Source organism: Lacerta agilis, chromosome 7 (assembly GCF_009819535.1).
Source record: "Lacerta agilis isolate rLacAgi1 chromosome 7, rLacAgi1.pri, whole genome shotgun sequence".
In the NCBI taxonomy this organism is placed as follows: Eukaryota; Metazoa; Chordata; class Lepidosauria; order Squamata; family Lacertidae; genus Lacerta; species Lacerta agilis.
Window position 1 is genome coordinate 53,191,952 of NC_046318.1, and position 57,818 is coordinate 53,249,769.

Genomic DNA, 57,818 nt, shown 5'->3' on the forward strand with positions numbered 1-57,818 from the left:
TATGTATTTATTAATTGATAAACTTGTAGAATACAAATAAGTCAATAGGTTATAACTAAAATATAGCAACTGAAAATGTAGCTAGGCTTTACATTGTTTTAAGCAAATGTATCATTTGTCAACATGAAGTCACTTATCAAAAGGAATACAACAGAATGGCAACACTAGGGATAGGGCAGGATGTATATTAGATGCAACTCCTAAGATCTGGAAAACTTTTGGCCCTCCAGATGTTGCTGAGCTACAAGTCCCATCAGCCCCAGTAAGCACATCCAGTGGACAGGAATGATGGAAGCTGCAGTTCAGCAACTTCTGGAAGGTCAAAAGTTCTCCACACCTGAAGTGACTGCAGGGAGCCTAAGCAGAAAATCCTCTCGGTATACCAATCTTTGCTGCCTCTTAAAATATGTGCCCAGTGGAACAGGAATTCGTGGGAAAGCTTGAATTGTTGATGGTAAATGGCCCACTGCTTTTTATGTTGGTTTGGTTACGATTTCTATCTAAATTAGCTTAGCACTTAAAGCCAAACTTGGCCCTCCAGCTGTTTTGGGACTACAACTCCCATCATCCCTAGCTAACAGGACCAGTGGTCAGGGATGATGGGAATTGTAGTCCCAAAACAGCTGGAGGGCCAAGTTTGGCCACCACTGGTCTAAAGCAATCCTCAGTTTCCCAAACATATTCCCAATGCTAAGACACAGTATAAGGAGAGGGTATAATTGAGAATGTTACCTGTAGCAGAATAAACTTGGATTATGCACATGATGATGCAGCTAACTATCAAGCCACCTAGAGCTTAGAACCTGTCACTAAGGCAGTACAGGAGGTGTCTTTGCATACTACTAAGTGGCAGAAATAGTAAAAATATAAGTCAAGCATGAACCTGCTATTTGCATGTGTCACATGAGATGCATTAGGAGTTCATACCTCTGCCTCTCACAACATACAAAAAAGTGCTAGTTTCCTTGCAAGAGGACAGCTTTGCATGTCTGTCTCCTCACATTACCACAGGTAAGTAGCCCTACATTGATTTAAAGGGACAGCAGGCTACATAGGCATGTTGCCTCCAGTACATAACTACTACAGAAATCCACACACACCAGGAAAAAAATAATGACTGGAAATTTAAATCCATATTTAAAAGTTACTGATACTTTGTCTCAGAATTCTACTCTTGCATTATTGAAAATTGCAATAAGCTTTCCCCACTGTTGAAGATTTCTCCAGAATTGCATGAAACATTAAAATGATTATACAGGGGGATCTTGAGAACATTTAAAGAGGCAGAAACTACTACTCAATGGTTAATTCAAAATAAATGTGGACCTGAATTGTGGCTCATTCAGAGATGATATGCAACAGTTCAGCAATTGGAAGATTCAGCCAAATGCTTTTTATTTACTGCAGTTCAGACCATAAGGATTTGGGTCAGTTCTTCTGCAGGGATATGTAATATAGTCAGGTTCAAAACCCAGAACGAGGACATTTTTTAAAGTTCTACCTCCTAATCCCAAAACAATCTCTCCATTGAAATGAAGTTTCTCTCAGAGGTCACCGGCCCAATGCCACAAAGACTGGCAGAGGCTGAAGACAGCTTTTAATTTTAAAAGTATCTAGTCCTCTTAGAAAGTTATGAAGCAAAATTTGCAAGTACCTTTTTAAGGGATTTCGGGAAAATGCACCAGTCTGGCTGCTCCCCGTCAGTGTTTCTGGCCAATGAGTGAAGTTACAGCTAGATTTGTCTGACATCCGTTACTGTCTATAAGTTACGGTCTACAAATGCTACTATGCAATAGATGTGGGTGGCTGCTAAGTAATCCCCCTCCCCTCAAAAGGCAAATATGAAAACTTTGCAAAGGGGCTTAGGCTTACCTTCTGCTGTGCAGGAGCTAAAGATCAGGCCGTTGTTAAGAATTTACCACATAGTTAACCCGTACAAGGTCTGTTCTGAAGTTAGTCTCTGCGTTTAATGGGGCTTACTCAGGTAAGTTGGCACAGGATGGCAGCCTTGGCATTGGGGGAAACCAGGGTTCTTGTGCCTTTAACATCTGCATTGCAGGCAGAAATTAAACGTATAGAAATAGCATGGGGAAAGCTTCACTATGACAGTAAGGTAAAGGTAAATAACCCCTGCATGGTTAAGTGCAGTCAAAGGCGACTGGGGTGTGGCACTCGTCTTGCTTCAAGCCAAGGGAGCCGGTGTTTGTACACAGACAACTTTCTAGGTCATGTGGTCAGCATGACTAAATCACTTCTGGCACAACAGAACACCATGATGGAAGCCAGAGCATATGGGAAAACCGTTTACCTTTCTGCCGCAGCAGTACCTATTTATCTACTTGCACTGGTATGCTTTTGAACTGCTAGGTTCAAAACTATGCTATGACAGCACTCTAATTTTGTGGTATGCACCACCAGCCATTTTGTGATTGGTGCTGCCAGCACTCAAAATTCAAAATGTTCGCACTCGTCTAAAAAGGTTGGTGGCCCCTGGGTCTATCTGAATCCATGAAATCGGATTGTAATTAAACTGAAAAGAAATAGGAAGTGCAATTGACAGTGCAAACCTAAATATTTTTACTCAAAATCCAGACCCTTTGAGTTCAATGTGGCTTACTTTGAGGTAAGCAGGTATAGCATTGCAACCTAAAAGACTTGTTTCCTTCCTATGCCTTCTCAATTTTATGATCAAAGTAAGTTTGAAACACTGTAATGACCTGTTTAAACAAGTCTCAAAGGAGCTACAAAGGGGGAATGTGTGATTAAGGTCGTTTCAGCTACTTTTCTAAGGCTGGACTCAGGAGATAATGTGAAAAGTTTTTTTATTATTAATCAAAAGTTAACAGCAACAGGCACATTAAAATGAGTATGGCAAAGCCTTTTACAAATGGCTTTACACTGAAGCTCTCTCCCAAAAATGGCTGTTGCAAACTGTAAACAGAATGGAATAAACAGTCTTTACAGTAACAAGGGAAATACAAATGAACAAAAAGAAAGCACCAATTCCTCAAAATAGATTACAGTTGTGCTTACAGTACTTAAAACAATGTAAAAAACAAATTACAAAAAAGGAATGCTTGAAGATTAAAAATTAGTCCTTAAAATTTGTCCTTAAAAACATTTTCTCCTTTTCACATCAAAAAACCCCATAATGGGTAGCATTTCAGTAGAGGGAGGAATAAGTAAACAATGCACTTTTTCAATCAACAACAAAATTTGGTCACTTAGCTTTGTGCATAGTTTAAGGCAGCTGTAGCAACCTGTTCCTTTCCCCCCTGTGGCTGCTCATGAAAATGTCACATTCTAAAAAGAATAAATTAAAAAAAAACATTGCCTTTCAAATCCTTCCCATTGCTCCCTTCCTCCCCAACCCACCCCCATCCCCAAGTATTCACACACACACACACACACACACACACACACAGTTTCTCTCTCACACACACACACAAACATACATACATACACACACACACTGCAGCGAAAGGGGCATTTGTACCCTTGTTCTGAAGGACACACTTCCCATCCCACTTTATTTCAGATTGGCAAATACCCTGAGCTGTTTCTGGTGTTCATAATCATTCCACCTGTTTTCCCTTGCATGTGCAGTTCAAGTGTACAATAGTGAAAACAACATGCAAATGTTTCCACGGCAGAATCTTAACACAATGAAGACTTTTCTCCTCCTCCTCTATACCATCCCACATCCCCTCCCAAAATCCAGAAGTATTTCTGCCCGCTGTAATTGCATTCCCATTCTGCACTGGAGTAAAAGCTTGGCTGTGCTTTATGTAAAAAAAATGCTCTTTCCAATGCACAGCCAAAATTATGACACATGGGATACTTTTTTTTTTACTAGCAGAAAAATGAGCTGCAGTTTCAGATTTGATCTCTTTGTTTTCCTTTTTTTAAAAATTAGTGGTTCCTTCACAGTCATGCAGAAAGATTAATTTAGAACCTATAGTTTCCAAGTACATTTGTAAACATCAGTTCTTGCCAGAGGCATCCAAGTAGGGGCACTTCACTTTTCCACATTTTGGACAAGGACTGAATGAGTCTTGTTAAATTCCAAGAGAAGGAATCATCCACCATGTCATGTGGCAACTTTGAAGGCCTGATTTCAAATTTTCTCTGAAAACAAATAAAAACAAAGCAATGTGGCACGTAACAATATTTTCTCGTACTTTCCCCTCAGTCAAGCTTCAACCACTCCTCTGGTTTGCATATTCAAGGATCCATGCAGAAGCCAAACAAGGCATATGCATATTGCTCTATGTTCAGGTCTTGTAACTGAAAACTGGGTTCAAATGATTTATCAAAGGAAAAACTTGGAAATAAATAATGCTGGCATTGTTTACACTGAAACCTTGGCAGTCAGACAAAAGTTATCCTCAAACCCTGTTCCATAGATACCAGGCAAGAGGCAGTTTTTGTTAAGCAGATCCTGGGGTCAGGATAGTCGGTGTTCCTGAGGTATAACATCAGAGTCCATTTCCTCAAATGCAGGATCAGTATCATCACCGCTGCTGGATTGTTCTCTCTGCACACCCTTCCAGCTAGCTTTATTCAATCCCAAATGACCAAGCATCGTTTGAGATAGTCTGGTGTTTGAGAAACGAGCCCACTCTGTGAATAATGGTTCTACCAAATAGGTCATAAAACCTACCGAGAAAAAACACATTGGAATTAGAACCCCAGAAACAAGACTGTGTGTTTTCCATGTAACATTTCAATATTAAGCGTTATTACATTTGCCCAGAGTGCTTTTTGAAAGGCAATTTATAAACTAAATAAAATAATATATACATTTTAGTACAAATGCAAAATAAAGCAGCACACAAGCTCTCTCTCTCTCTCAGGCCCTAAGGAATACAACTTTTTTTGTGTAGAGTTGAGGCTGCTACTGAGTCACACAAAAACTGCTAAGAGGCATGAAATTACGAACCTCCTGGGTTCAAAAGATCTCATATGGGTCAGATCAGTAACCATAAACATTTGCTACTTCAAACTGATCAGGTAAAGGAAAGCCCTCTGATTTCACCATGAGGCTATGACAGGAAACGTAGTGCAGTCATGAATCAAGTAAGGGACTTTATGGGTAAATACTGGTCAAGAGATTTAAATGCTGCTTCTTTTTGTTACTAGCTTTCAATTGCTTGAGACTAAACATACTGGAGACTTGTGTGCATAGCAACTCCTTCCTCCACATCAAACCAGGATGTGCGGAAAGGAGTTGTTGTGCATGCAAGTCTCCATGGTTTGCTGTGATGTCCAAATAAGACACACTGACCATAGTTTGCCTACAACCCAGAATTTAAAAAAACACTTCAAACCAAATTTCCAACTCTGGAAACACAGCATTAAGCAAATGGAACATTTCCTCCCACCGCTCTACCCCCGCCGCTGTGCAGTTCCTGAATCTGTTCTGTGGATTCCCCCAAACCCTCTTGAGCAGATCTGGGAGGGCAGAGGGGGACACCACTTGCAGTAGCACAACTCTTTTGTTGAATACTGCCAATGTTGTTTAAATTTCCATCTTTTAAAAATAGTAAAAATAATAAATTTGTATACCATCCTTCATCCATAAAATTCAAGGTGATTCATAAGTAGTCCAGTAGAAAACAAGCATCCTCTTTAAAATAAATAATTTGCCACAAAACTGAATCTGACTTAAAGTCACAATTAAACCCTCCTCACTAGCAGCTGACAGAATTTATCTAGGCAAAGAAATATAAATGCCAGATGAGAAAACAGAAAACTCTATACACTTCCTATTTCATGGAAATTAACATTTCTTCAACAACAACAACATCATAGGGGAGCATTCACTAAACTTTACTCAAGAGTAGATAACAGAAATTAATAGACCTAACTTGGACATGTTCATCATTTCAGTGGGTCTATACTGAGTAAAACTTAGCTGAATACCACTCACAGTGTTCTTTTAAAAACTGTCAAAGAATTTTAAAACTAAACATCACACAGTTTATCTTCCCTATATTATAAATTAATGGAAACTATAGTAACTTATCACATAGATCTGTAGTTACCAATCTGGATGTTGGCAATGGTTTCTGTCTGTCGATCACACAGCGGACTCACGCCCAAGCAGTATTTTTTCTCAACATCTCCTACAAACAGAATACTGATTTAATAAGCCATTTTCTACAATTCAACAAAACTGAAAGTGTTAAGGTTTTTCATTTAACTATTATTAATGTTAACACATACCAGACAGATCTAAGAAATGTAACTTTAATTATTTAATAACGCTGCAATATTTAAACCACAGCTTTGTCATTTGAACACTAGCTTCATAACTGTTTAAAAATATAAATGAAATAATACGCTTGATCTAGCATATATGATCTAGCAATTTGTTGTAATGCTCATGAAATGAAGTACTAACAATAATTCTTTCTAAATGTTAATTCTATAATGCAACAAGCTATCACTCTGCTTTGGAACAGGTTTTTAAAAGAAAAGCCAGACTAGCTTTTCATGTATCTTTTAATTGCATAACTTTCTAAAGAACTGCCTGAAGTAATTGATATTATAGTTTGAAGTCTTGTTTCTTCTGTTATATTTTACTCCAAGAAGACCCATTTATCCTAAACAGAACCCAATAAGGCAGACACGTATGTACAAAAAAATTTCTTCAATGTGATCCCATTGAGATCCCAAGATGAAATTTTGCAGGTAGTTCTTAGAAATATTAAATAATACATTTTTTGAATTTTTAAAATCGTATCCATTCTTTTTAAAATTTTAAATTTTGTAACGTCAATTTAAAATTTAAAGTAAGTCCATCTTGTGACATATATTAAAGCCCATGAGGTTCTGAAGAGATTGGCGTTTTTAGTTTTGACTTATCTCAATGTTGGGCTGAGCAACGAGATGAGATAAAATCATAGCTGTCAACTTTTCCCCCTTTTTAAGGGAAATTCCCTTATTCCGAATAGGATTCCTCGCAAGAAAAGGGAAAAGTTGACAGCTATGTAAAATGCTAATATTTAGATGTAAAGTTAGTTTTTATCATTCAACAAGTGTATAAAATATTGAGAAAATTGGATGACATGAGGTAAAAAAGTTGGAGCACTTGATATGGAATGACCCAGCAGGAAAGTTACCCATTTATCTCTCAATGAGCAAATGTAACTTGAAAGATCAGTAGCATGTTTTCCATTATGAATTTTTCCATTAATAAATACAATACGGGTTGAACTACTTCACAAGACCTGCACAGCCATAATTATCACTATTGTAATAATCTCTCATACAATAATGGTTTGCAGAAAGGTTGTAGGTGAACTTTCAGGCTGTAGATCCAAACTACAGGGCCAAGTTAGCTGCTTCAGGTTCAAAATCGCTCACTCCTTGCCTTAAAAACCATATTGCTGAAATACATAAATGCATTTCAAAAACAAAAAAATCCTAAGTGAGGAAAGTGACAAAACTTAACAAACCTTTGCTTGCTACTTGAAGGAAAATCACTGCTTGTGAGAAGTGATAATGATCTCGTAACAGTATATTTTACTCAAAAGCTGAGCTAATGAGTAGGCATTGGTTGCTATCAATATCATTAATAGCTTACAAATTAGTTAATGCAATACCAGTGAAGATATGCACAGTTAAAAGATTTTATGTACAATTTCAAAAAGTACAAGATTCCAGAAACATAACTGCAATTCCATCTCAACTGCACTGACAACTTAAATCCATGTACACAAAACGGTGTGTCCAACCTTTTAACTTGCATAGCACAGGCTTAAATAATTTTTAATCATCAAGCAATTCTACAGAGATAAATTCAGCTTTTTTCTCAATACATATGGCTTTGGACTGAAGTAGCAGGTGAAAATAGAGCCTTTATTTCTGTGAAATAGCTTCTCGTTCAGTTAAAGTTAAGGTAAGCAGAAATGTCAAGTGTTCTACGAAGCTGCAATCTATATGGTGAAAAATGGTCTGAGGAAACCGTTCAAGCTGCATTCATTAGAGGCACTTGTAAATAATAAAATTTTCTAGTTTCTGTAAGAGCCATGCTTCACTACAATTCTTTTATCCTTTTGTTTCACATTCCACAGTGAAATCATTTTTCACTACTTGCCTTGATGAAAGAATTCTTCTGTTACTTTTTCACTCCACTGCTTGCTTAGTTCCCAAGTCCGGCAGGGGTTGCAAATATCAGCACATTTCAACGCCATCTAGTAAATAAGACAAACCATCAACATATTATGCAAGATATTGTGGCCTGCTAACTACACACTTAAGTTTTGCAAATTCAGAGGATGCAAAGTGTCACATGGCAAAATGGGTCAGTGTATCTGGCTGTTAAAAAGAAGATTGGTGGTTTGAGGCACCCAGGGGCGGCTGTGAGCAGGATTCCTGCATTGCAGGAAACTGACTAGATGACCTTGACAGTCCCTTCCAACTCTTTGATTCTGTGACTTCTAAATCAGCTTTAAAAATCCTTAACAATATGTAATCGACAAGTGACACCGAGTAACAAAGGGGGCTACAAAGCAGCACACATGTGGACCAGTATCACTAAATCCAATCTAACTTAGCTGAACAAGCGGTGTGTTTTGGGAAGGAAATATGTTTAAACATATGTGAGTTAACCTCTCCCAGAAACATCAATGCAATCTTGGAAAATTATGAAAACATTCATCTTCCATAGCACCAATAAAGAAGTCTGATAGCAAGCAATATCAATTTAATGTGGCTATGTCTGGTTATCATGAAAGATCATTCATCAATACACTGCACTTCATCCTTCACCTTTTAAGAATGCCTGCCTGTAAATTAATGGAACGTTGCTTTTATTTCTTTTTAAAATTTGTATCCCACCCTTCCTCCAAAAGGAGCCCAGGGCAACAGAGCGCACTGTTTTGGCTACGGAATGTTACGGAATTCGCTCCCACAAGAGGCAGTGATGGCTATTAACATGGATGGCTTTAAAAAAGGATTAGACAAATTCATGGAGGATAAGCCTATCAGAGACTACCAACCATGATGACTCCACCACTGGAGACAGTATGCCTCTAAATACCAGTGCTGGGAATCACGAAGGGGAAAACACTGTTGCACTCAGGTCCAGCATGTGGTTTCCCATAGGCATCAGGTTGGTCATGGTGAGAGTAGAACAGATTAGATGGGACTGTGACCTGATTCAGCAGGGCTCTTCTTACATTCTTATGCTATTGCTTTGTTTGGAAAAGTTTCAGAAGCAATACTGGATTAAGGTGGTTGAGGGTCTGGTGAAATGTCCATAATAGGGGCCCCTTCTCATCATTGTTTTTGATCACTTCTTGGTTTGGGCCACTTACCAACTCCCAGCCTAGCCTAACTACAAGGGCGCTGTGAATACATATAAGGAAGTATAAAATGGCTGCAAATGGGGATTTAATGTTTGGAGGCAACAAATTTTGATTCCTTTAATCAGAACAATGCATTTCTGTACTGTAAATGACAACGTTTTTCAGCTTTCTCTCACTCAAATTAGCGTACCTCCAAAATTTCCATTAATCTTAATCTGGCCTGATTATGGCATGCTTTATACACACAAGTCCCAATTGTGTTCAATGGTTCTTACTTCCATGTTAATGAGCACAGGGGACTGATTCCTAAGGAGTTATTTTAGGCCTGTAGCCACTGGGGCTGGAGGCTGTGGAAAGCAATTTGATTGTTTTACTTGTACAGGTAAAATAGTAAGAAAAGCAGGTAGCTAGCATTTTCCCTAAACTCTCACTTCCCAACGTTTTGCAACAACAGCAAGATCACTTAGATAATTAACAGGATTTTAAAGTGTTAAAGAATATCTTTATTGTTTTAATTATTTCAATTGTTTCAAGATTGTGGTGAACAGAGTAAGATAAACATTTGCTACTAAGTTGCAACCATTTTGCTGGCAAATGGAATATCTAAGTTTTCTGTACTAGAAAACTATTTTTGTTATAACTATGCCATCAGAGAACACAAAGGCCATCTTCAAACCAATGTGCATCAACCAAAAATTATTGTACAGTAGCTGGCAAAGCAGTTGTTATTGAACAGTTGTACTACTTTTCTATTTAGGGACTAACCAATTACCTGAAGAATGAGATGACGATGATTTTCCTCTGTTAAGCATAAATCTTCCTTGTCTAAATGACTACGAAATAGGGATAGATATTCATTTTGCCGACTGATATCAGTGGCAAGTATCAGTGCGCCTATCTGGCTTTCCATCAGCTGCCTTAAATTGGAGATACACAGAAAGAAGAATGAAATAAGTGACCAACATTTAAACAGTCTTTGTTAACTTTACACGAAGTTCAGGCCAACCCTGATTAAATTACTATAAAATACAGTTTTGTTAACAAACTAAGACCCAGTGCAGCAGTTCAATAATTTAACAAAGTCTTCATATCACTCAAAATTATTGTGATAAACATGAAAAGTGTACACTTTACAAGTGTAGCATGTTAGGCATCAAGATTTGGTTTTTTTTATTTATAAGAATTTATTGATTTTTACAACAAACAAATACAACACCCACATTGACCCAACACCTAACTGAAAATAAACAAATACATGTACACCAATAATTCTTCTTCTTATATCCTCAAAAAAAAAAAGATCTTGGTCGAATCTTGGCACAGACTTCCCCTGCCTTTCACCCTCGTTTCTAATAACAAATATTACTTTAATAACATCATATAAACAAAATTAACATCTAATCTTGTTTTATAACATGCAAAAATTTAACAGAACTAACTTAATATAAATTTATTCATATTATAACTTCATATTAATTCCACACAAAATTCTAGTTTTTAACACCTTATTCTCAGTATAAATCACAACAAATATCCTCTTTCTCTATAACTGCTGTTAAAAGCAAAAAATTTAAATATCTCTTTTCCTAGTCCTAAAACTTAAAATCTTGACACGCCGGTTTCAGGTTACCATAGTTCATCATTTTTTCTTTTTACCGTTAATACAGTTCACCCTATTCCCCTTCTGTCCATTTTCTTTAGTCGTCTTACTCCAGAGCCGCTCCTCGAAGTGTCATTTTTCCTTACAAGTCCACAGATCCAGACAAAAACCAAAACAATCCTTGCGTAGAGCTTCAGGGTACACACATCCTCTTCTTCCAGCTTCTCCGGTTCTCCATACCATTCCTCTTTTATTTGTAGACACAATTTTTTCACCGACACTCCCGGGCTCTCACCTCGGGAGTTAGATATAACATTTTCATTTTTCCAGAGTCGCCAGACCATTCCATCCTGTTCTTCCATCATCCCCTTCAGATCCATGCCAAGGCTCCCTTCCAATGCAGCCATTTCTTGTAAAGTCTCCTCTGTGGGAAATATCTTTTCTGACATGTCCCGGGTTCAGTATCTCCAGTTTTCTGTTGAGCAGTTCCAGTCTCAGTATAGTAATCCTTTGTTCGTCATTCATCTCGCAGTTCATCACCAGATCAAAAACAAAACCCAGCATGGCAGAAGCGGGCATAGGTGTCAGATTACAGTTTCGATTTTCAAACTTCTCCATCTTAATGCCAGTAACTTTCCACTCAATCACAAACTTTTGCAGCCATTTTCCCTGTATCCAGGGTGCAAGAACCACAGATTTTGTAAAGAGATATTATCTACAGATTTATTCCCGAGAGGGAAATCAAAGAAGTCTCACTTATCAAAATTCAAATACTTTGTAGTCATCACTGTAACAGCAGTCTCTCAAACTGGTTACTTTCTATCCCCCGAAGGGAGGGAGGCAGGCTTCCTTTCCAAATATCACCCGGGTCGTTAAAAAAGGGCAAAAACGAGTCCAATCATCTACTCACGGCCACCGGGTTCCTTTAATTCCAAACTTGACAGGTAGAACATTGACGCTCATCGCGGGGGTGACCGCCGCTCCACGTCCCGGTTGGGGCATGTCCCCTATAGCCCGGCTCCGTTGTCCCTTCACCCCCACTCCCCCTTTACAGGGGGAGCGAGGGAAGGGTTCAGAGCCATAGTGGGCACAGCCGGGGAGCCCGGGGTGCGGGACGCTCTTCTTTGCGGTAGCGGGGCTCCAACCCCCGGGACGGACTGGGTCGCCTCGTAGCCGAGGCAACCCACGACCGCTCCGCGATGGCGTCGCCGCCGGAAGTGAGATTTGTTTTGTTTTGATTGGGGTGTGTTTTTACTTCCATTTCACATCCATTTAAAATGTTCTGCAATGTATTTTCTATAGAACCATGTGATACTGCAAATCTGACACATACCTGTTTTCTAGTGACATATGTGCAAATAGGCCAGATTCTCTCAACAATCCCACTGCAGATCTCCAGTGGTGATTTTCCAATACTGAGGTATTCTGAAAGGAAGGGGAAGAGGAAGAGAGAGAATTGTGGTTATCAAATATTCATTGAATTCTGAATTGTATTTTCATGAATGAACAATCCTTTATGCCAATACTTCACTAGGGGATAGACAGGGAGAGTACAACCTCTCCTGGTTGTCTCTGTGGCTTTCAGCGTCATCCATGACCACATCCTTCAGAATTCTCTCTCCAACTTGGGACTAGGCAATATTGTGGTTCAAAATGGCTCCAGTCCTACCGTAGGGGAAAATTGCAGCATGCGGTGCAGGGGCCTATGGGTGGCATAAAGTTTAATTTCATCTCCCATGCTTTTTCAACATCTACATGAAATCACTGGGAGGTTACCCAGAGCTTTGGGATACGGCATCATCAGTATGCAGAAGATGCTACCCAGCTCTCTCATTTACACCTTTGGATTCCAGAATGTGGCTGCTGGAAGAAGCTTTCCATTCAGACCATCGTTACATAGCTCTTCTATGGGCTTCACTGGTTACTGGTTTGCTCCCAGGCACTGACTCTGATGTTAAAAACCTTAAATCACACAAGGTCTGCCCCAACCAACTTTAGCTTCAGATCGTTGTGTAATAGGCACCCCAAGCTGGACAATTTAGCTTGTACATCCTTTCTGGTTGGCCATGCCCAGCTGTCAATCATATGGCATCAGGTAATTGACATGTAAAACACAATCCCAATTGTTCCTTGGCAGCAGAGCTTGCATTTGGTGCTATTTAAATATGCTAAACGCAACCCCGGCTGGATTGATTCCTCGTGGGAATTGCAGTTCCTAAGCGGGGAAGTTTTCTGCTGAAAGCAGCATGGCTTGCATTCAGCACTGAATTGAAACAACACCAAATACAAGACACAATGTTTTCTGGCAGATTTAGACCTTCCCACCAGTCAAAGATTGCTCCCAGAGGTGTGGCCACTTTTTGATCCAATCCATTCCCCAAAGCTGCTATAAATAATTAAACCACTCCTTAAAAAAATCTCTTCCACCAAGAATTTGTGATTACCAGCACGTAAGCATTTTTGCACTTGGTTATGTTTTTACAAACAGAAATATTTTTCCTCACTTACCTTGTATAAAGTTGCTAAATAATGGTTTGTTTTAATAAGGAAAGGCTGATTAACACCTGGGTGATCCAAATCATGAGTGGCAGCTGCAATTAAGCCTAGAAGAGTATCCCATGGAGTCAGAGAATGGGAAAGCTGTAATATATAAAGCATGGCCACATGAATATTCACTACTGACACTTCAAGCAAACTTGGGTTGCATCTGTTCTTTTAAAAAATGCACTGAATTTCATCTTTCAATGCATCAAATTCTTTCATTTATTTATACTTTTATCTAGAACATAGGATTCAGCGTTCTCTGTAGGCAGACCAATAATAAAGCAGTAAGGGAGGTGTACATTTTTATTACACAAAACTAGGATTTACTTATTTGTTTAAAAAAAGGCAGGTCCTATGCCACATGAAATCTGTTTTTGAAACTGTGTAACTTCTTTGCTGAAAACTGTTAAGGAGATATTTTTACCTTAGGTTCTTTTAAAAAACAGTGCATGGCCTGAGTCACATCAGCAGCATGAACTGCATTGTGGTATGGGTTGTGACTGTGGTAATCTTCTTGAACCATTACTACAAATGAGAAGAAATCTTGCATTAATTTACCTTTCATATCATCGTGCACTTTTATAAGTTACTGTTGAAAAACCAAACAGCTTTTATAAGTTACTGTTGAAAAACCAAACATTCAGCCAGAAGCAGTCTGAGCCCATGATCCTCCTTCTACCATGCAGATTATATTCAGTGCAAATCAGGCTGTATGCACTAGAATATCTGTCCATAAAGTCCCAGTGCACATTATTTCCCCCACATCAAAAAATGGTGGAGGAGTAATCATGTAAACCAGGCGTTCGTACTTATCAGGTGCTCACATACAGGATCGAACTCACACTTTACATAGCATATAAATTTTAGAAGAAACTTACACCACTCAACCATATTACTATTGCAGCATTCTAGACACAACTAAAAGTATAAACCAAGGCATATACAGTTGTGCCTCCAACTCAACAGACCAGTATATTATTTAAGCAGAACCATCTTCAAATGGGTGGGGGGTGGGGGTGGGGGTGGGGGGTGGGGGGTGGACTACTTAATGACAGTATCCAATTATAAACAGTTCTGCCAGTACTTTGGCTGTGCAATAGAACTTCCCTGCTCTTCCCATTTTCCACATGACCAGTAAACCCTCTGCTCCAGAGGGTTGTGGGACCCCAACAGAACAGATTTAGAGAGTATGCAGGGAGGGGGAGGGAAAGTTTTATTGCACAGCTAAAAGCCCTTGCTTTAGAAGAACTGTTCAGCTGGATACTACCCGAAGTGCTTATATGTGTCAAAACTATCCATCAGGATATAAGCTGTAGGACTAAGCTTCAATAATAGTTTTCTTCATAAGAGGATTTCAAACAAATCCAGTCTACCCCCCCCCCAAAAAATGGGCATGCTTATAAAGAATGTGGTTTTATATTAATTTTTAAAAAGAAGAATTAGGTTACTAGGTCAGGAAGCAGACCAGAGTATTAGTTTTTAAAACTTTAAGAAATTCAGGGGAAAATAAAGATTTCCTTACTCATAGAGTTTCAGATATATAAAGAATATAATATAATTGCATTCATCAAATAAATAATTGACAAACAGTGGCTGGTATTTGATGGCATTACCATCGCTAAGCCTTGACAATTTATTTCAAAAGGTAACATATCTGGGACAAAATAAAGCCTGTTCTTTAGGAGTAACTGCTTCTCCACTGCCCTCACAAGCAGGTTTGTCTCCTTACTACACTACTTAGAGAAATGTAAATTACAGAACATGCTAATCTCCATTTTTCATTCTATAAAGCAAAATACATACACCCCTGTGTACTTGCATTATATATTAACCTAGCATTTAGCAGATGCACAATGGCAATTGCTGCCTCAGAAATGCAGGTTCAAAATATAGTAATTTGAATTTGCTGTAATCAAGTCAAGTTTTATTGTTTATTCTGAACTATCAAAAGTTGTCTAATTCCTTTGCTCTCTCTCTCCCTCTCTTTCACCCTTTAGGTTTCCATTAACTGATTTTCCAAAATAAAGTACAGAATGGAATAAAGCTGTTCTATAATAAGAAAGTCCCATTATACAAAATGTGTTTTTATGCAGATCTAAATGTAACATTGAAACAAAAACCTTTATTGACTAGTGTTTTCAATTGTTGACTAAATAACACAACTGTAACACAATTGTTGCAAGGGAGCCACCTTTCTTTCTCCAAGGAAGCATTTTAGATGTGGGTTCCTCTCATTTTTCAGTAATATTTTAATGCAGGCTTCCATACAGTTAGCACATCTGTTGTGGTTTGCAGTGCTTTGTGAAGCATGGTTGGATGTGGTGGGGCACATGGCAACTCCTGGCTAGCACCTGTGCCATGCAACATTCTTTCCTCCTATCCCCCAGTAAACTGTATACAGCACAGCAGGTTTTTAAAAAGTCTTTAGAAGATGAGTGTCCACTTTTAACAGAAACACTTTAAAACCTGAAAAATAAATTGGCAACTAGCATGACAGTAACATCAATACCCACCATTTCATGAGTCTATCACCCTTTTCTCTCTTCTCCCCAGTTCTTTAGGGCTCTCCATGCTGGACAGCATAATTTGTAGTAGTAAATGGGCTGTTGTACCCTATTTTTGCAAAACTGACTTAAGTGAACCTCTGAATATTTTTACCTAAAAATCGGCGGAGCTTCATTGTATCTAGTTGGAAGTGCTCTACAAGTCCATGAAGATTAAACAGGTGGAAGGTTAATGTGACTAAACTGTTTCCTAAAGAAAAAGAAAAAGAAATCATCTTTAATGGGAAGCATCAAAAATGTAGACAGGCTAAATGTTTTAAGGCACTCTATTGCATGAGCCTGAAGCAAGTAATTCATACTGCACATGCTTCCAGACCAGCTACAAGAAATCTTACTTACTAGTTTTTGCAAGTAACTGACAGCTAATATTCTATTATCTCTATTATCCACATTACTAGCAAACCTCTGTGGTATACTACCATCACAGGCCATGTTACCATAATTATTCCTCCTGAGCCACAGAACAACCATGGTTTCATTCAACATAATGATTAAGAATTTCGAGCACATTTTGTTTCTGTTTTTTTACTCATGCAGAATAGTAATTAAAGCTTTAAGATTTAGTGTTTTTACTTCAGTGTAAAACATCTGATCCATCAGCAATGAATTGGGACTGAGAAAAATCTCTCTCGGAAATGCAAAGTGAACCCATCAGTTTAATAGCATTTGTCAGTTCTACAGAATTTTATAAAAACACAGATCTCATATAAATGAAATTTCTGTATTGGATAATTTACTCAAACGATTATGAAAATTGTGAAATGTAACTCATTTTTAGTTTAAAGGAGGGAGAGGCTCCTTCAAACAAAGATTTTGCCAAGGGCTTTAATAAAGCTTCCCATCCCAATTCCATCTGTGCCTCTGGATGCTCAAATAAGAGCACGGGGCCCAATCTTAAAGCTTCTACAAGGCTGCAAAAATAAATAAATGGGGGGGTTAAGGGTGGTACGCATACTCATAAAGGTTGAGAATCACATTAAAAATTCAGACTTCATGGAATGTACAGTCTCCTTAAAAAAGGTAACTTTATCCCATTTCACAGAAACAGCGTAAATGTCTAGGAAATGCTTCTCAGGACAAGTGGTCAAATTTAACAATCAACTACATTCTGTAAAGCTAATCAACAAGAATTCAGTGGGTTTTAATATACATGGTAATATTTTTTACATTAAGAGGAAGAAAATTTAAAATATGGTAACCATACCCTACATAAATATTGCCCATTTCAAATATATGGTGTAAAACAGATATTTAAAACTGAATATACTGGCTGTTTAAAGTTGCTTAAGTCACAGGATTTATTTCTCAGGGAGAAGTTATTCCCAACACTACAAATTTAAGTCCGTGCAGGATACGTGGTAATCAAGGTATAAAGGGCTGAATGTAAGGAATTAGCATATTTTTGTTGAAAATAACAAGGTCATATCTGAAGAAGTGTGCATGCACACGAAAGCTCATACCAATAACAAACTTAGTTGGTCTCTAAGGTGCTACTGGAAGGAATTTTTTTATAAGGTCAAATGGGCTATCCATACCTGAATAATGCAGTATCAGTAGTGAGCCTGGAGCATTGACTTAATGTTTGCATGAAACAGCCACTCATTCACAACTTTTAAAAGGCGCTTTTTCAATGCAAAGTAGGAGTAAGGGACTGGCTTAGTGGACAACTGACTTAAGAGTAATATAAAAAAACCCACTAATCTTACCGTTCGTTAACCTGTCAAAAAGGAAAATGTCAAAATTCCAGTTTCCAACTTTTTCTAGCATACACTGAAAGTAAAACAAAAAGAAACTTTCACAAATAAGTTAAAAGCAGTTATCTGAATACAATGCATATCCGATTCACCTTCCTTTCCACAAATCAAGACAGTATACTTAAAATAAACTAGCAAAGATGTAAAAGGTGATCAGTAGTATGTTTGTAACCACACCGCTTATTTCTGTTTCACAAACCCCAGAAACTGTCATTCTGCAACTTGCATCTTGCATAACAGGTCGTAAGTTGTAGTTAGCTGGCTTCTAACAGTCACAGTGTTCTCTCATCTGGAAGTTACAATACTATCTTATATGGAAAAAGCATTGATAAACACTCTTTCCTTAAGATACACTGATCACCCAACATAGCCAAATCTCAGTTTAATAAACAGGGATATGCACAAGCTTCATGCACTCGCATGTAGCCCTTTTGCTTCCACTTCACTCCTCCCTTCATTGGAGGACGGGACAAGCTAGAATATGAACCCATGGTTTAAAAGTTGGCTTCCAGATAGCTGTCAACAGGAAGTATGGTTAACTGTGGCTTCCTAGCTTGTTCAATTCACACAAAGGGAGGAGCAAGGGGGGGCTGTGTGTGAGTGAGTACATGAAGCTCATGCACATATTGGCTTACTAAAAAGATTTCATCAAGGGCTCTGAAAATGTTCAGTTTACACACTACTGCTTCAATCCTCTCATCCACATGAACAAATAAGCTATCACATTGTGCCAGAAGATGTGGCAAATTCATTGTAAAGGTAAAGGGACCCCTGAGCATTAGGTCCAGTCGTAGACGACTCTGGGGTTGCGGCACTCATCTCGCTTTATTGGCTGAGGGAGCCGGCTTACAACTTCCAGGTCATGTGGCTGCCAGCATGACTAAGCCGCTTCTAGCGAACCAGAGCAGCACAAGGAAACAGCATTTACCTTCCCGCCAGAGCAGTACCTATTTATCTACTTGCACTTTGATGTGCTTTTGAACTGCTAGGTTGGCAGGAGCAGGGACCAAGCAACAGAAGCTCACCCCATTGCGGGGATTCGAACTGCCGGCCTTCTGATCGGCAAGCCTAGGCTCTGTGATTTAACCCACAACGCCACCCGCGTCCACTGTACAGAGCAGGGATCGGCAAGCTTTTCCGGCCATGGGCCGGATCATTCCCACTGAGATCATCCGTGGGCCAGACACGCGCAGTGCGACGCCAGAAAACGGCGCCTGCGCAGAAGCCATTTTCGGCGTCTGGGCATGCGCAGGCGCGTTTTCGGCGTCTGCACATGTGCAGATGCCGTTTCCAGCACCACTCGGTGAGTCCCCACACCACACTGCACTGGTTTAGCGCGGCACGCAAGGGACTTGCCGAGCAGGCGGCTCGGTGAGTGGGCGGCTTGTGGGCCGGTAAAACGGTCTTTGTGGGCTGCATCCGGCCCATGGGCCAGAGGTTGCTGACCTCTGGTACAGAGTAACAATACCCTAAGACTGATTTAAGCAACCCCCTGTGGAAACAAGAGACAAACGTGTGCACAAGTCATTATACGTATTTGTAAGGTAAAGGTAAAGGACCCCTGGACGGTTAAGTCCAGTCAAAGGCGACTATGGGGTGCATCGCTCATCTCGCTTTCAGGCCGAAAGAGCCGGCATTTGTCCATAGACAGATTTCCGGGTCATGTGGCCAGCATGACTGAACCGCTTCTGGCACAACAGAACATCTTGATGGAAACCAGAGTGCACGGAAAAGTCGTTTACCTTCCCGCCGCAGCGGGACCTATTTATCTACTTGCACTGGCTGGGACAGAGCAACAGGAGCTCACCTCATTGTGCAGATTCGAACCACCAACCTTCTGATTGGCAAACACAAGAGGCTCGGTGGTTTAGACCACAGCACCACCTGCATCCCAATATACATATAGATATACCTGCATATACATATTCATGCACAGAACAAGCAGAGCGTCATATTGTGCCTGCTGCTCCTGGAGCACATTCACAACCTATACCAGGGCAGGAAGAAAAAGGGAAACAAGTGGCTTTGGACCATAATTTAAGACTTTTTCTAGAACACTGGCAGACATGACGTCTCCCTTACAAACAATACTAATGAGAAAAACTTCAGTTTACTGTATGTATGATTATCTAGAAATATTTGTTCTTACTCAAGAGGTGTCCAGTTTCTAAAACCACTAATGAAGTGAAAGGGGAGGGGGAATATCTGAAGGAAATAATGTTAGTTCTAGAGAACAAAAAGAGGCAGACTGAATATGGTATTGCCAATTATAACACAACTAAATGCAAACATATAATGAAGTTTCAGCATTTGACTTAGTTATCCAATTATGTTTTATACTTCATTGGCTTTGAAGACATTATTGATTATTCTCATACCTTCTTCCTCTTTTTTTTCTTTCTTTCTTTTTTCTTTTCTTTTTTTTTTTTTTTTTTTTTTTTTTTTTTTTTTTTGCTTTATTTACTTCTTTGGAGGATAAATCTAAGACCAAAATTATTTAGTACATGCAATACATGGTCACTTGCAGATCTTAACACACATCAATATTTTTTTCACGGCAAAGTTATATTGTAGTTTTAAAAACAGACCTTAGCTTGTCCATTATAATCATCATCTAAAATGTTTGAAGAATTTGGAAGAGTGATACCACGGAAGAAACGGGAAGATCTCAAGTACCGCTGGAAACTCAGTAACCTTCGTATATTTCTTGCAGACACAGAAACATCAATTTCAGAATTTGCTGAGGGAAAAAATAAAGAGCCTTAAAATGCATGATGGGTCTATAAAACATTAAAAACAGCATTCAGTTCAAGCATTGTGTTCTGCACCATGATCACATAGGTTAGCCTCAGCATATTTATAACAGAACCATGGTAACCTAAAACAGTACTGCACATTTTAGGTTAAATCTATCAAAGTCAACCACTAACAGAAGGGAGGAGGCATTTTTTGCCATTTCCCTTTCACTATAGCACCCCCACCCCACCAGTACTTCTCCCTTGCTATTCTGGAGGATTCACAGCACAGTTCCAGAAAGTGCAAGCACCTGCAAAAAAAGTGTAGGAAGCGAGTGGTGAAAAGCATGGTCCCCCTTCTGTTACATGATGCTGGGAACATGTTTTCCATAAATGGAGCTTCATTCAGGGAATCTTAGGATCCAACTCTTGAATTCCAAACACACCAAAGCTATTGGAAAACTTGTTAGGCTTGTAATGGCTATCCTTGTACTACAATTATCATATAATTGCAACTAAACTGTTAACGTGGATTTACAAAACCAAATCCCCTGTTAAAATCAGTTTCAAGATTAAATTAGCAAATCACTACTGTGGTATATTTGATGTATTATAGTTACTGTATCGGTGAATAAATTCTTGAGATCTGCATCAGACATAACACTACCAAAAAAGTAAAAGACATGAGAAGGTTTGGTTCTGAAATGAATTTTAGGATTAGGCACAGGTTAAATTTGAAACAGAGTTAAGCACCACTAAACATTAACAGTAAACTGAGATGGAGGATGATGGGAGAGAGGAACTAACACATGAAAAGGTGGGTAGGAAAGGGAGTTAACAATCCCATACCTGCTCCCAGTCTCTAGGTGCTATTTCATTTGCACCAAGCAGAAAGCACTTATTTCCAAAGCGTACTTCTCATTTTATTATTTGTTCCTGCTATGGTCTCTTACAAGCACTATAGCCACTCCCCAACACAAAAGCATTCCTAGTAATATTCATGGAGTTATGAGACAATTTGGTCAGGAAAACAACTGTTCTGCTTCATCTTTTACTAGTACACTCTGTCCCCCTCTCTGCCATGAGAGTCACTGCAAGTCACCTCCTTCCTGGGCCTCTCAAGACTCTATGAGAAACTCCAGCCCATCCTACAGGAGATCACATTGTGGCTTACCCAAACACCAGCATCTTCTCTTCTAGGATCTGGATTCCCACAGAACAAGGGGTGTCCCACATGACCTGAATAGTGTGGGAAGAGGCCACCCTCCAAAAAACTAACATGAAAAGGGAACTAAGGTATTTCTTGCTTTCTCTGAACTAAAATCTTATACTGTAGTTACAGGTAGGTAGCCATGTTGGTCTGCCGTAGTCAAAACAAAATAAAAAAATTGCTTCCAGTAGCACCTTAGAGACCAACTAAGTTTGTTACTGGTATTAACTTCCATATGCATGCACACTCAGATACCTTTCGTGCATGCACACAAAAGCTCATACCAATAACAAATTTAGTTGGTCTCTAAGGTGCTACTGCATGGAATTATCTTATACTGTAAAATTCTCCAATATGAAACAAATACAGACTTCAGAATAAAAACAGAATTTCTTAAATTCACTAACTCAAGGGTGTACAGAAGGCAGAATGAGGATATCTCAGGGTGATTTGCAGTAGATCATCTTTTTTTTTTACTCCCAATTGTTTAACAATTTCAACAAAACAACTTTCCCATCTAAATCATGCTGCTGAAATAAAGCTAAAAGAAAGCTTTTTGTGTGGAAGGACCATGAGCTCAGTTCAGTTTTGAAGTGGAATGAATTCCTAGGCTGTGAATGGACTCAGAGGCACAGTTATTTAATTCAACTATTTATCTTTTGTACTTGGCTTGGGGTTTTAGTAAAAAAGAAACCAAAGCAGAACCAACACGGCTGAGGTTTCTCCACCTCTGCAATGGTTTATTTACTAGAAGCTCGCCTGGAAGCTTCATCTTTAGGGGCAGACAAAACCGTTTCTCTATAGCCAGGCGTTTAGTTCATTAACATTCTATGGCCTTTTAAATGTGTTTGTGGGAAGCGTTTGTTTACATTTTTGTTCTTGCTTTTATTATGTATTTTGTGTTCTCATTTTGTGGTTTTATGTTGTAAACTGCCCTGTGATCTTTGGGTGGTATGTATGTATGTATGTATGAGCATTTTTATGTGGGTTTTATTGTGTTTTCAGTTTGTGAACTATTAATAATGGACCTAGTTTGTTAAATTCAAGGTTCGTTCGTCAGCTGCCTTCAGTGGAATAAAAATGTTGAAAATTATGTGGTGAACATCAAATCCTCTAAGACAGCTACACTTCATAGTGTGAAAAGCAAATTCTGAAATCCATTTTGTTTTTATCCTTCACAAAATAAAAGAAGAATTTACAGTATAACCTTACCCACCCTACCAAGTTTACACATTAAACATTAATTTTAGCTAATCAAAAATAGTACACAGCAGTTTGGAAACTTTACACATGCTCCTAGTAACATACTAAAAAGTGAATTTCAACACTCTTCATTGCTAATAAGACACATTGTTCTCACAAGAACACAACCTTTCATCTTCCCCAGTTTCTCTTTTTACAAGGCAATGTCTTGACATTTCCACAGGATTTTAAATCTTTCACCTCTACTTAAAGATCCCATGATCCTGATCAGAGATAAAAACCAGTCAGTCTGTTTTTTTATCGGAACCTAAGGTTTGAAAAGTTCTCTTCCATTCATTCTAGAACAAGTTTTTAAAAGACCTACACAAATGAAATAATGAGTCTATGTCTGTCCATAATAACACCAAAGCAGCACTGATTATTTGGGGATGTACCCAAGTGAAAAAGTATTACACAAGAAGCATGCAAACTGGAAAAAAACGGGGAAAGAACATATTATTGTTTAAAAAGTAAACACCATCAGCCCAAATGAAATAAGTAACTCAAATAGGAGGAGGAAGAGGAAAGTGCAGAAATATGGGAAAGCATATAAAAAGGTAAATACAGTAAGCGCACAACTTATGCAGGGTATATGTTCCGTGGATCGCACCTAAAGTCAAAGTTGCACATAATCAAAACACATTGGGTTTAATGGAGAGCGGGACTGCCAAAGTCATTTTTCCTGGACAACTGCCCTCTTCCCAACCCCCTTTTTAATTTTTTTCATTGCCAAGCAAGTTGAATGCGTACAAGTTAAATGTGCATAAGTTGTGAGCATACTATATATCTCAAGATAACTATTTTTGAATTTTAATATACAAAAGGTTGAGCTTTAAAATTATAAATTCCACACACTCAGATCTCTATGTTCCAACTCAACTAATGTTTCAATGATCAAAAGCACCCTTTACAAACTTACCAGTAGTCCGTTTACAAACTATTATACACCAACATCCTGCTGCTATTGTTTACACCAATTCATAAGCTGTAAAATTGAGCTCAGAGTCTGAATTCAAAACCTGATTAGGAGAAAAATGAAGCTTTGTGCTCCTTCCATTCACATTCATGAGGAATTTTAAAAAACAGCTTCAACTTTTTCTGTTTGAAATGAAATTTGCAGACCTATTATCCATCTTGAGCTGATAGCACCAGCTGAATTACTAAGAGGTTCATGGATTTTCTCTGCTGGGCACCTTTAAAATGTGATACTGCCCCCCCCCCAAAAAAAGGAATAGTATTTTTATTTAGACGGATAAGTGAAAGAAATATGCAGGCATTATTGCCAATTCTGAGGGAATGAATTCACTGCACTGGATAGCTGCAGTAGTTTTCCTGCAACAAAACCTTAACAATTTGAGGTTGGGTAAAACAGATTCACTTAATTTCCTGCCATTGCTATGCGAGGAACTGCATTAAAATATAGCATACATGGAAAGAGGTACCCCAGTGTAAGAACCCAGCCTAATTATCAACAAATATGCCTGGGGGTTTTGTACTAGTTGCCTTTAAAGTTGATTTCTGGGAGGAAAGATTTGCTTTCTCCCCTATGTCATATAGTACCCAAGGAAAGTAATTGCAAAATTTCAAAAAGAAGACAGCAGAGGCTAGGAAGTTATGATTAATGAAAAATGCAGCTTCAGGCTTGTGTTCTGCTCAACTGACACCCAAAGTTATAGGGTGGTATCAAACTAAGTAGATCTGCTAGTGCAAGGACTTAGGCCTGCACACAGGAATTTCCCCTTCCTCACCTCTCCCTGCATGCCCCCTTAAATGCATGCATTTCCCCCCAATCCTTCTGAGCCGATTTTGGAGGACCAGGGGAGGGGGTAGAAGATGAAAGGGAAGTTATGTCACAAGTGGAAATCCTTGCACTAGACATATCAGTTGGATTCTGTCCATAGAAAGTGCAATGTTAATTTGACAGGAGTGGGTGTGTGGACACAGAGAAATGGATGCCGATTGTATTCCAAGCAAGCACCCCCAGAACAACAATTACAGGACAGGAGATAGAAGAACAAAGTGATAAATTACTTTAACATTCCTTCCCCAAATAATTGTGATTGAAGCACCCTGGTAAAAACCATTCTCTTTGATCAGAACCAAGACCCATCAGCCACAAAGGCGTTCTTCCTCCCTCCCACCCAAGTATGCACACCTTTCCTTTAATGGCAAACTTCAGGAGAAATGTTTCCATCTTTGCAGACACTGTCTGCGGCAACCACATCTCTGAAGCACTTTGGAATGCCCTGCTTCAGTCTAGGACACTTCAGAGATATCCTGCTTGATTTAGACATGCCCTAAGTATGTCTAAAGCAGCCCCATTATTCATTTGTCCACATGTTTTGCACACCCCTAGCACAAATACCATAATCTGTTATTGGCATTTAAAAGAAGGACCATACATCAATGATAAAGCACATGCTTGGCACATAGAAAGTCAGAGTTTTAATTCTCAACACCTCCAGGTGGGCCTCTCTGAAATCCTGAAGAGCTGCTTCCAAATACAACAATACTGACCTAAATGGGCCAGCAGTATGATTCAACATAAGGCAGCCTCCTAAGATTTAGCTAACAAAACCTGCACTCTAATAATAATGCACTGGAGTAGAGATAAACAAAAAGCAGCAAAGAGCTTCCTGCTCGGTCCTCACCATATCTCACCCCAACAGAGCTGTCAACCTTCCTTTTTTTGCATTGGGAAACGGGCATAACAGTCAACTTTCCCTTTTTTTGCAATGGGAAACAGCGCTGGAATAAGGGAATTTCCCGCAAAAAAGGGACAGTTGACAGCTATGCACCCCAATGATGCACCTCAATTGCTTTCTCCCTCAAAAGCTTTGCCTATTGCTTCTCAATCTGGCCCTCTCAGGTGTAAACAGAATTTGACCCCTTAAGCTGCATACCACTCTCAGGCATACTGCTTTTTAAATTACCACCCACTGCTCACCCCACATATAAGAGAATGAACAGCAACTGCTTTGGCTGCTCACTTCAATTCACCTGTCTTGCTTTGTGTAGGGGAGTGAGCACTGTGGGAATGTAAGAGGAGAACCCTGAGAAACCCACTATTGCTATTTACACTGAGGAAGAAATTAGAAAGCCCTCTGCTTGTGTCTCAATTTGCAGAGATAAAGTCTCCATCTGTTCAGTTCAAAATTAAGAATTAGCAGACAACCAGGGAACAAAAATATTACCACTACGGAACAGAACACATTTTTAATTGAATATGCAGTTCATCATAAGATTCAAACTTTGCTCATCACTTGTTACAGAAGGAAACTGGTATTTCATATGTTAATTCTGTTTGGAAAAGGCAAGCCTTTAAAAAAAAAAAGATGAGGGCATGGGCCTTTAAAAAAGTACTTTGTTGGAATTTAAGAGACTTCAGTGACTATAAACACAGGTTGAAAGTGACAAACTTCAATTTCTGGAAAACAGTGTCTGGTCCTGTCTCCACAACCATGACAAAAGTCCAGCATGAGGCTCCTAAAGAAACAGAAACCAGAGCAAGAGGATTCCAGACAATCAGCTGTCCAATCTCTTCCTGAAGATCTTCAGCAAGGGAGAACCCACTATGCCTCTAGTTAATTGGTTCCATTGTCATTAAGTTTATTCTACTGTTCAACCAAAATCTTAACTCCTGTAAATTAATAATAATAATAATAATAATAATAATTTATTATTTATACCCCGCCCATCTGGCCGGGTCTCCCCAGCCACTCTGGGGAGTGGAATTAAGCCCATTACATCTACTCCTGCCCACTGAAGCAGCACCGAGTATTTGCCCTCTACTATGCAACAGCCCTTCAGACAAGTGTTATCATGTCAACTGACAGATAATTTCAATATTGCTCTTCCACTTTATTTATTTCAAATACTGATAGCCCACCATGAACCATGTGATCTCCAGAAAGGGGTAGAGAACAATAAACACGTATAACATCAGTGTTCATTTACAATAAATAAAATTAACTAAACCATCAAACAATGTACATCAGCTGAAAGTTACAGCTACACATTAAAGGCATCTTTATCAAAGGCTGGGATAAATAACCATGTTTTAAACTGGCATCACCAGGAAGAAGGTCCTCTCTTAAATCACTGCATAATATATAATAGCTAGTGGTGGGGATGCTAAGAAGGGCCTTCATGGCAGACCTTAACATCCAGGACAGGACTATATAAGGAGAGGCACTCTTCCAAGTAGTTAGACCCCATGTTATTCACAGTTTGGCATCCCAGCTTCTCACATACTCTCCATCAGATAATTGGAATGCAAAGACAGTAATGACCTGACTGTTTCAAGCTTTTCTGGACTCCAACTCAAAGTTTAAATTTTCTGCTTTGCACATTGCTGAGTTTCATTTGCAATTTATACTTTTGTATTGCTTTTTATTTAGCTTTTATAAAACGTTCCTAATTGTTATATTAACAGAAACAACTTAAGAGATTTTATTACATTAAGTGGTATAAACGTTTTATAAATAAAGCTTTACACACGTGTGGAAGATCAGGTGGATGTTTTTGCAAATTTATGTGAGCCTTTAAGAGTATTCCTTGGAAGAAAAACATCTCAGGCATAATGCTGCTCCTTTATACAATGTCCAACTGAAGCCAAGCCAAGTCTTCTCAGAAACATCAACATTAGGAAGCAGCTTTCAGACCAAACTAAATATATTAAAATATTTGCGGAATATGGATGCATCTTCATTTTGAAGATAAGAAAATTAATCAAATAATTTCTCAAATATATATATATGTGTGCAAAGTTAGTGTTTGGTGTAGTACTGCCCAAGAGGGAAACTATGGGAATAATTGCATCTAAAATAGTGCTTTAGATGTCTTACCAAGGCATATCAAGTACCATTATATTGTTGTGCTACTACTTGTGGATAGTGAATGATTTCTCTTTCTGAAGAAACTTGTCAATGTTATTCTTCATGCCAAAGGAAAAATATCTCCACTTCCATCTAAAGATAATGGCTGCTTAAACAGACAAAGATAATTCATTCTTTGTCATGATATCTTTCAGTTCTTAACTTTAGGGAGAGGAGAGAGAGAAGAATATCACAAACAGGAGGTTATTTTGCAATTTAAACTACTTTCTCTTCTTTTATTCAATACATTTCTATACAGTTTCATTATGTGCATTTCTATGTAAGTGGTGTACATAAAACAATCAACAAAAAATGGGGAAATAAATTAAAAATTTAACACCTGACATTGTAGGTGAAGACTCCATGCACTGCAGTTAGGTTCAGCTCTGTTTTTTGAGTATTTATTGAAACAGGCTTCATGTTGCAGAAAAAATAGCTAAGCTAAACTTCAGGAAACCTGAATTACTGGGAGCAAGATTCTGCTGGAAACCAAAAGCTGTACTGCTGAGAAGTTTTACCATTGGAATTTTCAATTAAACAAGAAAGCTCTACCAAATGAATTACAACAGCATAGGCAATGGATTGAATACAGACTTGCCCCTCCACAGATGGCTCATTCTATTCACAAAAGCAACTCTGATCCAAGAGAGGTAAAGGGGAGGCAATTAACAATTTCACCTTCCCCCATGTCATCTCCCATATTGTTTTGAAGGATTCCCCCTTACCAGAGCAGATTTTCAGAGGAAATTTTCAGGGGAGGCAGCAGGGGGAATTAGAAAAAGTCAATATCCTCCACCAGTGTCCAGTTAGCTAAGTAATTTCATCTCTGGAAACTATTAATATTCAGCATGCATAGCTACATATGAATTTTCTTCTATCAGACATAGAGAGAGAAGTTACTGGTGCACAGGTATTGTTGGTGTACTGGTTCCATACTTGGGAATAAGAATATGAAACAGACCAGCTTCATATCAAGCTGACTGCATAGCACCCTGGAGAATATGGACCTTTTATTCATCAATTTAAAAGAAACGGTTTATTTTCACCTCTGTATCACATGGATTAAAAAATAAATATACTATCCTGCACACTGTGTAAATTCTTAATTTCTCCAAACAGATACTATATTATTTGCAGGGAAATGAAAAATATATATGTAAATTTTCATTTTAATCAGCCATCAATTATTTGAAGCCCCACAGCCAAACACAAATGGAACCCTTTATTACTGTTCTGCTATTATTTAAATACTTACAGTGAAAAATACGGAAATCAATGTATGGATGAGAACCTCTTCTCTCTGTTTCAAATCCTGCCCGACTTCTTACTCGTACATCTCCTAGAAATAGGGTCAAAAGTGAAATACACCGTGTCGAAGAGCTACAGAGAAAATTGCAACCAAGCACAGTTGCAAGGTGTAGACGTTTCTGTATGTAGTGTAACAGTCAAACAGTGAACCTACTTAATGCCCTGATCAATGCCTTTTATTTTAAAGATGATACTTCAAAACAAAGTCTTTAAAATCTTTCAAACATGCAATTGCATGCTCTCCATAAAATTTTCCTACCTCATCAAATCTAGCCATAAGTACATAGATGAAGTTGCATCTGCTATGCTTTATCACCATAATAGGGTGAAAATAACTAAACAAGAACATGGAATTTTAATTTGCTTCTTACTACAATTGAACAGCTCACGATATTATCCAGTTTGGAAATAGCAGCAAACCATGTTATGTGAACTAGCTTTTGACCAACACACTCACTCCTACCCAAACTTCCTCATTTGTTTTAAATTTTAATTTGGCTTGCACAAATCATAGTTTGATCAGTTCAACCACAATAGCAAATTATTATTTGCTTTGACAAGGGAAGTTGGGGAAGGTCTATGTGAGCTTAGCGCTGTCAACATAAAAATGCCTCAAATTACAATCTTTGAGTCAAATGTGCTCCAATAAAACTATATTAAGCATGACAACATTTGCAAGCTAAAGTATGCCTTCAAAGAGAACTTTATTTTCAGTAAAAAAAAAAAAAACTGCTGATATATTATCAGGGTCAACAATACCCCACAACTCCAAGTACATAAAGCTACAAGAACAGATTGTAGGATCTAACTGACCCCACAGTTTTTTAAACATAAAGCATATTGCGCTATTAACATACATATTATAACAGTTACACAAGTATAACTGTGCAATAATCATGAGTTGTGAATTACCTGCAACAACAAACCTTACAGACCTTGCAACCATAGCACACATTACTCAAGCAGCACATTTCACAACTGCGTGAGTAGAACAGACAAAATGGTTACATGAAGCACATTGTTGCTGCAATTTTCTGTTGCTGCATTAACAGAGGCAATAGCTTCCTCTTTTATGCTGTCCTGGTGGAAGGCCCTACCAATTCTGAAACATCCTCTCTTGACACCTCAGATAATATGACTATGTTTCTGTATTCATCTCAGAGTACAGTATAACTAACTCCAAACTCACTCCATTGTGGCTATTAGTTTCTAAACAGTACTGGCATTTAAACAGGTAATGTCTACTACAGTACATTTAAAAAATACATTATTAGCCCCCATTTCATTAAGTATTTTAATGTGGTATAGAGACTCATCACTTCACAAGTATCCGTACCACTTTTACTTTCATTATAATGAAAGAAATGATCTCAAGCGTTTTTGTTAAAATGATGATCTCAGGCTTGAACTTGTGACCTAAGATTGCTGCAACATTCTGCATTAAAGCAAGGGTGAATAATCTGATCTGTGCAGAGGGTCAAATTCAGAACTGGCCAACACTCTACAGGCTATTTTAACTGGTGGGCAAGACTGCTCAGCTGTCAATTACCTGACATTCAAAATTCAACTAGTCGGAGCAGAAAAAGCTTATCTTTAATCTTAGTGCTAAGATTTAGGGTAAGAGAAATGCTGCTCACGCTTTGACCCTGGCAGACCTATTTAGGCCTATGAGCCAAAACTTCACTAGTGCATTTTTTAAAAAGGAGAATCATCTTCTTTCTCTGACATGTAACTTACCAGTATCAAATCTCCTTAAAAACCAAAAATGCTGGTTGGTATTGCTATTCCAGAATTTGTCAGAAAAGAATCTTGAGGGAATTTCTTGTCAGTCTCCCTCCCAGCAATGGGCCACAGTTTTCCTTAGTTTATCGACTGGCTAGTGGCACATTAATGACAAAGTCAGCAATTGTTACATTCCATTCTCCACAAATGTGTTCACTTCTTAGCCACTGCCTGGTGTATGTTTTTAGCTGCGAGAGCTGGCTGGTTATAAAAATACCTGAAGAAACCTTCAACAAGATATTTTGCAAATTTCTTCCTATAGGAGTAAAGGGATCACCTAAAGTTCATTGATTGTGATTATGAAAATATTGTTTTCAAATAGCCCATTTTCCTTTTTCTTACAAAATACTATATGAAAAAATACTGTATGAAAAAAGCAAATTCTGGGCTAAGCATCTTTAGTTAAGTTTGTCTACATCCACTACAGAAACCTGCTTGCACAGCAGGTCTTCTGGTTTCTCTTATCCCCATATTCCAGCACCCCACAAGCCCTCAAAATCTGCTCAAACAGGTTTCCTAAATCGCTGGGGCAGATGAGAGGGGCTACAGGGGAAGGAGAAGTAGTAGTCCCATTGTGTGAGCGGGCATAACACTGGAAACCATCCATGAAAAGAAATTAATAAACTAAACAGCATTTTGCAGGGACACTTCAATCCCTAGGATTTTATGTGCATGTATTTTTAAGTTCTGGCAGTCACCACAGTAATGTAATGGTAAAAGTGATCCACATACTTTTATAATAAAAAAAATCTGTATTTCACTTGATTCAAGGTATGGGGGTACTGAAACACCACATGGAAATAAAAATGTCATAATGGCCAAGGAATATCTGGAACTGGAGTTGTGAGTCATTTACATAAACATTTTATGAACTTTTAACACTGTGCATTTGACCCCATCTATTGATTAAGGTTTAAGGCTTTCTCATGTTATTCCAAACTATATCTATGCTTAGTTGGTCTCTAAGGTGCTACTGGAAGGAATTTTTTATTTTTTATTTTTTATGCATTAAATGGCACTGGTAAAATCTAAACAAATTATTTACTTATTTATTAAACTGATAAACAGACAGCAGCTGTCAAAGAGGAGAGATTTTAAATGGTAGGTGCCACAACATTACAGGCCCAATTGTTACGCTGTGCAGAACAGATATCCTGATGAGATGGTACCTGTTGGAGGCTCTCACCTGCAGAGTGCAGTGATTGGGCATATATAGGATAAGATTATTTTTCCAGATATTCTAAACCTAAGTTGTATAGGGTTTTATGCACCAAAACTAAAACCTTGAATGTAGCTTTGCAGTTACTTGGTAGCCAATGCCATTCTTTCAACAGTGGGGTGTGCTGGCTACATCCTTTCCCAGTAACTATACAGTACAGTATTTTGCACCAGCTGCAGCTAGCGGTCTTATCAGTCAAAGCTAAAAGGCAGCACTCCTTGCCACTGAGGTCATCTGGACCTCTGGCAACGAAGATGGATCCATGAGCACCCCCAGATTACTAGGCTGCTCTTTCAGGGGACCTATGACCTCATCTACAGCAGACAATTGACCAATTATCTGGACTTGGGAGCCACTCACAGTGCCTTTGTCTCACCAGGATTCAGAGTTAGTTTATTGGCCCTCATCCACCCGACCACTGAATCCAGGCACCTGTCCAGGGCTTGCCTGGCATCTCCTGGTTCAGATGCTACAGAGAAGTAAAGCTGGGTATCATCAGCATACCTCAATCCTCATTTCCTACTGGCCACTCCCAATGGCTTCATATAGATGTTAAACTGCATTGGGGACAAGATTATACCCTGCAGCACCCCACATCACAACTACCAGGGGGCCAAAAGACCATCACCACTGTAACACAATGCCTCCAATAGCAATCCCACTGTTGGCTCAGAAGGATGCTATGATCAATGGTATCAAAAGCAACTGAGAGACCTAGGAAGAATAACAGGGTCACATTCCCCTGTCCTTTTCCCAATAAACATTATCTATCAGGATGACCAAGAAAATCTACACAAACACACGTGCTCAATCTAGAAGAGTCGTTATTAAGAATTCAAGCACACATTCCAGTTAAGCAAAAACACTCAAGGAGAATGTGAAAAAAGGCTGGTGAGGGGTCTGGCATGGGAAGAGTGCCAAGGACCCAATAGAGAGGTTTGGAAGGCTGCATTTGGCCCCCATGCATGAGTTTCCCCACCTCTGTTCTATTGGTACAAAATTTAATGTTGCTAAATATAGCATATTTCAATCATAAGCACTGATTCAATTTTGTGTGTTTTACTGTAGCCACTGTAGCCACAATATACACTCATCTGTCAGACTTATTACCATTTACTGCAACATTAAAGAGCACACTATTATGCTCAGCATGGAAATTGGCAAATGTGCAGTGAGAAATCAAACTTTGGCTACTGAATGTGTTTAAGCTGTCCTAGAAACAGATTTCAGATTACAATACAGACAAGATACAATCTGTATTGAGAACAAAAAAAATTTTTTTAATTGTAACTGCATCTAATGGCTAGAATCAAAAGGTTTGTGCATGTACATGGGCTTTCAGGAGCCACCAACTACTTCAGCCCACTGTGCTACCCCCTTTCCTTCCCCTACAATTCACATTCAGTGCTGCAGCTGGAAGTGAAAATTGTTCCTTCTTACAAGCATAGACTATTTTGGATCCAACTTTTTCCAACTCAATAAAATGTTGTCATTACTTATATTGTTATTTTAAAAGTTTTGCTCTGCTTTACACAGAAGACATGTTCAAAGACAAAAAGCAACCTCAAATGTAGCATTTTATATAACACTGCATCAAATTTAAGCACCCTGAGTTTTGCAAGCACCAATTATAAAAACACATCCCCAAGAGAATGTTGTCACAATTTCACAGTAATAGATATATAGCAAAGTAACAAGAGTAACTCTGACCTCTGTCACCAGCCAGCAGACCATGGACTGTATGTCCTGTCTTCCAGGGCTGGGGCCAGCCCTGCCCACCCTTAAGGCAAGGTGAGACAACTGCCTCAGGTGGCAGGATCCACAAGGGGCAGCAGATCTGGCCTCCAACAAATACATTGCTGCTGCTGCACTCCTTGGAGGCCAGATCTGCTGCGTCCTTGGCAGGCCTCCCCACCCCATGCTGCCTATACAGTGGACTCTTGGCAAATAGGAGGTGATTCTGGTCTCTTCACACACTTGGAAGGAAATGACAGTCACTGCCCTCTGGGTACTCCTGGAATCCACACCTGCCCAGTTTGATTTAGAGCAAGAGCCCAGTCCTCCGACAGCCTTTGATTCCCGCTTCAACTATCAAGTAATGTTGATTTGATTTCCCTGCCTTGCTCCCAATGTACCGTATTTTTCGCTCCATAAGGCGCACTTTTTTCCTCCTAAAGAGTAAGGGGAAATGTCTGTGTGTCTTATGGAGCGAATGCATGGTCCCTGGAGCTGAAATGCCCAGGGACCAAAAGAAGATCGAGCTTTTTCTTTTACAAAGAGAGAAGGGAGATGTTGAAAGGTTGCCGCTTTACAGCTGATCAGCAAGAGATGGGGGAGAGATAAGGTCCCTGGCTCCCTTTCTGCAGAGGAGGCTGTTGGTTTCCCCAGCGACATGTGACTGGCTGATTAGATTATCTGTCTGGAAACTGTAGAAAGGGCTTTGAGCTGCTCCTTTTGCAAATGGGTCTTTTCTCCTTTGCAAAAGCAGCAGCACAACAACTTTGAGCTGCTCCTTTTGCAAATGGGGCTTTTCTCCTTTGCAAAAGCAGCAGCACAACTTTGAGCTGCTCCTTTTGCAAATGGGGCTTTTCTTCTTCCAAAAGAAGATACACAACTTTGAACGGATCCTCAAAAGGGGGGGCTTTCCCCCTTTCCTCCTCAAAAAACTAGGTGCGTCTTATGGTCAGGTGCATCTTGTGGGGCGAAAAATACGGTATATCTTTATTCCCTGCTTGTTCCTGGTGTAGATCTTCATTCACAGAAAATGTCTTGGGCCAGCCCTATTCCAAGGAGATCATCATGGCAAGTGAGAGTAACCAACTTGGTCCCTTCTACTAACTAGTGAAACAACAGCTGTTCCAATGCTTCCCCCCCTTCCTTTTTCCTTCTGTCTTGCGCCTCTTGAGATTGTGAGCCAGTAGACAGGAGTCTTATACTTTTATTATCTTAACATACAAAGTGCTTAAAATGTTAAGTGTTAATATTAATAATTTCAACCATGGTATCTAAATCTGTTACCAAAATTTTGGAACGTCAAACGAGAGTGGGACCAGGGAAGCCACTGATCAAGCATTTTAGTATCAGATATAAGGAAAGAATGCCAGAGTGTTTGTGCACTAACTGTTCACCATAGTGTTGCGTCTAAGTTGACCCCAAACAGATAATGAACTCAATTGCAAATAAGTTGTTCCTACAAAAACTTACTTGGAATTTTTAAAAGGTCTGAATTTCACAGTCATTGTTTTAAATATTTTGCTTTTTCCACTGATTATTTGCTTATTCCACTGCTTGGTTTCAAAAGTCAGAATGTTCTTTTCTCCCTATGTTTGAGCTCTTCAAAAAGCACTGCTTGACAAAAGATATGCTTTCTCAAGATCAAGGACCACTTCCATTTACTTAGCTAAAGCTGATCAGTATACTACTACTGCCTAGTAAGACTCACTGTTAAATCACTCACTCTGCTAGCATCGCCCTCAGCAATTGGTAATTAGAGCAAATTACGTGGTGCATGTTTAAGTAGTATCGCTTAATCAGGTTGTCCCACTCATTAGCAGTAAAATATACTACACCACCTATGTTTATGTCTAGACATAGCCAGGCCATCTAATTTTCCTTTTACTATTTTAAAACAACCTACATATTTTACCTCAGTTCTTGGGAGGTTTTCATTCCAGTGCACTTTCTATATGGCAAATACCTCCTTCTAATAGGATATTCTGGGCAGGCCCTGCTGAGAGTTCCCTCACTGAAGTTAAGGATATCTATGAGTAGGAAGTGGGGGCCTTTAAAAGTCACTGCCCCAAGATACGAAGTTTACCAGGGGGGGGAACTGTTATGCCCATCTCTCCTGGCTTAAAAAAAAAGGTTTTGCATATATTTGCATATATTTCTGAATTGGCAGCAGTAGCGCTGCTGTTGGCATCTGTGTTTCTTTCTGTTACTCTTTAAGTTTAGAAGTGTTATCCTTCTTTTTTATTGTTAGCTCTCTAAAGTTTGAGAGTTAGTGCACTTGAGGACTGGAAGGGAAATTGCCTCCTGTGAAAGACAGTAGCAAATGCCACCACCCAAGTGAAGAAGTATTGGCCTATGACAGACTAATCCAGCTGCTTCAACAGTCAGTTCCAGGCCAGACGATTGAGCTACATAGTAGCACTTGTTGGAACACCAGCGAGCTAAGAGGATCTGCATACACTTTTGCCCTGCTCTAGTAACTATTGTACCATTACCTATTTAAATAATGAGAATTCAAGGTTCTCAATAGTAGAGAACCCAGCTTCCATTCAGAATACTTTCAATTCCCATAACCTTTTTTTAAAAAAAAAAAAGTTTGAACTGCAGGGAAGGCAGGGAATTTTAAAAATCTTAAATGGTAAATCCTGCAAGGAACCAAAGAACAGCAAACTAGACCAACACAATTATTCCGCCAACTTGTTTACCTTTCCGGAGTGGGGGAGGGAAAATCCCCAAGACAGATGACCTTAGAATGTGAGGACAGAATTAAATATCTATCCAGGATATAATTTGCTGTATCTAAGTAGCTCAGATAATTGGGGGGGGGGGGATGGATTATAGCCAACTAAATCATATTCGGAGTAGATCCACTGAAACCTGTTGAGTTAAGTAACCAACCAACCAACCAACTGGTAAATTCATTTGATTCAATGAATAGACTGAGTATGACTAGGACTTGATATCACCCTATATATCTAGCACAGAAGGAACAGAGAAAAAAAAATTTTAACAACAAGAAATAACTGAAATACGAAGCAGTAGGGACAGAAAGGGCACTTTCCTTGGTAACAGATGCAACCTCAGGTAAGGAAAGGACAACTCAGGATGTCTATTACAGTATACAGTTTTCCTCTTAGAATATCAATTGAATAAATTGGGAGAGAGTGGGTACTTCTTTTAAGTAATTTTTATTGCATTTTAAAAGGTTGTACAAGATTCTGCAAAATACCACGCTATCAAACAGAAGAGAGGGTATTTAATAAGATAACTAATGATCTCAGCAAGACCACTTAAAGTAGCATGTGCCCATTTGTTTACTTATACCAGGGATTATGTTCTGTGAAAAGTAATTAAACTGCAACTGTCAACTGCTAGATATAAAGTAAGGTATGTATTTATTTTAATAGCATTCATAAATTACATTTATTCCACAACAGATTATTAACTAAGTAAAATTTAGACATAATGACTTACTTAGGACTTCAGACAATACTCACTCCTCAACTTGCACATGTAGTGATAAATAAAATTTAATCATAATGGCTATACTATAGATCCAAAAAACAAAAGGACAGCAGCATCAAAAACTGAAAGAGAATGGAAGCAAACTGGACTCCAAAGAAGGATCTATACAGATCATCCAATGATGCAATAAATGTGTGAGAGAATGAACATCAACAAATGCAGAATAAAATCAGTATTTAACAATGCCATTCCATGATGTTAGATATCTTTTTTAAAAAATGTGTTGGCATTCAAAGTGGATAGATTGAAGACCATTAACCTGCACTTATCTTTTATAACTGATCAATATAACAATATATTATCACAGAATTTTAGAGTTGGAAGGGCCCCAGAGGGTCAGCTAGTCCAACCCCCTAAAATGCATGAATCTCAACTACATCATACATGACACATGACCATCACACCTCCAAGGAAGGAGAGTCCACCACCTCTCATGGGAGTTTCTTCCACTGTTGAATAGCACGCCATTTGTCCAATTTTTCCAGGATGTCAAGGAACTGTTAGTGATCACACTTTGGTTTCAGTCTATCAACCAGCTACAAATCCACCTAACAGTTACCTTGTCCAATCCACATTTTACCAGCTTCTCCACAAGAATATCATGAGGGGCTTTGTCAAATGCCTAACTGAAATCAAGATACACTATGTCCACAGCATTCCCCTGATCCACCCAGCTTGTAACGCTATCAAAACAAGAAATGGCATGACTTGTTTTTGAGAAACCCATGCTGGGTCTTGGTAATCACAACATCCTTTTCTAAGTGCTCACAGACCAACTGTTTCATTATCTGTTCTATGAACTTTCCTGGTATCAATGTCAAGCTCACCACTGGTTGGTAGTTACCTGGGTCTCCCCACCCCACCCCCCGCCACCCAAAGAGACAATGCACATATTTTTGTTAACTAAGAAATTGTTAATAAAAATTATATTTAAAAAGATGGGGACAACATTTGCCTACCTCCAATCTGCAGGGACCTCACCTGTTGTCCAAGAATTCTCCAAGATTATAGACAGTTATTCAGTTATGCATTTATAGCAGTTATGCATTGCATAATGTTCTTTCCTCATTCTACTTGCTTTGAACGCCAATGTTTTTACAAGAGTTATCTAAGTATTTTATAGAATAGCATCCACATGTGTTATTTTAGTCTGCATTTTTTTAAATCTACAGTTGCCCCCAAGTTATTTATCAAAATTTCATCGGCATTTTGGACCAATAGATTCTCTATTATACACTGGTTTCAGATTAACTTATCTCTTTCTCTTAATTAGAGACTGCATAGTCCAACTGATACAAGCTCTCCCAGTTAACACAGAAATGCAAGAGTCAGGCAAGCCCTATGACCCATTTCTGATTTCACTGTTAGTATAACTTTGAGAAAGAATTCTGACTGAACAAATCCTTAGTTAAACTGGAGTATATAAACTATCTCTATTTATTTAGTTGCAATTTATTACCCACCCTTTATCATAAGCTCCAGGGCAGAGTAGAAACAATTCCACAATACAGTTTAAAACTTTCTATGTTATCTCCTGACACAAATAAATTAAATAGGTTGCTGTGCCAATATATCTCCACAGTCACTAGAGATAAGTAGAACAAGAAAAGTTGCTTTTCCTACACAATTAACAATCCCCTCATCGGCTATGTAGTCTGGATGGAAAGGAAAAGTTTTTTAAATGACTTTCAAACATCAGTACCATCACAAAATAGAACACCTAAGTCAATTATAATAGGAGTAGGCAACTGGTGACCCACAAGCTCATTCCCTTGAAGCTATATGAGCCCAGCCCAGCCCCAAATCCTAAGGCCCCCTTTTATTAAGCACTCAAAAACTTACTCCTGTGGGGCTATTTAAACAGCCTCTTTGCCACTGTAAGCAGCAACAGAGGCTTTGGCAGAGCTCTTCTGTATGAGTTTAAACCACTATTTGACTATATCTAAACTCAGACGCAAAACAGAAGTTCTGGGAGAGAACTCTTAACAGGGACATCCACCAAGTCATAATCAGAGAAGACTTGCTTTCAGTGGATCTACTCTGACTTAATGACCACCCTTCAGCTCACAATGAAGGAAGTTGGTGGACTAAAGATCCCTTTGCTTACATCGTAATACACAAGGGGGTTATCAGCAAGCGAAACCAATGTTGCTGCCCCTCCAAACTTTTGTGTAATTCAAAGTGTAGCCCCAATAAAATATCATTTAATGATGTGTAATTCTGTTAATAAAATACAGTCATACCTCTAGATACAATTGCTGCGGGTTGCAAATGGCGTGGGTTACGAACGCACAGAACCTGTAAGTACCGGAACGGGTTACTTCCGGGTTCGGCGGTTTGCGCATGCGCATCAAATGACGTCACACGCATGTGCAGAAGCGCTGAATTGCGACCCGCGCATGCACAGAAGCGACACTGAGGGTTGCATTCTGCTTAGGATGCGAACGGGGCTCCGGAACAGATCCCGTTTGCATCCAGAGGTACCACTGTAACTGGATTTGATGTTAGTCTCTGCCTAAGAAAATCCATAATTTTCCACTGTATCATATAATATATAATGACTATGGAATGGTTTAATCCCCCTTTATTATATGACTTATCTCCATAAACTTTAACTTCAAAATTAAAAGATAGTAAATGACTATTAGTGCTAATGATCTGATACTCATTGATATTACATGTACATATTTAATTAATAGTACATAAGGCTACTGAATTTTATCCAAATAGCTCAAAAGAACTATGTGAAAGAGTATATAATAATCCAAGTGGAAACTAACTTGTTTACACTGAATGGTAAGGAAAAGCTGACTCTACAAATGTAAACACCAGGAGATCCATGGAAGGATAGGCACCAACAATGACATTCCTTTTAAAAGGAGAATGAGCAGAAACACCAATGGCTGCAGTGCAGCTGAAAACTAGCTATGTCTGATGAAGGTATCCCATATGGAGTCCTAGAAACAGCAGCTAATTTTCCAAGGCTGGACTGCAGAGCACAAAGAATGACAAAGATAAATTCATGGACACAAATGGACATATTATTCTACTTGTGAGAATGATTAAAATGAGAGGTACTCAGAAAGGCTACAAGAATATACAGGTAACAAATGTGCAACTTACTGACAGCCATCAATTTCTACTACTGTTAGGAAATTTAACAGTTCGGCAACAGCAACTTCATGACCCAATGATCTCAAAGCTAAAATCCTATTAACAAGTCCCTGCCAAACATAATAAGCCAACAACGTAAGCAAAAATTGTTGCTTTTTTGTTGTTGTTTTTAAGGGGCACAGAATACTGATTACGTATTATGCTGGAATTTTCTCCAATATTTACTTAATATTTATAGCAAGCAATTTAAATGATTTTAATTGTAACTCCTCCCACTCATCCATTTCCCATCAGTCATCATTGTGCTATTTCAAGATTGTTATCACATAACAATATTCAGTTTACAGTTTAAGCTGCAACTTTCCTATACAAATATTTGCTTGGATGAGTCACTCAAGTTCAACTTTAAGAAAACAAATTCTTAATCTCCTATGTACCAAGTTTCTGCTAGTCTCCTTGTGCGTTTGAAATAAGAAACACAGCTACAAGAGCTAACCTTTAAAGCAAGCAAAGGTTGTTACTACTCAAATATATCAGCCTTAATACATAAAATGTTCAATATGAATAATGTTGAAATATAATATTTTCTCTAATATTTGCACCCACCCCAATGCCTCCATCTCTTCTCAGTTAAATCTGCATTGCTGGGGAGCCTGTGATCTCCTATTTTGTGATAACCTTTACCTTATGCATTTGTTCAGTGCCCAAAATGTGTGAGATTTGTGCTAAACAATATTGAAATACTTAGAGCCAAACAGCAAGCAACAGCAACGCAGGTTGTGAAAAGCTGAAGAGGGAGGAATAAAATCCAGAAAGGTTTTAAAATGCAGTAGTTTACACTATCTAATTAACAGCAAACAGCCACACGTATATACATACATCTGGGTTTTGAAACAAACAACGACACTTACCTAGCATGCGAATGTACAATGCAGTTTGATCAGAACTGTCATAGGATATTGCCCCACGTCTCTGGAAACAAAAAACAGAAAAATAATTATTTCTGAAATTAGGCTTTGGATGGTTTACCTCCATTAATCATGTTTAAAGGAGTGGGTCACCGGACTGCACGTTTCCACCTCCACCACCCCACCAACCTTAACCATGGTTAGAGCCTTATTTGCTCCAATCTGCCTTTCTTTAAGAATGTTTTTAGACTGCTGGTTCTTGAGACTTAGTGCTTACTTATGCTTCTGGATTGTTGTGTTTTTAACCACTGATATGTTTCTAGAATGTAACCACATAGTTGTTATGCTCTAAAAGATGTGAGATAGTGATAGTGAGATATTTATATCTCACTCACTATTTGCTTTATCAGAGCAACTGATGAAGATGGAAGACCAAATATTTTGCTGTAAGAATTTAAAATTGGTTAGTCACTTTAATAAATATATGGTTTCAGTGATTAGCAGCACGCTACCAGGATCCCAAACAGACCTATCTGAAGTTCTGTTTGATGCTTTCATTACTATCTATGTAAGTACAGTTGTACCTTGGTTCTCAAACAACTTGTGACTTGAACGCTTTGACTCCCAAACCTGGAAGTGAGTGTTTCAGTTTGCGAACATTATTTGGAACCTGAAAGTCTGACGTGCCTTACGCAGCTTCCAATTGAGTGCAGGGAGCTCCTGCAGCCAATCAGAAGCCGCGTCTTGATTTTCAAACGTTTTTGGGAGTTGAAGAGACTTCCAGAATGGATTCCGTTCAAGTACCAAGGTATGACTGTACAGTACTGGTATTAAAAGAAATTGAGGTTTAGCCTGCTTTGGACAGAGTCCACTCTCTTTGATCAAGTTTGCAGTATGGCAGTACAGTGGTACCTCGGTTACAAACTTAATTCGTTCTGGAGTCCGTTCTTAACCTGAAACTGTTCTTAACCTGAGGCACGCTTTCGCTAATGGGGCCTCCTGCTGCCACTGCGCCGCTGCCACACAATTTCTGTTCTCATCCTGGGGCAAAGTTCTTAACCCAAGGTACTACTTCCGGGGTAGTGGCGTTTGTAACCTGAAGTGTCTGTAACCCAAGGTGTCTGTAACCCGAGGTACCACTGTATAGGCTTACTTTTGACTGGAACTGTTTGCAGAGGTTCCAGTGGCAGTGCTAACTAGGAGCGCTTTTTACCAGAGCTAGTCAGTTATCCACGCTAGATACTTGAAGCATACTTCTCCCAACATACCTCCCATCTATAGGACACTAACATGGTTACCCATATACTTGTTAGTCAATTACAGTTAATGTCAACACTGATGTAGCCGTTAACCGTGGCTACAGCAAGAGGGAGAGGTCAGTGTTCAATTGTCCAAGTTCACACAGTGCTGAATCCCAATGTTTACAACCTCTGTCTCTCTGAACTGCTTTGAACTATGTTGTATGGGAAAGTAGAATATAAGTAATAATAATCCCTTAACTATGGTTAACGGTTGAAGAAAATTAAACTCTACATCACCCAAAGAGACCTTTAAACACTAGGAATGTAATCCTACTAGTTATTCATGTAGTGAATACAAGACATTAATTTGCATTTTACAGTACATGCATAGAATTAGCTGAATGACAATCATCATCCATTCTCACCTGTTCTCTTGGTAACCATTTTCCACATATAAAGAATGTATTCCTTTTAGTCAATTTTTTCCCCCAGTGAGCTTACCGGTATATAAAAAGAATGCTGGCATGCCAGAACTAAAGCTTGAGTCTAGATTTTAATTAAAGGTTTATTTTAAAGCCTTTCTTTAAAAACCAGAGTGTTATGTACATTCAAGTCTGCTACTGCTAACTATGGAAGAGTGACCTCCAAATGTATATAGGAACCTTTCTTCCTCCCAAGCTGGCAATAGCGAAGTCCATCCGGCATATACAGGATGGGCTCATGACTAACAGAGATGAAACACTGTGAACTATTGTATAAAGAGGTTGCTAATTAGTAGAGCACTATTAACCTGTTCTATACACAAATGCTTATCACTCTAATATGCCGCTAAACTGTGCCAATTTAAAGTGCTTGTAATTACCATTAAAACCCTTACATAAAGCAGGTTACCTAAAGGACCTCCTGGATTTGAATCTGCCTGTACCTGAACACCTGCGTCTAAATTCCCGTTGTGGGGCTGAAGTAGGCATATGTATCATTTCCAGCAATGATGCCACAAATATGGAATCAAATTCCATGTGACAGGAAAGCCCCATTCTTAACTAAGAACCAATCATAAACAAGCATCTTTAAAATATACTAGTAACCTGGCATTTCTCTAAGCTGACTGCTTTCTATCCTCTCTTTCCCTTGGCTCCTGCTTCCTTCTCCCCATTCCTTGAGACCATTATACATGTCTGTGACTACAGCTACATCTCTTTAACTGTTTTCTGTATTTCCCCACCCCACCCCACAATTTGGCTGCAGTCCATCTCTTTGACTATATTAGTAAGATGCTGGCCAAGTTTGCAAAGATTTGTGTCCCAGCTTCCCAAAACTTAAACTGTGGCGTAGTTGTGTTTCTAGATCTGAAGAAGCCAACCTAGTGTTCTCTAGATGTTGCTGAAGAACAACTCCAACCATTCCCGACTATTGGCCTTGCTGGCTGAGACTGATAGGACATGGAATCCAACAACATCTAAAGAGCACTAGGTTGGCTATCACTGTTCTACACAGCAGCACTACTGTCTTTGCTCACTTCTGTATGTCTACATTAATTCTTGAAAGTTTTGTTTCCATGCCTGTTTGGTTCCAAGTCCTCTTTACTCCTTTCGCTTAGTGTGAGGTATGTTGGTTGCTAAGGCAAGCAAACAGGAGAATGATAAGATGGGGATTAGTATAATGACTAATAATTTTGTCAAAAGAGAGACTTCTCAAACACAGAAAAAGTAATACACACAGGTCTTGCTATCCAAAAACGAGCCAAAAATTTCCATTGAATCCTATGGGGAGTTTTTAATGTTCTGTTGAAAGCCGCCCAGAGTGGCTGGGGAAACCCAGCCAGATGGGCGGGGTAGAAATAAATAAATAAATAAAAGTAATAGTAATAGTAATAGTACATATTTCAGCACAATATCCCACTTACTTCAGAAAATAAGAATCTTACTACTCAAGTGGTACATCCATTCACCAAATTTTCCTGTCTGCACCCCACCCACACAACAAGCTCCTGCAGATCAAAGAACTTCAAGAGCAGAGGCTGGGGGGAGGAGATTAGCAACACAAATACAAAATCTGTATGATCCATGCTCAGCAGGATCTTTGGATCCAAGCTGTTATTTATAGTGTCATATTTTTATATTATTATTAAAAGAATTTTAGGTTAGGTTAGAATATCACATTTTAATTCTATTCTAATGCCATATAATTTTAAAAGCTACATGCTGTTTTTATACATTAACAGGAATTATCCGCTAAGTTTCCTTTTAAATGAATGTAAGAGATGTCTGTAAAAGCCAACTAAAAAATCTGCTTTAAAAATTCATGTTTTGAATCATTTGGGAAAGAAGGCACAAATTACAATCCTATCAAAGTACAGAACTGGTTCATTAAGAAGTTATCTCTAATGAGACAAATAATGCTGTGTAATTGTTATAATATTTCCCAGAAGTCTAGTGTTCTTATGAATACACTATATCACTACCTCAAAAAAATTACATATCCTCTAAAATGAAAATGGCTTTCACACGCAATATCTACATGAGGTACAACTGCCTACTGAGGTCTGTATCTACAGAACTTTGTGAGGGAGTCTTAAGGAGGCAGTCGATACTGGATAATGAATGGCAAAGGAGGGGGTGTTGGTTCTATTAAGAATATCAGAGGATATTGATGGAAAGCTTACAGGCATGTGATTGGTTGGGATCAACAAGAGACATATGATCTTCCTATTGATTGCTGCAAGTTTTACTCTTGCTGCAGGGTACGGGGGAGATAGAGAAAGTAACCGCTCTTTATAAGTGTATCAAACATAGAAAAAAGTTCCTGGAGGCAACTGTCAATGATGAAATAACTTTCCCAATCCTCATTTGCATTCCCACTGTTGCAACACTTAACTGACCAACTGGAAAATGTTTCTTAAGAATCCTGCTAATCTAATCTCCTACCACTAAGATAACAAAAAATACTAGAATCAGTATCGTATCAGGAAGAAGGCTGTGGGTGTAGTATGTAACCTGATTTGGGCAACAACAGTATTGCATAACGTCTGAAAAAAATTATGGGTTCCTAGTTATTCAAGCAGCTAAATGTTTATGCTAAGAACTGAAATACTATCTCAGAAGAAATGTGTAAAAATATGAATAACCATTTATAGGTTATCAAGGAAAGCCAATAAGGACTACTTCAAGTTAATATTTTTGTACCCATTGTTTATCAATGCTGTTATATGGCCAGAATACAAACTGAATTGATCACCTACCTGTAAATGTGGAGTCAAACTGTTTTTTCAAACCATGAACAATATTTTTAAAGCATGCTAAATATTATTAAATAATAATATAATTTTCAACAATATTACCCATTTCAGGGGCCCAGCTAGCCTCCATGGCTAGAAGTGCCTTTTACAAGTTGTTACAAAGTACAACAACTTCAAAGATCCCTGAGCTAGGAGAGCTTGACGACAGCAGTTCAGGCACTGGGGACTCAAGACTGCATTAAAATAATGTAGATCGTCTCTTGCACTTGACATGGAAATTCTAGTTAGTGCAGAATACTGCTGCAATAGTGCTGGCACAGTAAGTATGACCCTGTCAGCATATAGCACCTCTACTCAGGGATCTGCACTGTTTGCCAATCTGTTACAATGTCAAGTTCAAGGTGTTAATATTGGTATATAAAGCCTTCAACAATTTGGGGCCAATTATCTGCACAATTGCCTTAATCATATGTACCCACTCAACCTCTTTGATCTGCAGAGCCGACACTGTTACAAGGGTCATGTAATACTTCACGGTTGTGAGAAACAGTTGTTTTAGTGTGGCAGCACCTACATTTTGGAACTCCCTGCTTATTAGCATCAGGCAGGAGTCCTCCCCGTTCGCTTAAAACATTTTTATTTAGGCAAGCCGATCCAGACACATAATTGTTGACACATTTTAATCATTTTCACTGCTGACAATAAAAAATGATAATTTTAATATTTCTTGTAAACTGCTTAGAGATTTTACTATGATCAAGCGGTATATAAAATTTGTAAAATAAATAAACCAAAACATTTACAGTGTGCTTACAGTTCACAGGACACCTTCCATACTGGCAGCAGCTACCGGTATGTTCAGAAAATAGCGGGTTCCTGACTTGTCCAAATTAAGCCTAGCTCATCTGCACTGATAATCAGCAATAACTACCAAAGGACTGTGTGTATAAGTTAAGTATTGTGCACAGGGCAGCAGTAAAATTGTGCAACCCAGGAAGAACAAACTATTCTAGTCAATTAGTTGCAATTCACTAGCAGCTCAGTATCAGAACTCCATTTATTATTTGCAAAGACTGTATCAAAAATTTAGTGACATTTGAAATGCCTCATTACAGTGGTACCTCCTGTTGCGGATGGGATCCGTTCCAGAGATCTGGTCGGATCCCGAGGTTTCTGCAACCTGAGGACCGCTTCTGCACACGCATGCACAGCAAAACCCAATCAAATACTTCCGGGTTTGCCGCTTTCGCATCCTGAAGTTTACGTAACCAGAGAGTTACCTAACCAGAGGTACTACTGTACTTGTATAGAGCAAAGTATTTTGGGAGCAGTTTTCAAAAGTGTTGTGGACACAGGTTGCATGTTTTAAGCAAATGGGAGGAGCTACAGCTGAGACCAACCTTTCTTCAGCTTTCATTCTTTGAAGACCAGAAATGTAGAGCCACACAAACTTCTCTCCCTTCCATCTTCCTCGTTTCCACACAAATTCCATCCTACATTCCCTATATTAACCATGATGTAAGGTTACATTTACCCTGATGTTAACCATAATTAGCACGAGCTCAATTGTGGGGAACCTCTGGCACATGGGTGCAATTAGGCCTGCCTGGCTCTTTTGGGCAAACCACATCCACCTTTCCTGGGCCAGGATGGAAGATGAAATGTTCATGGGAGAACAAACAGTGTGCAAGTCTAGGGGGTAGCTACTAAAAATTTCAGAAAAATACTACTACTGTACAAGACAAACATCATTCGATATAGCCTACTCTCATCAACTTCATTCTAAATCAAGAATTTAGAAAACCTAATCACTTATCAGCTTCCACATACAAGATTCATTCCATCTCTAAATACCCTGAGCTTGATTAAGAACATGCAATGTAAAAGCTTGCACTCTTTCTAAAACTAGGTGGTCTAATGTTTCACTAACACAAAATCAGACTATGAAGCCAGATCAAACGAAGAGGCTGAAGGTTATGTCTGCTTATTTTCTCAACTATCTGACCTTAGAATGCTCAACATTAAGAATATACAAAATATTTCAACACTAATCTGCTGCTAACTTAAACACACTAATTAACCCACTGTCTCCTTATTGTTGTCTTTAACAAAACACCACTACCAAATCTACCACAATTTATCATTCAAGAAAAAGCCTGCCAAAATTATTGGTTAGACTCAAATACAGTGGTTCAGAAACTGTAATACAATTCATCTTGAAAATTTATGAAGCATGTTTATCTACTGAAGCCTCAACTTCAGACTCCCTAGTTATCACTGCCAAAATAAACTATTGAAGCAGCATAGTGGTGCTGATCTGTCACAAAACTTCTCACACTCAGACCAAGATTACCCACAGGCATAATGTTAACAGCCCAAAGTATAAACTTAAATGGCTGCAAATGTTCCCTGCATCAGAACTTCAAAATGGCCAGGGTGAGAAAATGCTGTTGTATAAAATTTAGGGGAGCAAAAAAAAAACACCAAAACTGCAAAGCTTCAGTGCAGAAGGAAGTTTACGCTTCTATAACATTTGACAGCTACTTATATCCATTACCAAGAAACATGTGAAAGCACAGGTTACTTCTGAAACACAGAAGGAAAGGAACCCAAAGATGACATTATCCCTATAAAACAGAAACAGTTAAGACGTGCATGTTAGCTGACAACAGAACACAACAGTAAAGTCAAGGAACCAAGATATTATCAAAGTTATTTCAACTGATCCAATCTCATTGCCTGCTTGAGTTCAAAGAAATCCATCTACCCTGTGTTTGTATATTGCCTATCAAAGGAACTCTGACTTTAAAAACAGAGTGACTGTGGGAGAAAGCTCTGCCTTTTTTGTTTGCAAATATTACCGTACTTTTCCGTGCATAAGACTAGGGGTTTTTTTTGATAAAAAAATAGTGTTAAAAGGAGGGTAGTCTTATACATGGGGGCAATCTCCCTCCATTTTCTTAATTTCGAGTCCCCAAAAATAGGGGGTGTCTTATACACGGGGGCATGTTATACATGGAAAAATACGGTATTTCACTTCTGTTTTGATACAGCTGTGAGGGGGCTGAAAATGCTCTTGAAGAAGATTCTAACCACACTAGCACAATGTGTCTAAAAGTATGCTTTCTTTTAAAGATAAGACCTTGCCTTGCTACACCATCCAAGACCAGCATATGTACAATAAACACAATACTAGAACTATTTATGAACCCTCCTGAATATTGTACATTGTTTAAACCAGATTGGTTACTAGAACTGATTTGTCAATTGTAAAACAAGTTATAAAAGTTTCATCAGAATCAATTGGTACGTTCTTTTGTTTTGGGTAGCATAAATGGAAAAAGATTCTGAATGCAATGCTTATCTCTATCCCAGGCTCTCAAATTGGCTGCTTATGGAGAACACTTCTTGCGATGCAAATGACAAACTCTACAGTCTTTAAAGTTTAAGGTCTAAACTGAGAAGGGGACTTCATGACAATAAAAATTATGTGGTAGAGGTTTGCCTGAATTGTAAAAGAAAAGATCTCACCCTACTCCTTCAGTGATTCAGGGGAATTCTAACTCAGCATTTCAGGTTAAGGTTTTCACTGGTAATTTTATTCACACTACAATAGTTAAAACTGTTAAACAAAAGACATTTGAAGGACTTTTGCTTTTATGTAATAGATACCTGAACCAAGGCAGAAATAATGTTTAGTACACAGAAAATTAACTAACATGTAACAAAGTTAGCTGATGTCAGTCAACTTGCTCGTGTTAAATACCCCAAAGCTAAACAGACATATATATATATTAAAAGCTAATAGGGATAGCAGCTTCAGCTAAAACCATCAGAGTCAAGCAATACTATGATCCTCAGGCCTAAACTTCAAAGTAAGTTTCACTAACCTTCAGAAAAATGTGTATACAGGCATACCTCATTCTATTGTGCTTCTCAGATATTGCTCTGTGCTAGGATGTGGGTGCAGCTGCAGGCAGCCTGGCCGCTCTCCGGGGAAAAAAAAAAACACACACACACACACACCCCGCCACCACTGCCCCTCTTCTGGCCACAGACAGGAGCAAAACTAGGCTTTATTTCACCTGGATCAAAGATCAAGTTTGGCACACACACCCCACATGCATTTGTATTTGCATACACACACACACACACACAGGCTGAGAGCTTAAATGGTGCCCCCTCTAGAGGCTTCACTCAGGGCAATAAAACTGGCTAGCCCCTTTCCCCCCCCCCAGCTCTGCCATAGGAGCAGAGCTGGCTAGGGCTAGAACCAAGTTTTATTTCCCACCCGTGCAGCCTGGCTTAACAGACTACAGTATAGCTTAAAATAACTTTTATACGCAGGGAGAAACGCAAAATAATAGTGATCCACTTTATTGCAATGTTTGCTTTATTGCGGTGGTCTGGAACTGAACCTGCAATATCTCTGAGGTATGCTTGTACATGCAAACATGTTCAAAGCGTAAAAGCACTTAGGGCTAATGTACTAGTGCCAACACACACCCCACAATCCAGACAAGGAGATCCATGAGCATATCACTTCCTGGGGCAGGAACTGCAGGTTTTTAATTTAATTTTTCCTGAATTCTTACGTGAACCCTTTTTAGGAGCAAAACACAGCATATTATTTTACACTAGAGCTAGAACAGGATATTTTCATGTTGTCACTGAAGCACCAACACCACACTATTTGCAGATGTTGCAACAAAGGCTAATACCTCTGAATGTCTACCTGCATCCTGTTGTGGGGGGATTAGCAAAGAAAAATGGCAGACAGGAAAATAAGTAACCACCCTCTTCCCACACAGTTCAACATTCAACCTTAAAGCTAATTTTCTTTACAAAGACCCCGGGACAATTAATGCATAACATGTAGCTCCCAATAAGAGAATCTCCACCAAACAAAATTTGTACTTCTAAATAACTAGATGTTGCATACTTTTCATTCTACTCTTAAGGCAATGTTCATAAAAGTATTCCTATCTGCTAGCACTTAAAACATTGGGCCAACTATGTATGTTCTCTCTAGCAAAATGAATATTCCCTAACCAACATATTCTATAACATACTCTGACGTGCTATTATTATGCACCAGAGGAAGAGGCAAAACCTTGGATGATTTCCTCTTCTCTTAATAAGAGATTTACCCACATATGTCAAAGACAGGACAAAAATCCATGACCTTTTAAATGTGTTTGTTTTTGTTATTATGCATTTTGTGTGATCTTTGGATGACGGGTGGTATACAATCAATCAATCAATCAATCAATCAACTGATTGATTTTCCACCACTAGATACCCAACAGTTCAATCTTATACATATCACCTCAGCATGAGTTCAATGGGGCCTATTTCCAGGGTGGTGGGTATAAATCTGAAACCTAAATAAGTTTAGAAAATACTCAATTCAGACCTCAATCGTATACCCACCTCTTTGAAGTAAGCTCCACTGAACTGTTTATAACCACAGGCCTTTGTAGCTGTTGTTAAATATTCTATTGCAGTATATAGTTTTACTTCTGAGTAAACTTACATAGGATTATGCTATTTGAGAATACTCACAAATCAGACAATAAAACAAGTACATTACAGTATATCTTATTCTGGGCAGATGCTTTAAAGTTCAAAGATTTGTTATCATTTGCAGGAAAATCTCAGCAGACTGCATTGGGGCAACAACAGATTGGCAAATGAATCCTGAAAACATTTGAAGAGAAGAGAGCCAAAAATGGCAACAAGATCTATTTTTCCACACTTCACCGCCTACCTACATTTATTATGGTTAAATTTGTTACTGTTATAATCACAATGGGATACTTCAATGTGAACTGCACAGACAACATGCTTTTTTTTTAGAAACTACTTCAAATCTAGGACAGTTCTATCTAAAAGCTTTCAGTGGTTGATAAGGGAAGAACATTATACATTAGTCCATATGGTGTTAGGGAAGGAATCCAATATTTCACAAAACATTTAAGAGACTGGGCACAATCCAGTCAAATGTAAACAACTAATTCTCCCTCTAAAACCTTGACTGAATCACACCCTGTGTAAGTTTTATAACTACTCTGACATGAAGGGTAAAAAAAAAGTCTTTAAAGATGTCACTACAGCTGTCTTGCACAATAAAAATGCAAAGTGTATTGGGAATAGCCAGCTGGTAGCTCCCCCTCCAGATTCTCAGCAGTATTATTTAGCTGAGGAACATTTAGCAGAAGACAACCATAAAAGCAGAAGCTACCCTAGCTTTCCTTGGAGAAACGTGTCAACAAAAGCAAGACAATATAAATGTACAGTGAAGCACCTCAAAGGCACCCCTATGTACTCTGGAGTGCATTTCTACCCAGCACTACAAATGACAAAACTTGACCGACAGAGAGCAAAAAGCGTATCCCGCAGAGGCAAGCGCCTCTTCGGCATATTTGCTTCTGATCTCGGTGTGTTTTGCAAATTCCCCTATTCCACGGACTCCTCCACCACCCCATTTCTGCAGGGGAGGGAGAACCGCGAGGGGGGGGGGTTGGGGCCGCCTCACCTGAGAGAGCTGCCTGGGGTTGGGGCAGCCGAAGAGCGCAGAGCTGGAGCTGAAGCTGATGGCTCCTCTGCGGCTGAGGACATGCTGCGGGACCGGCCTGTCCAGAGGCAGCACCGGCAGCTGGTAACATACTTCCATTGAAACGGAGGCGCCGCCGCCGCCGCTTCGTCTTCTGGAGCGCCCACAAAAGCCAGGCCAGGCTCCCGGAGCGAAGCGAGGCCAGGCCCGCCGCCCTCACCTGCCCCACGCGCCGAGAACGGGTCGGTCAAAGGGGAAGCGGCGCTGAGGGGGCTTTCCCCGCTCCCCGGCCCACCCCGCTCCGCGCCCGCCGACGCAGCCCTAGGGAAGGCTGAGGGGGAAGCAAGTGCCGAGGAGGAAGGAGAAGGACGAAAAGGAGCAGCAGCCACGGCAGCGGCGGCAAGTCCCGTCTCAAGTCCCCCGGTCAGCTCCGCAGCCGGGACGGCCGCGTGCCGCCGCTCATGGGTGCCGGCGAGCGGGCCCGGGTGGCTGCGAGAGCTGCGGCGGCGGCGGGCTGATTTGGGTGAGACACAACTCGGCTGCGGCAGCGCCGCTATTGTCCGGCACGAGGCGCGGCCCCGCGCGAGGGGAGGGGCCAGGTAGTGGCGGTTGGTGATGCCGCAGCTGTGGTGGAGGCGACGGAAGCGTCAGCGGGGGTAGTGCAGCTGCGCGTGCAGGAGAGAGAGAGGCCGCCTTTGCCTCTCCCGCGCCCGCAGTCAGGCGCAAGCCCCAAGCGAAGGCGAGCGCACGCGCCCAGGGAAGCACCAGCCAGGGCGGGCGGGCGGGCGGGCTGTGTGTCGGCGCGCCTATGCGCAGCGGGGACGCCGACGGAGCTTGTACGTCGTGACGTCATTCCTCCCGCCTGGCTTACCTCCCGTTGCTTTTGCTAAGGGACAGTAAAGGGGAGGGAGGGTGCTTTTTTCACAATCGTTTCTGTTTCCCTGCTCGGTATATACATAGCTGTCAAGTTTCAGATTTGAAAATAAGGAATCAGCACCGTCCCTCACCTGTCCCGGGGACAGTCTACGGTTCTCAGGGACAGTCCACGACGTGGTAATCCCCCCAGGCTACAAATTAATTTACACCAGGCTACACACCATCATCTTTCCCCACATTCATATGTGGGATTTGACTGGAGTAACACATGACTGGAAAGGTTTGCAGTTCCACAAACATAGGTGTGCACTGCCTCTAAATAAAAAGAAGTGAACAAAAGAAGGCTCACTAGGGCATTGCTAAAAAAAATGTCAACTTTGTTGAGCATAGTTGTGTTCCGTGGGCGACAACGTACGGGAATAGAAAGAGATGGGTTACTAGGCCTGGGCAGGCCGGGTCGTCCTCTTACATACCTGCTGGGATTGGCAAGTCATCTGACCCTCACCTGAATCTCATAGCTCTCCGGTAGCTGATTGGTAGCCTCTGATTGGTTATCATTTAACTCCAATTAACTCCAATTGGTTATTTAACACCAAGCCAAACCAATTAACCAACCAGAAGGATTACTGTTAATAGCACCAGTTTTCCTATAACTTGATATTGCTGGATAGTTTTGATCAACTGCAAAAGCATTTTTAGTTTGCTTTCTGTTGCCACACTGGAACGTTTCTTTATTAGTGCCACTTTGTTTTGTATGATTCCTTGCAAATGAAGGAAAATAAATTTCCTGCTTGTATACGTTGAAACAAGATTGTACAAAAACAACATTGGGTGCAGGCCATGCTGTAGTGTAGTGCTTATGTGACTGTGAATAAAAGGTGGCTGGGCTCATTGTCTCAGGGTTTGGGGGGAAGAGGTGACAAAACTGATTTCCAATAAGTGCCCCCCTTTATTTCCATAACAAGGTCCAGGCGGCTTCATGGGCAACCCATGAAGCCCACCTCTCAGTGTTTTTCTCCTGCGCTGCACGATAGCTCGCTTTCAGATCCAGAAGAACTTTTAAGGGTCTCTGACGCGTAGCTCTCTTCTTGCTCCTCACACTTGGCGTGTGCTCAGCAGCCGGATGTTGAGGAACGTGTGGCAGGAAGTTTGGGAAGCATGGCCTCTTTCCCTAGCATGGTCCTCCAGCTGCGTGGGCAGGGAGGTGGGTGGGTGGTGGACTCTCCTCCTCCTCCAGCTCCTCCTCCCCCCTCAGTGGCGCTCTAGGATTGCAGAGGGGGAGAAGCTCTCCTCTACCCGGACTCCAACTCTCCTTCCCGGACACTGAGCTTGCCACCCGGCCCTGGTTCCCCGTGCCACTGGCGCCACAGGGTAGAGACATGCCTGGGGAGAGGAATATTTCCTTTGAAATAAGGGAAATATAAGGGATATAAAAAATCAGGGATAGCAGCGGGAAATGGCTTGGAATAAAAAAGGGAGACTTGACAGCTATGGTATATAGGATCTTCTTTTTCTTTCCCTAGAGGCGCCTTATATCTCTTCAGCTTCGATCTTCTCCAGCACCTCCTGAGGAGAAAATCTCTACTGAATGCAGACTTGATGGCTGCAACATCCAACCGACTTTTCCTCCCCCTCCTCGCCCCTGCTTTAATTACCGGTATCTTATCTACAGAATCTCACATAAATTGAGTTACATTTTGAAGGGATTCATGTGGCACTCGGCTCTTTTGTTTGCTGCTGCTGCTGCTGCACTCAAAACCACACTTCTCAGACTCAGCCCGCCCTAGGCAACCTGTGCCTCGCTTTGCAATGTGGCTCCAGCTCCACTTGCCTTCTTTTGTCTCCCCTCAACCCATCTTACAACTGCCTTGTGAACTCCTAGCCTGATGGCAGGAGATGAAGGACTCAAGGTGACATGATAAGAGTCATTGTTGACAATTGCTCACTTTCATTACAAAAACATGCAAACAAAGGCGAGAGTGCAATGCTTGAATTACCTACAAAACCTGTTCGCCCAAAAAGGATTAGCATGAGAAAAGAATTGTGTTGTAAGCTATGGAAAACAATGGCTCTTATCATACTGCTTCAGCTCTCAAAAATGATAGGTTGCAGGGTATGTGTGAAGAAAGCACATGAAACCACAGCCTTGCTGAAGCTAAGCAGGGCTGGGTTTAGTCTGCGGGACTGTCTTGAGAACCACATGAATGCCACCATGGGTTCCATGAAAGAAGAAAATCTGAATATAAAAATAAGTAAATAATTAGTCTTGTGTACAGCTTTGTACTGTATAGTACAATGTAAGGAAACTCCAGCACTCCTGACGTGTTGTTGGCCCTTTATCACTGGTACACTTCAGACATCCCTAATACCTAAGAACTCACTCATTTCCCCCAGTTACCTTCTTAGACTCCAGCAGTGTATACATCACACACTTCTAAGAGAGGGTTTCACTAAAGAGAGGGTTTCACTAAGGGTACACCATCTAAACTTGTTTAGAGTACATCTAAACAAGTACGTTTGTTCCATAGCTTGCTGATTTGAGCACCATTTATACCTAGGACTATGTTTGCCCCAAATCACAGTATTGGCCTTGAGAGTAATTTATAGATAGACTTGATTGCAGTATGTGCTGAATACCTCAAATAGATATTGAGGCCCAATCAGGAAAGAGAGAAACACTAAATCATTTGCATACATCAAGACAGAGATCTTTCTGTTCCTAATTACCAGAGAAGGGGTTTTTTCATTGCCTAATTATGGCAGCAAATATTAATATAAAAGTTTAAAAGAGGGAAGACAGAATGCAACTTACTGGAGATATGCAATTTTGGCATCGCTTGAAAACTATCAAAAAAGCAACGTTCTTCCTAAAGGGGAATTGTGATTCTATGAGAAGGTATTCTCATCCAATAGTTGAGGAACCATAATTCTTCTCCAAACGATGTAGTGCTGTTCATGGTTTTTTATTTATATAGAGGAATTAGTGAGTCCAAGGGTACTACCAATTAATTTCCAGGCTTTTAATCAGACTGAGACATAATGCTAAATCACTGGCACATTATAAATGCCTAGAATGCATGTTCCTTCATAAAGCATCTTAAGAATTGGCAAGAACAAGATTGTTTAGACATGCTAGCTAATGGATTTTATTTTTACTTTTTTAAGGTACAGCACTTTCCGCACAAACATCCAGTAGTCTGGGACATTTCCCAAAATTATTTACTCCTGCTCTACAGGGATAAACATGTCAATAGATGACAATTCTGCAGAAAAGACCCTCAAAACCAACCCTGACCACATAGATTGCATCATGCTGAAATCACTCCCATACTGTTATGACTGTGTTTAAAGGGCAACTGAACTGATGTAATAACATCCCTCCAAACAAACCCCACGTGCCAGACTATAACATTATATATGTAAAGGGAGAGGGAGAATTCCCAGAAGAAACATAAACAATTGAAAGCACCAAACCCATGGAATTCTAGCCACTTCCTGCTCCTGCTGCCAAAGCAAATAAGCAGGTGGAGTATAATGCAAGATCCAAGATTGCACAATGGAAGGTGTGGAAGTATGAGAAGGAGAGAGAAAACATAGTTCCTGATCATTTTTCTTTGAAATTTGAGAGCACCGTGATAAAGGAAAATATTTCCTCAGCTTACTGCGACTCTTCTCCACCCTTTTTTGTTTCCTCTTCTCAGCTTGTCTCTGCTTGTCACCTTACACTTGCTATGACATATAGAACTCTAGCGCTGTAGCAAAAATGGATGGGTAAACTGATAGGCCACAGTATTGATACTATCAGGTAATAATTGTGATTTATGATAGGAATTCTCCAGGCTGGGATGCACCTGTTACCAGAGCCTCGCAGAGTTAGGAAGGTATCAAGGAGATGATTACCAGAGAATGAACAACATTTTCCACCAAGGATATTGTGTAGAGCAAAGTAATATTATCTGGTAAGGGATTAAAAGCAAAGAAGATGGAGGAACAAAAATTAAAAGTTTCTTATTTTCAAACAATATTTGTTTTAATTAACTACAATGCTTGTAGTGTTTATTGGATGATTTTAATTTGCACATGAGTGCAGAACCCATGCAACTCATGTACAACTGTGGGGTGGAAATGACATCTCACTATGTGCAAGTCTAATATTTAAAACAATATGCTAATTGTGAGTGGCTATTACAATTTTGGTTCAAAACATTTTAGATTGTGGTTCACATTTCACAATGGAGGTAGCATTTATATGAAATGAAATCTTGTTCTTTACTAAAATTAATTAGCAACCTTTTAAAAGTGCAATTAGAACTCTTATTTTCAGCCAATTAATTTTACAGAAACTGCAAGCAGAGTGCAAATAAGAGGTGTTTCCCATGATACAGGAATTTACTATTTGACTAATAGTGCAAACCCATACTCAGAGGTTTGCCAACTGAGGAGCATTTGTATCATGGTATTGAGCTCAGAGTCAAAA

General features: G+C 39.5%; 1 protein-coding gene across 2 annotated transcripts; it reads right to left on the reverse strand.

The window, feature by feature from the left end:
* Positions 1-3,681: 3,681 nt before the first annotated feature.
* PDE7A (phosphodiesterase 7A) lies at positions 3,682-52,971 on the reverse strand. Of its 2 annotated transcripts, XM_033155312.1 has the most exons (13): positions 52,448-52,971; positions 41,434-41,494; positions 29,099-29,182; positions 20,368-20,519; positions 17,732-17,795; positions 16,120-16,215; positions 13,886-13,986; positions 13,426-13,557; positions 12,251-12,342; positions 10,090-10,234; positions 8,105-8,201; positions 6,048-6,128; positions 3,682-4,659 (listed from the first exon to the last, which is right to left on the reverse strand). In XM_033155312.1, exons 1-13 carry the CDS (start codon positions 52,583-52,585, stop codon positions 4,448-4,450), a joined length of 1,455 nt encoding a protein of 484 aa, XP_033011203.1. In that variant the 5' UTR covers positions 52,586-52,971; the 3' UTR covers positions 3,682-4,447. The 2 variants fall into 2 exon arrangements, with proteins under 2 accessions (XP_033011203.1, XP_033011204.1); XM_033155313.1 differs by lacking the exon at positions 29,099-29,182 and having other exon boundaries at positions 52,448-52,970.
* Between the last annotated feature and the right edge of the window lie 4,847 nt (positions 52,972-57,818).

Coding starts and splice junctions, on each gene's coding strand:
- PDE7A (XM_033155312.1), bottom strand. CDS start 52,585: ATGGAAGTATGTTACCAGCTGCCGGTGCTGCCTCTGGACAGGCCGGTC. Junction 20,520..29,098: donor TGATTTCCGTATTTTTCACT/GTAAGTATTTAA, acceptor TTTTTCCCTCAG/CAAATTCTGAAATTGATGTT. Junction 10,235..12,250: donor CATATGTCACTAGAAAACAG/GTATGTGTCAGA, acceptor CTCCAATTTAAG/GCAGCTGATGGAAAGCCAGA.